At 32.9% G+C, this 72,089-nt stretch overlaps 2 protein-coding genes across 4 annotated transcripts; one reads left to right on the top strand and one right to left on the bottom strand.

Moving 5' to 3' along the window:
- Nucleotides 1-33,017: 33,017 nt before the first annotated feature.
- RFC3_1 (Subunit of heteropentameric Replication factor C (RF-C)) lies at nt 33,018-41,887 on the bottom strand (the record flags this gene model as incomplete). 2 transcript variants are annotated; one of them, XM_012936879.3, is made up of 6 exons in its annotated part: nt 33,018-33,301; nt 35,583-35,652; nt 37,889-38,187; nt 39,605-39,821; nt 41,406-41,611; nt 41,653-41,739. In XM_012936879.3, the coding sequence occupies 6 exons, from the start codon at nt 41,737-41,739 to the stop codon at nt 33,107-33,109; spliced, it is 1,074 nt and encodes a 357-aa protein (XP_012792333.1). In that variant the 3' UTR covers nt 33,018-33,106. The 2 variants fall into 2 exon arrangements, with proteins under 2 accessions (XP_012792333.1, XP_051066748.1); XM_051216183.1 differs by having other exon boundaries at nt 35,583-38,187; nt 41,653-41,887.
- Nucleotides 41,888-51,192: 9,305 nt separating this feature from the next.
- INPP5K_1 (Inositol polyphosphate 5-phosphatase K) lies at nt 51,193-63,004 on the top strand (the record flags this gene model as incomplete). Of its 2 annotated transcripts, XM_051216181.1 has the most annotated exons (11): nt 51,193-51,407; nt 51,447-51,554; nt 51,590-51,665; nt 51,714-51,830; nt 51,867-51,974; nt 52,007-52,074; nt 52,110-52,221; nt 52,254-52,363; nt 53,379-53,722; nt 56,159-56,670; nt 58,042-59,867. In XM_051216181.1, 11 exons carry the CDS (start codon nt 51,193-51,195, stop codon nt 58,066-58,068), a joined length of 1,797 nt encoding a protein of 598 aa, XP_051066747.1. In that variant the 3' UTR covers nt 58,069-59,867. The 2 variants fall into 2 exon arrangements, with proteins under 2 accessions (XP_051066747.1, XP_051066746.1); XM_051216182.1 differs by lacking the exon at nt 58,042-59,867 and adding an exon at nt 62,591-63,004 and having other exon boundaries at nt 51,714-51,974.
- Between the last annotated feature and the right edge of the window lie 9,085 nt (nt 63,005-72,089).

The raw sequence follows: 72,089 nt of genomic DNA, 5'->3' as shown, positions 1-72,089 counted from the left end.
TTAGTTGATCAAGGTCATTAATAGCCCCATCTACAAAATAGAGTAACTAATCGCTTTAATAATAAATCCATTATTCACTTATCAACATAATCCAAATAATCTTAATCCTGTCATAAATGAAATAAATAACTAGGCCTTAACTTGGAAAGCAAAAATTAAATGAATAACTGCCAAATATAATTATACATAGAGTAATTTCTTTCCAACAATTTCATTCTGTAGATTCATGAAACTGAATATAAAATGATTAAATAAAACAATAATGAAATTATATTTCATGTTTTAGTTTCATGCAGAGCAATTAACAGTATTGTGAATGGAAAAAAATTCATTCAATCTGTCAGAATTATGATGTAAGACTGGATAACTTAATAAATAAGAGGTTGGAAGATGTATTGGATGAAATTATACTTTAATCGAAAACCTTAAATATAAAGTTGAAACCTTGTAAAAATCTAGAAATCAATTTCTAGGATAAGAACGTGATATAAAAACACATAAGTGAAACCAGTAACAAAGACTAACTTTAGAACAAACTACAATAATCACTTTCAAATTTGTTCATTAAAAGATTCAAACTTTCGTTACTGAAGAACACAATCAACACTATTGCCTATAAGCAATTCAGGTTATAACTTATTTCTAGCAAGATTGAGATATTAATAATTATGACTTACAATTGTTTGATCTGTATTATTGATAGAGTTTGTCACTAATATTAGTGATATATTACATTAACTGATATAAAGTAATTGGAAACAACCGTCAAGATCAACAAAAATTATTCTGTCTTAAACTATTTATTTAAGCATAAAATACATCGTCCGTTTAATTGATTATGTCAATTTTAAATTTTGATGTAGTTAATTGAATTTTACACTGTTTGTAATTACATGACACCTCATTTATATTCATTACTAGTATTAAATCGTTGTTTTTAAATCATACTTGCCAACAGTTTTCATGACGATTGATTCATTTTTTTACTTTCTCAGATAAATGTTTTGATAAGTAAATTACAGTTATAATTAATAACATTTATATTTCATTCTCTTTCACCAGTTCCAAGTTTTATTCCTCAGTTCAGTCCCATTAACAGTTACTTATAGTGAGTGGTTGCACACGACAATTCTATTAACAAAATTAATTAATATCAGTAGGGATTTGTGTGGAGATTATAGTAATTTTAATAGTCGAGATCATGAGTCCTGGGTTGGAATCTTGAGAGATGGGATCATAAATGCGCACTGCTGAGAAGTCTCACAATAGGACGAAACAGCCATCCAGTGCTTCCAGGTTTTCCATGGTGATCTAGCTTCAATTAACTTATGATCTCAACTACTAAAATTAATTATGATGTCATAAAAAGATTTCATTATTATTATAATAAAACTTGATATTTTGTTCACACAATAAAAGTACATATGAATTCGCTTACAGTTCACTATCGAAACAAATACCACTTTGATTAGTGTACATATTTTTAAACACTTAGTGAAACTGATATGAGGTAAATTTACGAACATACCTAATAATGTATGGAATATGATCTAACTCTATAATATTAATAGACTACTAACACTATTAAACATCATTATAATGCTGAAAATCAAACTACTGGTCTGATGGAATTTGTTGAGAATACAGAAAGACATTTTCTAAAAAAATCCGATTTCATTACTAACATGAAAACGAATGAAGCACAATCAGACTATAGACAACTAAACAAGACAAACAGTAAAATTATAAAGGAAACAAAAATATATCTTCTGCTACAAGACTCATATCTTTTGTTTTCTTATGGTGAGTAGTAGTATTTAAAAGTAGTATAAAAACTAAAAATAAAACTTGATAAGTGAAGGTATTCTTTATAGAAACTTACAAATATTTCACTTCTATCTAATCTTCATTTGATTTAAATTTCTTTTTTAGTTTTATTTACAATAAATTTTGGTTACTATAAACAAAAGATAGAAATTTCTACAGTAAATCAAGATGGTGAAAATATTTTGATTGTTAGTATCTATGATTATGACAAAAGGTATATGATATGTAATTAATATGTGGTATCTTTGAAATAAAACTTTTCTCAACTAGATGCAATCAGTAAGATCAAATCTAATGATCTGTATTTATATAATATATATAAGAAATTCCCAACTTCATTCCATGTATGCGACAGTCATATTTTTGAATAAAGTCTGAAAAGTATTGAGGCGGAATAATATAAATTTTTCATATTTCGTGGTTTCTCATTAACTGCCTACAACCAAAAGTGTATCGATATGTGACATCGATGTATGATATAATATGAAACGATTGGCATTGAAGACGGAAAGAATTAGAATAACAGGGATTATTTATACATATATAGATATATATCTGTGTAATAATAGGTTACTTGAAAACAGAGTTCAAAAAAACATAGGAGGTAGGTAGGTAACTGAAGCAGTAATTAGTTAAAGTCTGAAAACAGATAAGATTGATTGTGTGATACTTATGGAGGTTGTGAAGGCTTTACAAAATGATTATTGAAATGGCGAATTGATAGGATGGGTTACATAATAATTGAACAGGATTGTAAGAGCTTAAATAGGTTTAGAGAATTTAGTAAATGAAAGCCGAAGGACGATGTGATAATTTTGATAAAATTAGTTTGACGATGACGGGAGGACAAAACAAAAACTGATAGAATGATAACAATTACAAAAATAAAAATAATAATAATTTAACAAGGTATGTCTCATTCTGAATACATAAATCAACTTTGAGTTTTTTATTGCTACGGCTTAAGCGAACCGGAGAGAATCTGCTTTTCTGTCTGTTACTAATCTTGGAAGATTGTGGAATGTCAATGGCGTGCCCTGTATCAAGTAAGTGGCGAGCTATCAAAGCAGCACTCATAGCATAACAAATGCTTATAAACATGCAAGATATACTCACTTGTTTATTATTAACTTACTGGCGGCCTGCTTGAATATATGGGCTACCAGTTCCTGCCATCTAGATATTTCAACAAACTATATGTCTTTTGTTTGTTCCAACAGATCAGTATGTCAATTAATAGTACAAACCTATTCAGATGCGTCTGTGAAAACCTCACAACCTTTCACTGTACAAGTTAGGAAAGAGCACTATCAGAGTCATTGTTCTTGCTCGCAATATACATCGAAAAGAATGTACATTACTCAAATGTCGACTCCTGAACTGATATTATCTAATTGGTAATCACTCAATATATATCGTCAGGATCGATCAAGAAATAACAAACGAAAACTTGTTGAAATACTTTTTATAGAGAATTCTATATTGTATCAAAGACAAAATATTGAACTAAACCAATAATAATAACAGTATTTTGTTTTTGAATAAAAGAGCGGATTATTTAATCCGATTCAAATAATAAAAGAATAAAACAATCCACACAATGCAATACATTTCATCATTATTTCTTTAATGATTTTAAATAAACCGAACTTATCAAAGATACTTTAATAAAAAAGAACAATAAATTCATTATGTTATATTTAAGTAGTGTCGTAATTTTTTTAAAAAAATTAACATTTAAATCAAATATTCATAGAAATTAATTCAAATAATTATTGTCTTGCCAGTGTTTTTTTTCTTTTTTCAATGTTCAACCGTCTTAAAAAAGAAAAACAACAACAAAAACATAGTGATTGAAAACTTAATAATAATTCTCTTTGTTTTCCTTTTTCTTCTTTTTTTTCTTTATTATTATTTTCGCCTAATGGTATTTTTAAATAACTTCTAGAACATTCATTCTTATCTTACTTTTTTTTTCTTTATTTTTTTTCTTTTACCTCTGTCAATCTTTGTATAGAATAGAAAATTAGAAATGAAAATTTTAATTTTATAGAAACATTTATGTAAACACGCAAAACTCTTGTAGTTTTTGCTTAGTGAAGTAATTAAATTTAAATTTTTTTATTGGAATCCTGATTTAGGGAATAAAAGTTTTCTTATTTTAAATAAAGAAATGATACAATGAACAAATTTTTTTTCTAAAAAGGACTATCATTTCATGGAAGGTCATCATTGAAGACTAATATGATCTGAAAGGAATTGAAGAAGGACTACAAATAAAAGACAATAAGTTGTAGTTCAGTTAATGAACTAAATATATTTTTGAATTTGAAGGAGTTTCAAAATAGTAAATTAGGAAAATCTGCTACTAAGTTCTTTGGTTAAAACCTATCTCTCATTGTGTTTTTTTGTAATACATCGTGTAAAATCTACGATAAAGTAGGATTTAGTTAATCCCATTGTACAAAACAGAAATGTTATATTTGGTTCATATTGAAGCATTAATATTAAAGCTGATAATTACGGTGAATATGCAAACGCTGATAAAATTTATTTGGAAAACAGTACAACTAGTTAAATAAAAACAAAAGTTATTAACAAGGCTGTTGACATATCTTTACGTTTATAAGTAGTTACAATTGATTGATTACTGAATAGTGACCAGCTTATTGAATCCTGATGATCATGTTGCAGTGTGGCCAATCATCCGAATGAATCTACATGTAAAGTGGTGGTCGAAGAGAGTAGACATGAACACTTGATTTGTGTTCTTCGAAACCCGTCGGAAAGATGTGCTCATAGTCTTGAAGGGCGTGATGCTCCCTGGCAGATTCGATCCTGTGATATGCGATCACACAACCTGAGATGTTACCACTGAACTTTTTGGGTAGCGACTGACCTCCTATAGGTCTGAGATATTTATGAGTGGTCAGTCACTGATCACAAAACGATGTCGTGTTTTTATAATCCTTTTATTTCCAAAGCTGGGTAGTACGTGACTGAGACTATTACAGATACGCCTTTCTGACGAGCGCCGAATGCCACGAAACCAAGGTCCAGTGCTTCCTGGCGACTACCCTCAACCACCTAATGCATCAGATACCCTTTAAAATATAATAGGATTTTGGATAAATTTATTAAAATGTTACAATGCCAAAATAATGGCAGAAAGTTAACGGCTACAAATTAAAGCATATTCTGTGATATGTAAATATGCATTCAGAAAATAATTTATGGATTGATTACTGTCAAATACTACTTGCTCAAATAATATAAATCTGACTGTTGATCTAACTTTACATAAATCATACAGAATGTGGTATACTCATATGTAAGTTCGCTTTATTTCTGAACTTGAATGAATCCATATCAACAGTTTTTGTGTCTTGACTACTCACATTTGTGGTCTCAGTATCAAGCACAAGCCAGTTGAGCACCCAACAGACAATAATTTAACTTAAAATTTCCAAATTATTCTCAATAGAATAACCGTAGATAAATACTGAATAAAAACTTTAGAAAATAAACAGTTGCCTGTTATCCCTCATGAAGGAACATAGGCCGCTTACCAGCATTCTTCATCCAACTCTGTCCTAGGCAATCCTTTCTAGTTCTTTTCAGTTGCTGTTCATCCTTTTTATGTTTGCTTCCAATTCCCGACACAGTATGTTCTTTAACATTATTCTCTTCCTATTCCACTCAGGATTCCAAGTTAGCGCTTGTCTCTTGACGTCAACCAGAATAAACAATCGCATATCATTAGTTATGAAGAGTACTATTATTAAAAAGATGAATTATATGAATCAAATGATTCCAAAATTTAATTTTGGAAAATAATGATTGAATTATAAACAATGCAAAAGTATATTCTCTTTTCTCTCACAAATATTATGATGCCAAAAAGAAAGAATCTGACAAGAAGTTTCTTCAGTCAACCATATACATAATGTGAAAAAAATTAAATTTTTGACAGTAAAATAAATTAGCCAACCATTATTTGTGTTTTGTTATGCTTTACATCAGTGTGTTTAATAAACAACATAATACGAGTTTGTTTGTTTGTTTTTATTCTGTCATCATATTTCTGTTTTGTTGTAAATGATTTGAGAATCATTCATATCAGAAACTGATGACTATTTACAAAGTATTAGAAATTCAGTAGCATATAGTTAATACTTCCAAAGTTTGAACAGTAATATTAGTTAGTACTTCTTGTGAAGGCTTTTTCTTGATTTAATTTTGTAAGACAGTAGATTATCTCAGGTGAAGTCGTTTCACTTCTCTTATTGTGAATTTGTCTACTTACTTTCATAGAATAATAGCTGTCCTATTTTTTTTAAAGAAACCTACTCCAAACTAGTGTATACCTATTAAGAAACTTTTTCCAATGACTTATAAGTTTATAAGCTAAATTATAATGAGAAGTCTACTGTCATGAATAATAATTTCTTATTACTACTGGTAGTGTGTTCACTTAGCAACTGTTTTGCATCATAATCTGGCTTTGGTTAGCTATTCATCAACAGTCGAAATGACTGTCTTCTCAACAGTGCTCACTCGAAATCAGATTAGTGGTCAATTCTCGAAGCTCAATTACAACTCAATAATAGCCATGTTATCACTTGCTGTTATCACTTGATAATAAAATGCTGTACCACGAATGTTTCAATTTCCTCTGTAGATGTATATTTGAAACTTAAAATTATCAATTTTCTTATCATCCAGGAATATGATTGCTATTGCTACAAAATAATGTTGTCATTTAGTAGTAGTGGACTGTATTTTTTCGAAAAGCACCGGAATGATTCGCTCATGAAACGTTCCTAATAATAACAATAATAATAGAAATAATGTCAACTTTGTCGGCATTAAAATTATCAACAGTTTAAATAAATGACAAGTAAAGCTGAACTTTAAAGGGTGAACTTATCATATTCGATCAAGAAAAAAATCATATACATTTTAATCAAATTCAAAATATCATTTTCCATCTAATTAGATCTTTACAACAACCATCAATCTTTTGTCAACTAATAATCATTTATTTTGTTTTCATTTATGTTATATAACTTATTTTCATTTTACTATTTAAATAAATCTAATCAAAAAGAGGATTAAGGAACAAAGCCAATATTTACATAGAAGATCAATGTCTTTCGAATTTCTGAATGTTACTTATACCATCACTTTTATATATTATGTTTTCTATATGCTAATATCTTATTTCGATGAAAGCATTCAATATATACATAAATATACATGCATGAGTATTTATTTTAAATAAAGAAAAAAACATAAAAAATAACAAGATTGTTTACAGATTTCTTCACTTGTCCACCGTTTTTCATTTCTTTACTCATTTATCCACATATTTCTTTGAAATGAATAGTACTTTGAGAATCTTTTCTGTTAAACTAAAGTATAATAAATTCGCTCCTCTATATACATATATAACATATTAGATTTATTATTTGTGCGGGGCTTATGCATCAATATAAACGAAGTGATTATCATATTTTTATATAAAGGATTATATGTCATAAGTCTCTACAACACACATATACATACGAAATCATAATTAATGGTAGCGGTTATTTGGGTGTCATCAAATATAACAGACTTCAAGTAGAGTAGTTATAATATAACTTTGTTAAAAATATCCTAAGAGATCAGTGTCCATTCAGTGTTTGCTTGTGTAATATAACATTTGCATGCCTGTGTTTCATGACTTCTTATTTAGATTGTGTTAATGCATATATGAGCAGATGAGAAGTGGGTTACTGTAAATATATATATGACAAGAGATGTGGAAATGATAAAATATTTATCTAAACAAATTTTGTTCTTTGAATGTAAAACGAAACAAATAAAAATTGGCATTTCAACTTAGACATTAAATATTTTCTTTCCATATTTAAATCGAGATCATTTTTTTAATCTCAGTTAACAATATCAAATCTGTACACAAGTTGTATTCGATAGATTATCTAATACGTATCAATTCCATTTAATTAAATAATACCATTTTTCATTATCTTAAGTCAATGATAACAATCAAATAACTAAACTTACTTATTCAAACGACATAGACGGAAAAATTATCTTTAGCCTTTTTCTGGCATAGGTTTCTGTGACGGTCTCACCACAGTAAGAATCAACAGGAAGAAATAAATAAATAAGTTGAGATATTATCAATAGTTATGAAAATTCGAAAATGAAAGCTTTGTTTCAAATATCCGATAAAATGGGCAAATGAAAAGAAGTATGTGACATTGAAAATCAAGACATTAAAAATTATCAAAAGGAGTTTTATGGAGATTTTAGAAATTTCACTGATTGAAATCATGAGTCAGTTGAAGCTAGACCACCATGGAAAACCTGGAAGCACTGATCTAGTATCAATTGACTCATAATCTTAATCAGCGAACTTTCTAAAATCTACACAAAACCCCTTCTGATAATTATCATCTATTCACTAGTGACTGACTTCAAGAGATACTCCTGGAGTTCCAGTAAGAAGCCGTGACCAGTGGAGTTCAACCAGGTCTGTTGTGAGATAGCAACTCATTGAAGGCAATGGTGTACGGTGGCGCAACTTCGTGGATTGGTTGGAGTTAGACATTAACACCGTTAGATGCCGGCTCAGTGATCTAGTTTGTTAAGCGCCTGGCGCGAGACCGATAGGTCCCGGGTTCGAATCTCGCAGGGTGCGGGATCGTGGATGCGCACAGCTGAGGGGTCTTATACTAGGACGAAACGGTCGTCCCGTGCTTCCAGGTTTCCTATGGTGGTCAAGCTTCAATTGACTCATGATTTCAATCAGTGACATAGAAAATCATTAGAAAATTTAATTTGTAGTTGTTCGTATTACCTTGTTGTTGATAACTTGAATGAAATTTGGTCAGTCGTATTTGGTATGTGTGCATTTTACACTGTCTCAATATATGCATTATAACACAAGTTTATAAAGTCAAAATATCAACAAGGGAATAGATCAAACCACAACAAATTAAATTAAAATTTATACCCATCACAGGAGTAACCCACTAGACACAGTTGCTAAGCAGATAATCCGATGGCGGTTGAAGTGAAAGTTACTAGATTCTAGTCTCAGAGTGAATATCAACTTTGGTATGCAGGTACATCCAAATAATGAATCCTAAATAAGACAAGATAGGAGTCCTGAATTCATCTGCTAGTCACAATCCATCTATTTTTCATAAATAAATAATCAACCATATGCATCACTGGAACGGATATCAAGACACAACATATTTATATAACTAAGCGCTACGCTATACAATGTATTGTCTAACCATTTCGTGCGATAGTGTTTACCCAGATTCACTGACCACTAGTTTTAGAGCTAAACAGGAAATTCGTTGGAGGAACGTGTGTAATTTTGATATAGAATGAAATATTTCATAACAAAAAATATTTGTCATATTTTCTGTCTACGTTTATGGTCATAATGTAAACAACTTCAAAATTGCCTATATTTGTAAAAGGTATTTGTACTTATTAATTACATACAATTCTGACAAGTTTTCACAAAATAATGTGGGGTTTCGATACAAGAAGGCACTTTCTTATCCCGAAGTATCCGAATACGATGTAGGGTAAATCAATCATTTTACTGACAATCAGTAAACCTTGTAAAATTTGAAATTGATAAACATTAACCCCCTCGACTTCTTTCATTCTATAATATTAAGAAAAGAAAATTACACTGATTGCATGATGAAACTATGATGAGCTCAGAAGAAAAATTCCACCTCAAGGTTTTAATTACGAGTTCTCATTAAGAAAAGTCTTTCATGATAAGCTTTCAATGAAAATTATTGTACAAGTTGGGAAAACTATATTTTCGTATGTTACAAAGTGAATGGACAGGGTTTAATTCCAGTGAATTGAGAGAGCACAGAACAATTTATCGAACCACTGAGCTAGAATATCCACCAAGTCTCTGATCAAATACTAATCAGCAATAACGGGACAAATTTTATATTATAGAAATGGCTTCTAAAAATATTACAATTAAATTCCAAACACCAGCGATTATACACTTAAATTTTTAAATACTACTATACAGTCTCCTTTACAGATCAAGGTTACATGAAGAGAATAATGAATATTAACAATGAACAACATTGATTTATTTAGTCGTGCTATAGAATCATCAAAATAAAACAGAAATCCATCGTCCGAGAAGAATTTTTACTTTTATTCAATGTAGGTAATAAGAAATGTTCATTCACCTTATATTGTGAACATAAGGTTCAGTCCAATGTAACTATTATTAACAATGCGTCCGAGAAACCATAAACTGGGTCACATACTGAACTGTGAATAATATCTCGTTTCTATTGAACAGACAAAATCAATTTACTTCTTAAAAAAAAGGGATACATGACTATAAAACTTAAATATACAACAACACTTATTCCGTAGAACTTCATTTAGCTTTTAATCGGAACCTTACAAATAAGTCTTTGTCAATAGGGAATTTATAAACCTGTGTTTCTATCCAACTAAAAAGTATTCAGTGTATTTAGAGACTTTTATTCTTATTCGACAAAATGTCATTTTTAATTAACTAATGCATGCTTTACGCATTCTTTTAATCAAATAAATACACGTATATATATATATATATATATATATATTCGTTTAAAGTACTGGATTTATACTAATAGGGAACTTGACAAAATCAAGTGCTATTTTTCATCTTAGTTTAATGGGACAAGTTAGTACTTTGGTTTACCCATTAATAATAATAATTGGTAAAAGTTATACGGGATAGATTTTTCTAATTCCTTTCAATTCAGTAACCATTATTACACTTAACTATTAGCTAACTAGGTAGTTTTCATTGTATAATCGGCACGTGGGATTACTTTTATTCATATAATCACCGTATGATATATTTAGTTAAAACAGTAAGTACAATGTCTGAATATATATGAATTTCATTATATAGAGCTCATAGCAGAAAATATTATAGAAAGTATATTTAAAAAGTACATAAATAAAAAAATTGAATCAGTGAAAAACTTTCGAAATATAGAAACACAAATGGTATGCATACCATTAATAAACAGATACTTCTATTGGACTTTAAATTTTATGGTCTAAGTTCTTTACCCTTATCATTGAATAAGGTGAATGGCAAGGAGTTGTATATATCACACATCTGTAGTACATCTCAATAACTAATTGCTACTTCGTTTAATCAAACCACAGCATTAATCCACCCCTTGAAATTTTATCTCTTGTCCTAAGTAAAAGCTAATTCGATAAAATTGTTAATTTCTCATGTGATTAAATGATATTGACCATCTGTAAACGAAAATTCAAATGTCTATCCATTAAAGTATCCTTAATCACGAGATAAAATTCACTACCAAACCCACTGTAACCACTCACGTAAAACACAAGAAAGAAATTATATGAAGGAACCAATAAATAACAAATATAAACGTGACTTTATATTAAAAGCAAGAATAATGTTAAACAAAAAAGCAGCTCTTCCATTAGCAAATCATCAAGAGACCAAGACTGTTAAAAATAATTTGTTAAACTAAGAAATTTCACATTTACTATGCTCTAGCATAAAAATCGTTTAAACTTCAGAAATAACATAATTCAAGTGAAATCCCCAAGTTATTTTATGTCACCAGTTAATCGAAGTATATTAATGCTTGCAATTAACAGTTTTTAGATGATTTAAGAAACATTATCCTAAAGGCTAGCTACTTAAGAAACAGTTTGAAAGAGGATTATATAATATGTATACACTAGAATCGTTTACGTAGTTATCAATCGTACTCTTGATAAAATATTACAACATTAAGATCAGGTAGAATAAACAATAAAGTACTTCGCATTAATCGTCTTTATTAAGTTACAAAACTGAAAAGTCTGCAGCTTTCTACTAAGTGAATAATAATTAATAGTACAATTATGTACGTAGAAGGTTCATTCAGTAACATGATTCTCCGAAGGTCATAAACTATAACTGCATTCTTGAGAGGCATCTATTGTGGATCGATTACAAGAACAATATAGACATTTTCGTATGATATAAATGATCCGTTTGTGTGGATGTAAAGTTTTGAACATATATTTCTGAATTATTTATTCTAAAAAATGCATTACGTAGATTAGGTGATTCTACAAAATACTGTTAGATAACTCTTAAAGAATGAATTTTATTGTATTTTAATGATTGAATTCATAGGTCAATCGGAGCTAGACCACTAAGGAAAACCTAGAAACACTGAACCGCTGTTTCGTCCTAGTATGGGACTCCTCAGCAGTACTCATCCACGACCCTGCCCTGCAAGAGTTGAACTCAGGACCTATCGGTCTCTCGCACACGAGCGCTCAACCTCTAGACTACTGAGCGGGCATCTAACGCTGTTAATATCTAGCCTCAGCTAATCCATGGTATCACGTCACTGTTCACCATTGTATTTGTATTTATCAAATACTATTTAGCTTCTTCATTAAAATTCAACTACGAAATACATTGGTTGAAAATTGGTGAAGTTTACGGTCAGTACAACTTAAACCATAATACTCATTGGATCCTGTAAAAATTCGAGTGAAATCTAACTCAACACAATGAAATTATTAAATTAAATTAATTAACTAAATTTAGCAAGCAGTAGCAAGAAAGAATCTTTTTATCTCTCATTATTGCTTGTCAGATTAAAATTCAGACAATAGAATTAATAATCCTTAATATTAAGGAAGTTTTATTTGTAAAATAATTAACCATAAAAAAATGAGTTTATTAATTTTAAAAATTTAGATATTACTAATAAGAATAAGACAAAACTATACACAGTACATTATTCTATGCCACTTATAGAAAAACTAAAAAGGGCCCTGGGTTCGAATCCCGCCAGCGGGATCGTGGATGCGCACTGCCGAGGAGTCCCACAATAGGACGAAACGGCCACCCAGTGCTTCCAGGTTTCCAAAGGTGGTCTAACATCAATCGGTTCATGATCTCAATCAAAAAAATTTTATTTACTTTTGAGATAATCAGAAAACGTTATGTTATCACGTTGCTATGTAGTTGTAAGCAGATTCACTTTTAGTTCGTAGATGGATTTCACCAAGAATAGATAATAGCTAAAGAATCATGAAAATGTAAAAAAAAACATTTTAAAGCCACTTTTTTCTTAGTTTTAGATTCTGTTACAGTGAATAATCTCAACCTTTTCTGTGGCTGAACTCAAAAACTTCAAATCTTATAACAAGCACAATATCCATGGAACACTAATCTATGTATTCAGTTTTATTCAAACTGAAATATTTAATAAATGACATCAGTGACTAACTGCTTCGCTCTTGATATGGTCTAGTTTTTCCTAAATTAAATTCGATTAAATTTTGTCCTAAAAATGGTCTATTGTTTTAAAGTATAAAGTTAATTCAAACCCCTTGGTTCCTTCACTTAAACGTTTTTTTAAACACTTTAAATAAACTACTGCTATACATATTATCAAATGCTAATCAAATAGAAAAATAGCAGAAAATGAATGAATTTTATGTCAATTTAGTGAGTGTAATGAATATTCACTATTAAAAGTTTCTACGTAGTGTTGACTCTAATATGATTAAATGACGATGGTGCCAGCGAAATGTGTTGCCTACTTAACTTTGAATATCTGTCATCAAGTCACGATAATCAGAAAGCATATATAACAAGTCTTATATCAATTGCACTTAGGACATATATATATCAGACATTCGTGTGAACAGGCAAACTGAACAGGTGAATATGGAAATAGGATGGAAGCAGATATAAGAGGTTGTATCAACCTACTCAGTGACTAGTGAGAGACTTATTCTTTACATAAGATGAACAATATTTGAATTGCAGATAAACAATTGTAGTATAGATATCAGATACACATAAAACGATAACAACTAAGATATGTTTAAGTTTAACAGTGAATAATCAACACAAGCACATATGTGAAAATAGACAAGGAATATTTTAGGTAAATAAAAACAGATCGTCACGCATACAGCGTAGTCAATAAAGTCACAATTGAACATACAATGACCAGAAAAAGATCAAACAATAGTTTGTACCAATCTGTCATTATGCAATTGCAAAGTTGACTAAGTATTGATGATTAAAGTGGTTAAGCATCACAACATGAGGACTTTCAAAGAAACCTAAGATACTACTCTGACTTTCCCATTTAAATAACCACGCAATTTCCTCTAACAGAATGAAAAATTCAATCAACTTACAACTCATATATTAGCACCAAGTGAATAAGATAAAAACTACAATACTTTAGGACTGAAGAATAAAAGTGAATTCCATTATTTTCATCTTTAATTCAAAAAAATTATTTCTAAAGGTAATTTTCATCATGAACTGATATCAGTCAGGGAACTACCAAAAGTAGGTAACTAAAAGAAAGTCTTCTACTTGATATACTTAAACCCATACTTTTTTCAGACAGTAACATCAAGAATTTAAAATGTATACCATAAAGGTTTTGATAGTAGGTTGTTTCATAATATTAATTCCTGAATTGTATCATTATTGTTAGCTTTATTCAATATTATATTTTTGGTACAATATAGAATTCTTAGCAAAAAGTACTTCAACAAGTGTCCTTTTCTTACTACTTGGTCGATCTTGGCAATAAATATTGAGTGGTCGCCAGTTACAAGTAAGCAGTTCAGGAGTTGACATCTGAACTATATATATTCTTTTCTATGCATATTGCCAGCAACCATGTTGTCTCTGATTAAGCTTTTTGTCAACCCGTACAATGAAAGGTTGTAAACGTTTCATAAATGCACCTGAATAGGTCATGCGACCAACAGGCATAATAATGTGTTAAAATAGACAGTAAAACAGATAACTTGTTGAAATATCCAGATGGCCGGAACAGGTAGCCCAGGTATTCAAGTAGGCTGCCTAATGTAGCAATTTCTTCATCTGAATAAAATCATTCTTTAAAAAGCATACATTGAAAACAAAACTTCTAACCATATTTAATCCCTTATTTGTGTCTTTGTACGTATTTCTATCGAAAAAAAGCCTACTAGTTTGCTCAAAACCCAATGATTGGCGCCATTTTACATGTTCTTGGTTTACATGTTACCTGTTCTTATTATTATTGATACACAAAACTGTATTTGTCTTCTTTTTGCATCATTATCAAAGTGTACACAGTAATATTGCCCATTGATTTACTATGTTCCATGCTTCGAATGAATTTAAACACCATTCATGAATATGAATCTATTATCACTGAGTAGTTTACCATCTTGTAAAAAAAATATTTCTCCATGCCGAGGTTATACATAATGACAAAAATGAATAATTATTAATCAATAATTCTTTGAATGATAATCCATAAAAACTAGTATTTTAAGGGAGAAAAGTTCCCCTTTCTTTTATCATTTTCCCCTATTCTTAGCTTATTGGATTTTCTTGTCAATGTGTTATTAACCTCCTATATTAAAAAAAAATATATACCCAATGGGATAGTTTATAAATGTTTTTTCTTCTATCTAAAAAATTCACAGATACTACTTGTTTACGCTTTATTAATCATGAGTAAAACTGTTAAGCAATAGCTTTACACATTTAAAAAAATAAAAGAAATTAAATGTAGAGTTCTAACGAAATTATTGATTAGAAAAGCATGACTGATATTAACCATGACTATACTACTTACTCTTACTACAATCATCAAAATAGTTATCTTCATAGTTCTTTTTTTTTCTTATTCATTAACTTTCTTATCCGATGGACACAGCAACTTTTGAGTGAAATAATTAGCTTGACTAAGTTTTATAAAATACATACTTATAATTACAGATCACTACCTAATAATAGGGACTCAATCGTTCATGAAGACAAATTATGGACAATATATATATGAAGGTTGAATGGTTATTATGTTTTATTGAAGAGCCTCAGATAATAAAAAATGACTATCTATTCCCCTTTGATTTTATAGTAATTCTACATGTTGTCAGTTCTTAATTAATACCAAATTACGTGATAATAAACTAGCTTTGTAAACCATATTGTGTGATATTAAAAGGGAACTGATGAATGAGGCAAAAAATAATGCAGTTGTAGCTTAGTTGAAATCACTACTCGTAAGACAGCTGAACTCGCACTTCCCGTGATAAGGCAATCATGTTTTATGTCTCCTTTTATCCCTAGTCATCAACTCAGCTATTATCTGTCTATGAAGCAGGCAAGTGTAAGTATTCCATTGCTCTGTATGTCTTTTTATTAACGTCAAAATAGGAATTTTCGCCTTACTGAAATATACTTTTGTTATCATGACAAGACATTGATGTAGTGTTTTGTCAATCCATAACTATCGAAAATAATTGATAGACTGATCAAATAACTTGTTGATTAATTGGTAGTGACTGGCCCTATGTCAAGCTCACATAGCGTATTCTAGCTTTCAGACAGGCCAATTCATTCATTCTTATTGAATCACATCTTGACCCCGTTAATTATTCGACTTTGCCTAGCCTTTCTTTGCCTTACTTCGCTTCGCCTCGCTTCCCCTCGATTGTATTTGACTACAAATATTGAGTAACGCTTAATTAAAGTGAGTTGGCTAACATGCCTTCTCCAGTCTGTTTCGCTTTGCTCTATCTCCTTCGCTCCATCCCTCTGACCATTTGCTCTGATCAACGATTGTACAAAATGCACTTATTCGAAAGTTCACTCTCGCATTTGACTTATTTAATTCCGTTATTCACTAACGCGAGTTAAGTAAATGATTATACGTGAGGATTGACAATATATATGTTTTAATAACAATCATAATACGATTTAAATGGAGTCAGATATTGGGCCACTAAAAATTTATCTCGAAAAATATTAACAAACTGATTCAGAATTTAATTTCTCACAGCCTTTTATAAATACATGACATCTCAGTTCACTTTGCTTTCAAAAAATAAGTTAAATGTAGATGAAAATATCTTTTTAAATATATTATTATTCATTTTTAAAATAAATCGCGTTAAGCGATATTGAAAGGAATAAAATTAATGTTGAAAACAACACCATAAATATACTATACTGAGAAAAATAATAGTGCGGTGTGTGCTATTGGTGTCGACAGATATCAGTAGTATACATCATCAATCGAAAGTGAAATACCTGAAGGCAGAAGATCGAAGAAAAGAGAGCGAGAACAAAGAATGATTGGTGTGGAAACGATGAAGTCTGAGACGATTGACTGACATTTCGCAAATGTATTTATTGTGTGGTTCTCAAATTCCACTAAGAGATTCTGTAATTTTGTGTTCAAATGCATTCGATTATCCCCACTTGTGTTTCGTTCACTACAAACATTTATAATTGGCAAAATTCTAAGCAAATAAAAACAGCATAAGTTTGCACATACAACAGTGTGAATTGAATAGTATTACAGATAAGAATAAGCAAAAGTTATGAAAAACTTCAATCTATCCGTTTTAATCAAGTAAAGCCTAAAATTATTTACACTTATCGAAAATATCAAAATCTAATTTATAGTATTACTATTAGATACGATCTGACAGTGAATGTTAAACTTGAAGATGGTTTTTACCAATCAACTGAAGAGAGGAGACACTTTTAGCTTGAATTCACACCTTATAAACAATATGCTAACTGAAAATGAATTTGTGAACTTAACACACTATACTTAACAGAGGTCAAATATTATATGCGAAAAAAAACTGAATCTTCAGACTCGATGCATTAACCGATAATCATTAAATCACTTCAAATTATTCTATTCAGATTTTAAAAGTTATTGAATATCTAATTTGGAAGATATGTCTTCGGTTTTCACAATGTCTTCTTAATAATAATCTAGGGATTCTGAAAGTAACGGAATATCAAATATCCCAAGTTAAATTGAAGAATTACAAAACACATACTGGTTTATCTATAAAACAATTCACAGTAACTTAAGTGAAAAATACTACAACAAACTAAGGTCAAGCCTCATATTTAAGGGTCGACGAATAGTCAGTGATTTACAAGTTCATTTGTTATGATTTATATTCAAGTTATATGTTATTTATTTGTATAATTATGTTAGTTACTTTGTATATATGCCAGTACATTATTTCGTAGAAATATAAATGTTTCAATGACCAGTTAAGTAGTTTTCTGATATTCAAAATCGAGCACCGTCGTTTTTTCGTCCAAACATCAACATCGCTATGTGATAAAGCATTTCGTTATATATTCATTTATAAATCACGTTGTGTATTAAAAGAGAATTTAGTCATCACATTGAAACATTATACAAAATAAAGTTAATGACCAGTAACAAACACAGCATACCACGCACATAATTCAATATTCAATAAATCACTTGATAATTTCATTTTTGTATGCCATTAATACGAAAGCATTTGAAAATATTCATAAGGTAAGCAGTACAGTACTTTATTGCATCAAAGATTTATTCTAAAATTAGTTAACAATCTCATTTAATCCCACTTCTTATTTAACCATTATTCAGTCACCTCAATTATTAAGCCTTCATTACACCTGTAACTCAGAAAACATTAACTTCTTTTATATGCAGTATAAGACAGGCGTAAAAACTATATTGATCACGAATGTGAAGAAATGAACACCACTTTACATTTTGTTTTACAGTACGTACATAAACAAGGGTAACAAAAACGGTCTTCAAATTTATATATATATATATATATATATATATATATATATATCCTCGTGCTCTTTTTCAGTTTATCAGACAAAAAGTATATAGAATGCATGGTTATATATATATATTATCAGATTTGGTGTCAATAATATTATTTCCATTTCCTACTATCCCTCGTCGTATACCACATACATCTGATAAAACCTTTTTTTAAAAATTCAACAAGTCACGAAATACAGTCAATGATACATAAACACACATACATAGAATCAAACCGAATAATAAATAAATTGAATTTATATTTATAAAGTTATTCAATTTTCAATGTTTATTACTGTATAGTTTCTCTTTTTTTTAAAAAAAAAATAAAAATAAAATTACTTATCTATACAAATAATTCATTAGATCTTAGAGTTTTTTGTTTAACACAACTTTTACTTACAGAAAATATTGATTCAACTAAACGGAACTAAGTGTCATTCACAATTGTTAAACTTTTATTTTCAGCTATTGTCATCGTTTTTAATCAGTATCTAATATGTGTGTTTTTTTTTCATTTTACACAACAACAACAAAAAATGTTTTTCTTTTTTTTCTGGAACTATCCCAACTACATAAAGGAGAATCCAACTTTAGATAAATCTAGTCATAGATAAAATCTTACATGGAGGAAAGAAACAATCAAATACAAATAAAAGTCATCTGTCAAATAATCAACAAGAAAAACCTACTTATGTATACTCATTTTATGTATTAAAAAAAATATGAGAATACAATAAGAATAATAAGTTTTACATATGCCTACATATATGATAATAGAAAAACACATCAATGAGAACAGACATTTCATACATGCTATTTATTTATGCAAATAAGTAGATAGAAGAAAAAAGAAAAGAAAATTGGCAATTATTATTTCAAAATACATTCTCTTGTTCACTTAGCTTATTATTTCATTCTTTATTTTGTTTCTTTGTCCCGTTTTCTTTCGATTCATTGTGTGATTTTTCTTCAATCAACTGTATTCTGTAAATATATATATATATATATATATATATATATATATATATGAATTGGACAGTTGGAATTCGTCCATTAAACGAGTAAAGACAAAACGATAATAACAACTTCAACATAAACCTTCTGATATAAATACAAACACAGAAACAAGAAAATAAAGCAAATTGACAATCATACATTGGTTGAAAATAGTAACAATATACCATTTTTATATTTTGTTTAGGTTTGTTACCGTTTCTGACTTCCTCATCAATTCGATTATTATTATTTTTTTTTTAACATAATTATTATTCTGTTTATGGTTATTGCCTTACACATAATCATAATTTAGAACTGTGATTAAATTTGTTTCGAATGACATTTTTAATGTAATTGTGCACGAATGTATGCGTGTATACTTTAATATATATACAGATCTCATAAATAAGTAAGGAATAAAATGCCCACCCAACCATGCTATTTAAATTCTACATTGAAAGTTATTGCCTGTGTATGTCTGTATGTGTATTCATTGAAATAAGTTATTTGGGAAAGTTGAAGTGTCACTAATATGATCACACTTTCGTTTGCTTCTTTCATACAAGTAGAAAAAATTCTAGTTGATGGAGTGAAAATAAAATTTAAGAAAGCAACCGCTCAAGTTCTCATACTGTCATTACAGCTCACTATTACACATTCACCAGAGGATCTCATGAGAACTGGGAAGCACTGAACAATTATGCCATTCTAATTTGTCAAAACTAATCACCATACGCTCACATGACCACAAAAGATCATACCCCGGACATTTACTTGTTACAACCAACTCAGTAATATTTGATCATTTAGTTAGAATTAAGCAGTTAATGTTTACTGACCAGTATCGACTGATAATAAAGCGCAATCACTGATAATTTTACCGGTGAACATGTGCAAAGAAACAGATTTGTCCCATGTCACAAATTCCCTTTGACAAACTGAGAAATACATCTCTCAATTCACCACTCATTATTTAGTTGAAATTTTGATTGACATTAACTTAAACAGGATACATATACTAGGTGCTGACATTAGGTAATACACCTAAGATAAAAATAACAGTACTACAGAATATTGTCTAGACATGTCTGTTTAATTAATGTATATGTTACTTTTCATATAATAGTTAAAACACAAAAAGTAATCAGTATGAATGTCTATGACAATTGAGAACAGATGAAAATAAGTAAAAAATCATGCAGTGTGACAGAAGGTCATTAAGTTCTCGTCAACTTCTTACTAAAGTTGGACAGTGACTATCATTGGAATCTAAAATGCGAGTTCCACCCTACATGGAACCAGCCAACTGAATCTACCCTCTTCCATGTTGATATTCATATAGTGATTCAAACCGCAATACCTTTAACTACAAATCGCCAACGTATTATGAGCTAAGTTATTGGGTCGAGATAACCATGGTTTGTTAACTTCACTAATAGCAGTTTGATTCCTGATAACAGTTTTTATGTATGTATTATTGTTTGTTTAATCAAACCAATTTATTTGAGAAAACATATATAAAGTAATTTACAATTACTCATCCACTACAGCGTGAGGAAATGAAATTTTTATTATCCGATAGAATTTTTGAGATAAAAAAGCACAGTAAACTAAGAGAAGCATTCTCAAACATCTACCGTAGTAAGTCCGTCGACATGAATGAATTGAAAATAAATATTCAAGAATAGATAGAGTAAAATACAGATCACGAGAATAACTATCACTACGAACTAACTTGTACCGATAAGTATAAAAAATATATATAAATCTGATCCTTCAGCTGCTATATTTACTGTATTTGAAGCTAGAAGATATGTTTGGATGGCACTCAGATATTCCTTCTATTCATACTCTATCGAAGTGTCTAAGAATCTTTCTCCAATATCTAAATTCTGAAAATTAACTTTGTTGTTATAAATAAATCCTACTTTAAAATAGAATATGAACACTCATCACTAGATCAGTTACAAATAAAAACCATTAAATGTATAGAGTATAAAGTATTTGCATTTCCAATTATAAAAACCAATGAATTGACTAAGAATTCCATGCCAAAAAATCTGTTTGAAATTGAAAGCTGAATAACTTTCAAAGCAACTTTATCAGATTATTTCTGTATATCTAGATAAGGTTTTCTTTTACTCAATAACCAGTGTGCCAAACTTAATCAGATAAATTATGAGGAAGAATTTACGTTATAGTTGTTCCGTGTAGAAGGTAATAGATTTCTTAACAATATTCTGAACTGTTTTATGACTGAAGTGACTGTAAAAATTATTCTGCTGGTATGAAATTTGGTCGTCCATATTGAACCAGCAACAAAATCAGGAAATAAAATTAACGTGACCTAAAGTGAAGAGAAATTTGAAGCAAAAAAGTGAGATTAAAGTTTTCGGACCGAAAATAGATAAAAGGAAACGTACAACCAAAACAGTAATAAGTTGTGTCGATTGTGTTGAGTAGCATTGTAACCACATTAAATATTTCCAAATCTTAACATCTCTGTTTGACGTAATCACAAGTTGAGGCTGTCCATATTACTTTGTCCATCGTCGATTACTTTTACCATCGTAATATCAAAGATCGATTTATCTGAAATAATATTTTGCTAATAAGTTGGAATTAAGTGGGGTCGACATTATTATTAAAAATCTAATATCCGTTTTATTCTTACAGAACCTTTGAGGTTTAGCTGGTGGCCATCTTGTTTTTAAACAGGTTCGTTAGGAAGATCACAATGTACACGCCCAACTGATGTAAAATAATCAGTAGAGTTAAAAACAAAATAAAGATAAGGATACTAGTTTCTGCAGTCCTCAGTTTAAAAATTCAATGCGATTCAAAGTTATTTCTGCTTGTTTTAGAAGGAATCCATAATCACCGAAAAAAGACATTCAACTGCTTATTAGCACTTAAAATAGTAATTAAACTCATTCCTCTTAGTGCCGTCTATGACTAGTTGAAACATAGTTCGATTATATTTAACACCAAAGAGGAAACAGATATTTAGAGACAATCAGTAGGAAACCATTTATTCAACCTTTACATTAGCTGACACTCGTCAGCAAGGCATATTACTAGTTTCGAGAGGGACTAAACTCTTATTACTTTCAACCACCTAGAAGCAAAATCTACTACGAGTAATGTGTGCATATTGCAACTTGATTGATAGAGTTCAATCAACATTATAGACTAAATAAGGATAACATTGGCTATAACTCAAAGGCTAATTATATTATACCAAAGTATGAGCAATTGAACTGATATATACAGTTAAAAAGCGGCTTTACTAGATTTGCCCTACTTATTCAGCGTTAACCGATTAAATCAGGCGAAAGTTTTCTTTATAACACATGAAATCAAGATTATCTTGTGAAACACAAAGTAAGTTTCAGGCTTTAACTGAACCATAGGACAACTTTTTACAGAACCAGTATCCATATGGATGGTAGCCCGATGAAGATGATCTCATCTCTCAATAAGAAATAAGTGTGATAATAGGTTTATTAATAACCCATAAGAAAATGGGACGAATTGGGTTACAGTGAGCAATGTACATTCTCATTGATTATCAACCTGTGAAAACGACAAATCTGATGTAGCTTTACAGGGTTTTCAGCATGAATGATAAGAACACAACTTATGTATTGATTCTTATCAAAATGATATAAATGCGAGTAATTTCTTGCTTCTCACTTCTAAATTATCTTCGGTAATTCGCAACATATTTTATTACACGATATTACATAATAACCTCATTTTGAGAATTTGAACAGTGTTTAATTTCTTAAACATTAAGGTATTAAACTTCAGAATAATCATGTGTTCATCAATAAACTATTGCAAAGTATCTATAAGGTTTTACACTTAATTTGTTTTTCATTATGACAGTAGAAATACAAATACAAAGAATGCTGTTGATCACGAACAACAATTAGAAACTATAATTATGTCACAATGACTGCTACTCTTTGCAGTTTTAAAGAAATTATAAATACCCCTTAAGTTTGTTCAGTTTTATTACAAATTAAATAGGATAGATACCGTAGAAAAGAGATATCTAATATTATATTAAGCTTCATTTCTTTCTCTTTTAAAAATACGTACTGTCTACTTATTATTATGTCAAAATTTCATCTGAATAATTTCTTCCTATAATTTAAAACAACTTTCATTTATGATAAATGATGTAAGATGGAAATAAAATGTAATATATGATTAAGTTAACAAGTTCATTGAATTGAGAAATAACTGATACTATGATTAATTAAACTGAAAACTTTTGACCAGTGGAGCTAATCCGTGTTGGGTAGAAATAGGTGTCTACCTCAGTACAATGGAAGATGGTCGTGCAACTTCGTGAATTGGTCGAGGTTAGACATTAACACCGTTAGATGCCGGCCCAGTGGTCTAATGGTTAAGCGTTCGCGCGTGAGACTGACAGGTCCTGAGTTGGAATCCCGAGCGCGGGATCGTGGATGATCACTACTGAAGAGTCCTGCACTAAGACGAAACGGCCCTCCAGTGCTTCCTGGTTTTCAATGGTGACCTAACATCAATCAGTTCATGATCTCAATCAAGACCTAACAATCTCCACAACCCCTATACTGATAATTAGTTTAATTGTATAAGAAACATCATCTGACAAAAATGAATCAGTAAGCAAACAATAGTTAACATTTTAATATTACAATTAATATTACGATAACTTATCTATGTTTATAGATTAGTATACAACAGGGAAATTTAATATAACTTTTGATTAAGTATGTAATTATAATAAATGTTTACATCGCTTGGTATGACATTTTTACTACCTAACTTCCTATTATCAGACTAATTAGTCCATAGAATAGTTCTTTTTTATTTAAAAAGTATCTCGATAATGGTAATAAGAATACAAAGATTATCAGAACTATGTAGTATATTGGCGTAATACATTTCGAACAATCTGATCACATATATACTTATTAAGAACATTTATATATAAAAAAATTAAATGTCAGCTAGATTGAAATTTTAATTTTCACTTCAAAATATAATCTTATGGGTCTAAAAATTAACACCTACATACCTATTAGACAATATGCTTTGATATTTGTACTCATAAATCATATTTACTAAGTAAGTAACTATTGTTAATTCACCATGTTAAGTTTGAATTATCAAACTCAAAAATGTTCAGACTAAGTCATCAAAGAAAAAAATACTACTCAGTATTGTTTTAATGATTCTCTCTACTTAAATCTCAATTCATCATGAAACTATTCAATATATTGAATTGTAAACAATTAATTATTTAATTCAACTCCGCCTGTAGCTCTTCTAGAGTTACTGCCGGTCCCAAGCCCGGGTAAAGGAGGAGGGTTGGGCATGGGGTTAGCGTCCCCATCCCGTAGAAAACCAACTCGCTAAAAAAATGCTTACCAGAAAAAATAATTCAAACCATTTTAACTCTGCCCTGAGAGTTAGAAGGTCTTCACTTAGAAGAATTATGACGCTTCATGGTGAAAACCGAGTTCCTTCGGAAGCCACGAGGCCGATGCCCCTTCTAACAACCAGAGCAAAAATTTTTATAGGTACATGGAACGTTAGAACAATGTGGGAAACCGGGAAGACCAGTCAACTTAAAAACGGAAATGAGGAGATACAACTTAGCAGTACTGGGAATCAGCGAAACCCACTGGACCCAAGCTGGACAGAAAAGGCTAGCTACGGGAGAGATGCTGCTATACTCCGGTCACGAAGAGGAAAATGCTCCATACACACAGGGAGTTGCTCTAATGCTGTCCAAAGTAGCACGAAATGCACTTGTAGGATGGGAATCCCACGGATCCAGAATCATCAAAGCATCATTCAAAACAAAGAAGGAGGGGATCTTAATGAATATTATCCAATGTTATGCACCCACCAATGGTAGCAACGACGACATTAAAGATCAATTCTACGAGCGGCTGCAGTCAATCATAGAGAAATGCTCAAGAAAGGACCTCACCATTCTGATGGGAGATCTAAATGCCAAGGTCGGAATAGACAACACTGGATATGAAGATATTATGGGACGACATGGACTGGGAGAGAGGAACGAAAATGGAGAAAGATTTGCAAATTTGTGTGCATTCAACAAATTAGTCATAGGAGGCACAATATTTCCACACAAACGTATACACAAGGCTACATGGATCTCACCGGACCACACTACAGAGAACCAGATAGACCATATTTGCATCAACAAAAAATTCCGAAGGACAATGGAAGATGTGAGAACCAGGAGAGGAGCTGACGTAGCTTCAGATCACCACCTAGTTGTAGCCAATTTAAAACTGAAGCTAAAAAAGAACTGGACAAGTGGACAAACAGCACTACAAAGGTTCAATACAGCCTTCCTTCGAGATACTGACAAACTCAATGAATTCAAGATAGCTCTCAACAACAGATTCCAAGCCTTTCAAGATCTACTGAAGGAAGAAGAAACTACCATGGAGGACAACTGGAAAGGCATCAAAGAAACATTGACTTCAACGTGTCAAGAGGTTCTGGGCCTAAAGAAACACCATCATAAGGAATGGATCTCTATAGAAACACTGGACAAGATCAAAGAAAGGAAGAACAAGAAGACAGCAATTAACAACAGCCAAACACGAGCAGAGAAAGTCCAAGCACAAGCTGAATACATAGAAGCAAACAAGCAAGTGGAGAGGAGCATTAGAGCCGACAGGAAGAAATACGTGGAAGAATTAGCAACGACGGCAGAAAAAGCTGCTAGAGAAGGAAATATGAAACAGCTCTACGATACAACGAAGAAACTATCAGGGAAATACAGTAAACCAGAGAGGCCGGTCAAAGACAAAAAAGGCAAGCCAATCACTGAAATTCAACAACAGCGAAACAGATGGGTAGAATACTTCGAGGAACTCCTGAATAGGCCGGCTCCAATGAATCCACCGAACATCGAAGTAGCACACACAGATCTTCCTATAGATGTCAACCCACCAACGACGGAAGAAATTAGAATGGCCGTCAGACAAATCAAGAACGGGAAAGCAGCAGGACCCGACAACATACCAGCTGAAGCACTGAAATCAGACGTCGAAGTAACCACAAGCATGCTTTACCCTCTATTCAAAAAGATTTGGGAGGAGGAACAAGTGCCAATGGACTGGAAAGAAGGACACCTCATCAAGATTCCAAAGAAAGGAGATCTGAGCAAATGTGAAAACTACAGAGGCATTACACTACTGTCAATACCAGAGAAAGTCTTCAACAGGGTGTTGCTGAACCGGATGAAGGATGCAGTAGATGCCCAACTTCGAGATCAACAAGCTGGATTCCGAAAGGATCGGTCGTGCACAGACCAAATTGCAACACTACGGATCATCGTCGAACAATCAGTTGAGTGGAACACGTCACTATACATCAACTTGATTGATTATGAAAAGGCATTTGACAGTGTAGATAGGAGGACATTATGGAAACTTCTTCGACACTACGGAGTTCCTGAGAGAATGTCAATATTATCCGGAACTCATACGACGGACTACAGTGCAAAGTAGTGCATGGAGGACAGCTGACAGATGCATTCCAAGTAAGGACTGGAGTCAGACAAGGCTGTTTACTCTCTCCCTTCCTCTTTCTTCTGGTGGTCGACTGAATTATGAAGACCTCGACATCTGAGGGAAAACATGGAATACAATGGACAGCTCAGAATCAATTAGACGATTTGGACTTCGCAGATGACCTAGCCCTCCCTATCGCATGCACACGAACAAATGCATATAAAGACAGCCAATGTAGCAGGAGTCTCTGCATCAGCAGGCCTTAACATACACAAGGGGAAAATCAAGGTCCTCAAATACAACACGGAGAACAGCAATCCAATCACACTTGATGGCGAAACTCTGGAAGATGTAGGATCTTTCACACACCTGGGAAGCATCGTCGATGAACAAGGAGGATCAAAAGCGGACGTAAAGGTGAGGATTGGCAAAGCAAGGGCAGCATTCCTACAATTGAAGAACATATGGAACTCAAAACAACTTTCAACCAATATCAAAGTGAGAATCTTCAATACGAACGTCAAGGCAATTCTACTGTATGGAGCTGAAACTTGGAGAACTACAACAACCACAATCAAGAAAGTACAAGTATTTATAAATAGCTGTCTACACAAGATACTCAACATCCATTGGCCGGATACCATCAGCAATAGCCTTCTGTGGGAGAGAACAAACCAACTTCCAGCTGAAGAGGAAATTAGGAAAAGACGATGGAAATGGATAGGACATACATTACGCAAATCGTCAAACTGCATCACGAGGCAAGCTCTAACTTGGAATCCTGAAGGGAAGCGGAAAAGAGGAAGGCCAAAGAACACATTACGTCGGATAATAGAAGCAGATATGAAAAGGATGAATTACAACTGGAAGGAGCTGGAAAGGATTGCCCAGGACAGGGTTGGATGGAGAATGCTGGTGAGCGGCCTATGCTCCTTCGTGAGGAGTAACAGGTGTAAGTAAGTAAGTAAGTAATTATTTAATTCAATTATTAATAAAGGAACAATACAAAAGCTGTAATAACAAAGTAATAATATATAATAAATAATAATCCCTAATTAAACAATATTTAATGTAGGATATACCTTGTAAAATATCTTCATTAAATCAAGATTTAATCATAATCATATCTGGTTTACATTATGAATATTTCATTCATTGTCTATTTCATTCTTTAAATGAAAATGTTTATTTATTTATTTATTTATTTATTGATGTCTGAATATTTTACAAAAAAAGAAGCCTTTGTATCAATCAACTCAATTCATGATAATAAATATGTCCACAAATTCTTTTCAGTTCTATCTTTTTCTTATTATTATTATCACTTCAATGTTGTTGTTTTTTCCTCTGTTATTGTTGTTAAGTTCAGTTTTAATTTACTGCAAATGAATGAACAATTGAATAAATTAAATAAATAAAGAGAATTTCACTTGATTAAATTATCAAAAGGACCTCTATATCTTTATTTTTCTTTTTGCTTTTCTCTTATTCTGGATGTAAAGTATTGTTGGTAAGTCTCTAGTGATATACATATATATATATATATACATAGTTGAATAAAAATCTTAATATGTTCAATCAAATTTAATCATGATAGTAAAATAAGAGAGAAAATCTTTTGGAGAGTAAAAATAATCTGAATGAAATAATAATGTAGAAAAAAAAGTATATAAGTCAGTTAACCTCAATCACCATCATCATCATCATCACTATAATCATCATGATGGAAGCGAAAAAGAAGGAAGATGAAGATGATAAATCAGAAAGAAATAAATATTTCTTTAACCAGAAAACTCTTACTTGTGCAATCAAATGTATATAAGTAGTATAAGTATTAAAGAAAAAACTGACATTCTGTTATTATTTGATTACTGGATATGTAATCTTCTTGAAAGAAAAAAAAAGAATTCATTGGGTTTGTCTTGTCATACTACAACAAATATATGTATGTATGTATGTATGCGTTGAACAAGCAAACAATCAAATTGTTAAGAATAACTACAAATTGACAAATATAAAATCAAAATAAACCCTAATGAATTTCTTAGACTTAGAAACACGCATATTTTCAAGACATATGCATTTGTATAAACGTAATAATGAAATACAAATAAATAGGATGAAATTAGTTCATCCCTATGATTGAAACATACATAGTAATGAAATTGTAATCAACTTTTGTGATATACTTATATGTATGTATATGTATCTATGTTAGTGTTTTACGGTGAAAATCCTATACAAGTGTTTAATCACGTAAACAAAAATTTAGTTTGATGAGTAGGGGAAAAAATAGAAAACAATAATAGAGGAAAAACTTCCCATTTGGTATATTTCAGTTGTTTTTACTCATTTTCTTGTTTATCCACTATTTCGCTTCTAAGTTATCTAGTGTACAGCATCGAAATGATGTAGCATTTAAAGAGTTAAGATGTGAAAAACGCAAGATCACTTCTTAATTCAGTGTGAAATAGGTTTTGTTTAACGTCCATTTTACTTTAGTGTGATATTGCTATAACTGTGATGCTGCAGATTAGAGGACAGCGAATTATCGATCGGACCAAAGACGCGAAAACACGCAAGAACGACCTAGGGCTCTGATTGGTCCCGCTTCCCTGTCTAGCCCAGCCAGTTGAGTCCAGAACACAAGTCTCAGCCTCTGAGATATGAATCATTATATTTCAAACATACTCTGTTTATATACCAGTCAAGCAGACCACATCGTACCATAAAGTAGAAAATAACATTGTACAATATTGACCAGTAGGAAAATGACACGAAATAAACATTGACCAATAACAACACAACACCATCTCAAGTCTAAGGATAGCGTTAGACTTAACAGAATATTTTTTGGGAAATTTTTCTGAATATCCCAACAGATATTTATTCATTATAACATATAGTCTTGCTTTGTATTAACTCCGTGTATTGTATTTCCACTATTTCAGTTATGCATGATATTCTTTGATCAATCATTAAGTATTTGTTTTAGATTTTTTGATAATCGTATGAAGTCTTTATCTGCTATCAGTATTTGTCTTCGTCTCTGCATCGTGCATATATAAGATTTTCTTGTTTAAAGTTAATTTTAGTAGTCATAACAATAACATTAAGCGAAACTGTGAAAAAAATGAATTACTGAACAAGTTACTATACCGTTAGAATTCGATTGTGAATGACAAAAGTAAATATAATACAACGTTAACAGGGGTATATGACATCACTTTTAGTCCCAATAATGAAAGCTTGTAGTTCTTTCAAGTCATGTGCCCTCCGCGAGAATAATTAGAAAGTAAACTATTTTATCACTGCAACAAATACATGTACATAAGTCTCAGGGATGTTTCGGAAGATTTATCAAAGTCATACTTCTTGAAATTAAGTTATCATCCACCTTGCCTAGAATGACCATTAGCTTATTATCCTTAGTAAAAATTACTTGACAATTATATTCCGGACAGTTACGCAAAAGTATGATCGACAATTAGGAGCAACAGTTCAGGACTTATCTACACTGGACAAGTTTTATAATTATAATTAATTACACAAACGCGAATGACAGATTCTAAGTCCCATGAAATGATGGTATACGAATGGAAATTTTTTATAAAAAGGTTCCGCTAAAAACTAGCTAACATATTAAAGATGCACTCTCAAGGAATATCATTTTAAACAAACTGATCTCAATAAACAATATGATCTGTCCACTAAAACAATCCAAGTTAAATAAGTCACAAGGCTTAATCCTACCTGCAGTTGAGTTTTTTAATTTAAATAAAAAGGTGGACTCAAGTATAAAAAAGATCAAAAAGAGAGGCTTCTGTGTATTTGAGTCATTTACGTCAAATAGAAAATATTATTAGAAGAAAACACATGACATTATGCAAAAACTCGACGTACATATAGCTCTTACAATAATGATACTATCGAATTTGTCTCTATTGCGATGGTTCCTTGTCATCAATACCTTGTGACACAAAAAACGTGTAAACCGAAGATAGGTAAATAGGGTAACTTCTCCATGGCGTGATAATTATTTGTTGATGACTAATTATTGTTTTGTGAACTTATTTTGTCTTCTTTTAAAGACTTCACTCATTTATGTAACCTATTGTTATCATTATAAGTAATCCCCACTTATTTTATTGAAATGTTGGAACTATACTCTTATATATAAAAGTACTTTGTAAACTCGTTGCCAAATCCTACTTTCCTAAATTTATTCTTTAAATTCAACGACTAAAGTTATTGGTTTGATAAATAATTATAAACTTAAAGCTATTTACAGCTAATCACGAGCCGGGAGGCAAAATGTATACGAGTGTTAGGCTTGAACACCTATGACCAATATCAATCACTGACATTTGAAACTTGTTGATTGAATGATAAATTACAAGCACACTGTTGAAGAAAACCATAAAAATTCTTGACGAGTAGCTTACAACTTTCTTATCTAAGATAATAATTACCAAACTTTTTATAGATAGGAACCAAAAATATATGAAAAATTCCACCGGTCAAGGTGATATATTAAATGAGTTGCTGATGGTATCTGGCCAACGGACATTCAGTATCTTGCACAGACAATCGTTTGTAAATACTTGTACATTTTTGATGATGGTTGTAGTAGTTCTTCAAGTTTCAACCACGTACAGTAGAACTAACTGTCTTAACGTTCGTATTGAAGATTCTGACTTTGATGTTGTTTGACAGTTGTTTTGAGCTCCATATATTCTTCAATTGTAGAAATGCTGTCCTTGCTTTGCCAATCCTTGCCATTACATCTGCATCAGATATTCCACGTTCATCGATGTTGTCCAGATATATGAGATTTCCCACCTCCTCCAGAGCTCCTCAATCAAGTGTAATTAGTTTGGTGCTCTCTGTGTTGTATTTGAAGATCTTGGTTACTCCCTTGTGTATGTTGAGGCCTACTGGTGCTACATTGGTTGTCTTAATATGCATTTGTTGGTGTTTATGGGATAGAAGAGTTAGGTCATCTGCGAAGTCAAAATCGTCTAGACTCATTCAAGCTGTTCATTCCATTCCAAGCTTCCTCTTAGTTGTGGAAGTCTTCGTAATCCAGTCAACCACCAGAATAAAGAGGAACGGTGAGAGTAAGAAGACTTGTCCATCACTTGAAATGCACCTGTACTGCTGTCTTACATTCACGACTTTGCAGTGTAGTTCATCACAAGAATTCCATATTATGTTCGCAATCTTCTCAGGTACACTAGTGTCGAAGAAAGTTCCATAAGGTTCTACTATCCACGCTGTCAAACACTTTCTCATAGTCAAAGAAATTGTACCAACAGCAATAGTATAAGCCTGAAAAATGTACTTTGTAATATGAAAATAAATACACATACAACACAACCACAATCAATGAATAAATACATCATAAATACTTCAGGTCAGAGATTATATCTTTCGATATAAGGACTAACTTCAGTCTATTAAATAAGACTGTATCATAAAATAATTTCTTTAGAAATATAACTCGACAAACACTTCTTAATATTATCTTTAATGCTTTGTACAGAAGCACGCTATCTACATTGATAGCAATACAACCTCCGCACTGGATTATTATAAACGAGAAACACGATTATGTTCATCTGATATCAAAAAACGTCTTAACTGTATCACCGATGAAATTTCGCAGGCAACGTTGTCTTAATGCGTTGATAACATTTAGAATAGTCATAATGCAATTAATCAACCAGCACAAGCACAATATTAGTTAACAACTATGACAAGAACTTGTTCTCACCTCTACCGCTAAGCTTTAATGCGACTAAATACATGTTATTCTCTCTATTCCCAAATAAAAGAATAAACAATACAAACCGGAATACCCATGTAAAATAACGACCTGTCATTTAAATAAACAATATTTACAAAAGAAACTTTTATTTATCAACATAACTCGTAATAAATATACATAATACATCTTGAGAATTTAATATTTGTTTTATGTTAATGCTACCATTCCATCCCAGAGCCTAGAGCATCTTCTATATATCGTTTGTAGATAGCCATAAATGCAATTACAAAGGCTTCCAAATGAAAAATCGGTTTCTGGCCTAAATTCAATCGATGTTCATATTCCGCACCCAATTGAACCAATTCCAGTTTTAAATTACGATCACATGAATTTAATAGATTGTCAACCAGACCCTAATAAATAAAAGAATAAAAATGTATGAAGTACCTTTTTCTCATAGAAGCGAACGTACGAAGTTAACTTTAAAAAATAAGATTACCATTGTGTATTCTTCTAAGCTGTTTTGAGTGAGAGTATTATTCAGTTGCTGAAACCAACATGGGCAAAACGCATTTCGAACTAACGACCGGATAGTTGGAAGTTAAGTGTTCAAACCGCTCTAATATAACATTTTTATTCCTAATATGTTTCTTTCCCAAATTACTTCTTACCCATACACGTAGTACAGAAAAATCTCATTTTCATCTTCCTTGACATCAATGAATAATAATAGTAATTTAAGAAAAGGAATGTAAACCTTAAAAATATTCGTAAGAAATAAACTAGATATCATTATCAGTAGTATCACCAAGATCTCCATTATTTTATTTAGCATACTTCTCACATTCATTTTTATGATTACTCCAAAATACTTTTGATCTAATCAGATTAGAAAGTCATTAACATATAAACATGTATAAATGAAATGATCATAATACTTAACCAAAAACCTATGTTCTTGAAAAAAAAAAACAATATTGCCTAAAGATTAATTTACTTCAAGGATTTTAATTATACTGACTTAACGAGACACAGAAAAATAAAATTATCAGCTCACTAACCGATATGCCTACCACATTACTCACCGATGCACACATGAATCGAGATATGAATATAATACAACAAAATAACCCACTTATTTGACAAAATAGCTTAAATGAGCGATTCGTAGGAAAATATCTCTAAGAACATCAATTAATGGATAACAACTTTAACCATTCGATTCAATCGATAAACTCCGGGTCCACAATCACTGTGTCCGTCTCCAAACGTAATCTTTTGGGATAGTTAGTTTCATATAAAATGTGTTATCAACACCTCATTACATGGTTAAACATATGACTACAGAAACGAAATAAAATACGAGTTTGTCAAAATAATAAGCTGATACCAGTAGCCTCATTTACGTATAACCTTTGGTATATTGAGTATGTACATGAGTAACATGAATATTAATCTCAAATGAAATTTATCGAAGTTTAACTAAATAGATAAGGGAAGTTAAGTCTGAGTCCCAGATAAAATATCAGAAAACTTCAACTGTTTGATAGAAAGTGTCTAGAAATACTGACTTGAGTTTGACGGAATATTTCAGTAATCAAAACTGAGATAAAGAGAACAGTTATACCAGAAAAATTGCTCATCTTTGTCATGTCAAATGACTGAACAAGGTGTATGTGATCATAAGGAAATGCTGTATCAAAATACAAAAATTAATTGTGAGATGTGGTTTTGTGGTTAGAACACTCGGATTTCAACAAATAAGTGATCGCAGGTTCGAGACCCACTTCACTCACTCCCGTTCATGCAACTAAATAGTATTAATGCAGCTCATATGAACAATGTGCTTCGGAAAAGTACACTGTAAACTAGTAATTCATAAATAAGAGACATTCTTAGAAAAAAAATCAGACCTTCATATAAAACAAATTCATAAAGGTTTTAACTATTGAAGTTATTTGTGGACAGAACAATAACTATTTTTGTAGAAGCTTGTGCAACAGTGAAAACTATTAATTGAAGATCGATAATTCGGGTGATGTAAAAGTTCTGGTTCAGTTTACTCTTTACATAGATAGTGAACATATTATTATTTTACTGTTAATGATACCCAGTTACCAGATTTACTAACTTATAACACCACTACCCAAGTTCATAAACTTCGTATTTATATTTCCTGATACATATAACCGTTGGTCGATTCCATCATATCTGATCATAACGGCGTTTTAAAACAACACCCTTCAAACTACACTTCCCACAGGACATATTAAAATCCCAAACAATACGAGTTCATTTTGACAAACACAACACATAAAGTTTACTTTTGAAACTTTACTACTTAAATAAATTTCAGTAGCCATTAATGCTACTTGTAATTTTAGCGTTGTAGTATTTTCCGACTCAAACAGATCCACAAAAATATCTATCCTCATAAACACATTAGTAGTTAAAATTTTCCATACAGATATTCTTCAAAAAACTGGTGTTATGTCCAGTTTGACGTCTGTTTCAATGTTTTTTTCAATAGTGGGATCAAGTTGTTATGTTTGCATTTTAAGATTTGTCCCAGAACCCTTTCAAAAATACGAGTCATCTTTGGTTTTGGTTAACTTTCAAATACTTGGGTCATAAGAAAGTTTAATTCCATAAGCGAATTCAGGAATAAATCATTTAATCTTAACAAAAACTTACTCTCATGATAATGTTGGGCGGAATACAATGACATAATAATTCATAAAGACGATTGCGGACTTCTAGTATTCTGTAGAGAAAAAGATTTGAGAAAGTTCAGCCATTAATATATGATACAGAGAATAGTAATCCAGAGGTATGTATGACTCATCGTCTACGCACTAAGTAGTAGGATTTTAGTATAATCAAAACTACCGTCTAAACACTAAAAAACAATCGACGGAACAAAGAAATATCTTTCTCAATTAGCTTTTCCTCACAGCTCAACATTAATCCATTAGTACTAATCAAGTGATGGTGAGTTGGTTAAAAGTATTAGAAATTCAGAAGTATCTATGAAAATAATTAAGAACGAATTAAGGAATTCATTGGAGATGAAAGATAAATAGGTTTGATGTACTATTCAAATGTATTACTTAATAAATGAGTTGTTATAAAAATAAACCAGTGAAACAGTTATGAATTATCCTTAAGTTGGATAATCATAGTTCTGTACGAAAAACTAGACGAATATCATTCAAAGTTATGTAAAGAAAAACGAGGTAACAAGTGTAATTCAACAAGAGGGATAACAGATAATTTCCAAAATACTAGAAATCATTGAACAAAAGGTTAAACAAAATCATAAGCCACAATGACCAAACTAGTCAGTGTGGTTGCATAAGTTTTATTTGAATAGAAAGGTCTAGTTTGATCAGATGTGTCACGATAATAACTAGTTTTGAGGAAGCAGTTGAGGTGATTGGTGTACATAGAGACGGATTTAGGCAGACTGCTTTCATTATCTTCCTTTAGGATCATCGGTTGTAAAATATATTGTACAGTTTGGCTGCAATAACGCTTTCCTTGAAGTTTTTGTATCCGCTGAGTAACTATACCACTGGCAGCCACAGCCAAGAACTCTAGTTTATAAGGTAATATACACTATTAAATAATGGGATTTCACCCACGCGAATAACATTAAGTCCACTAACATAGTTGTTGCATATGTTAACGGTCGACAGTCCCGTACAAAGCTCACTCGTTCCCAATCCACCAATCAGATTATTGAGAAGATCATCTAAATGCCTGGAACACATTTTAATATTCAAATTCAAAAACTTACATGATTATATGTATAAAATGTAAAACCATAAGACATGTGTAGCAAATCGTAGTGTGTACGTAACTAAGCTATTCTTTGAAAAAAGTTGAATAACACAGCCATTACATAATTAGGCATAATTTCTGAATAATAAAAGATACGGAGAAAACTGAGGAGTCAAAGAATAACTTACAACCAGAGCTAAATAAAAACACCATGGATCAGCTGTCCGATAAATAAGCAACAAAAATATACAAACTAATTCCCTCGAAAACAATTTCCCAAGTTTCTCTGACTGTTCCTAACAGTACAAAGCTACTACAGAATGCTAATCTAAAAAATATCACTCAACATTATTTTTCTAAACAACTCCAAATGATTGCGGACAATGAGTAAACTAGGGATGGATCTATTCTAAATTCTGAAATGTAACCTACTCTAACTTTTTAAGACTTTATATTTTAAACACAGACACTGAGCTCTGAGTTCGCTGCAATAAATCAAAAAGGATAAAAGAGGTTTAAAAAGTGAAGAAAAATGTCCATGAACCAGGCACTTCTGACGATTCCAATTGTTTGACCTCTGCTTAAAAAGTTCCCAGCGGATCTTGGATTACGAGTGAATACATCAAATAAAAAAGTACTTTTTCAAACATCAAAATGATTTGTTTCATAGGAAACGTCTGTAGGTTACAAAATTGTAGTTTGTTTTCAGTTGCATCTTGATCTAATTATTTAAGAGGGAATTGTTCTCTTGTGACTCCCTTTTAACCATAACTAAATACTTTTGATTAACAGTGATGCTGATTGGATTTAGTGGAAACACAATATACACATTTATAAGTTTTACTGACATGCTGACATGTAATAAGAGATATTGTTCAGTAAGTAAATCCATCGTATAACCCAGTCTTCTGTGGTGTTGATAATTTCTACATAGGAAGGTCTCAAAGTAAAGCAGTTTGTTAGTGCTCGTAATCGTTGAACGAAATGGAAATTCAATCAATTTATGAAATGGCACTATGGAAACAAGGTGTTTCCTAACGCGATGTGACTTTATTGATTGGATAATATGAAATACACAGATCAGTAGATTGAAATACGGTTAAGCATAAATCAAGGTATAAAGAAACGGATTTATAATGTAGCCGTGTATTGCCAGCAACCGACAGCGACACAAACTTGATTTGAATAAGGCCTATGTATATATATACAGCACTTACTTCTTCGGACTTTGTTCCGCCAAAATAGCTAATGCTGTCTCAGTAAGAAAGACTTGCCAGTCAGGTAACTGCACACTTTGGTCTGGAAGCATGGGGCAATGCTGCCACCTAGCTACCTCAGCATACAAAAGAGCTCTACGTAGGTTCCGTTCGGATGCTAACGCGATACGCTTAGCTAGTTCAACCGGCATTGAATGGCCTTCTCGGCGAGCGGTATTTTTCAAGATTTCAACAATTTCATCGATAGATGGGGCAGAAACTCTTATTGGTAGACATCTTGAACGAGTAGCAGAAATGATCTGAAAAATAAATAACCACGTGATGTTGCTTAGTAAAGAATATACTGTACAAACACAGTTGCCACATAATAGACACTATGAAGCAAGCAGCAACGAAAAGCATTACTTATTCGGCTTTAATAATTGCATACATGATTAATTTTCCAAGTACGAAACTATAAACTAATAAATTCCAAATTAGAAGTTAAACTATACCATGAGCCCCAGCAAAATGGATTAGCGATGTTGATGACAAGCACTACTCCTAACCTCTTTATTACAGTGAATAAACAAAGAATCAACACTATCATACAATCAATGTATCACTAGTTCAAGCAAAAGGTTCATCTACAAAACACAGCACTTCACGTAAAGATACTATGTCAGATTTCACCCTTACTGACTAAACTGACTAAACATAAACAAACACATTTAACTATGAGACAATTTTAAGTAAACAGTCAAACCACGGCGAAATTGGTTACTATCCTTAACTAACTATAAATAGTATTGATCTAGTTATCATTTTTCAATGTCAAGAAGAAAACCACTTGCTGCTACAACAAGCCGTTTAAACTGTAGATCCAGCATATTTATTTTAGATTAGTGACCGGAGAATTTCGGTATTTTCTCTTAACTACTCAACCTAACTAAGAAATTATTAAATTATTAACTTAAAGCATGCCTCCAAATGCCCTGGTACAGCCGAGAGTGGGGTAGGTCCGCTCTCCCTCTCGAAATGCTCTCACATGAGCACACGTATATAGTCTCTGCCAGGGAAGTCCTACTCATCGCCTTCTCGCAGAGGGGGTGTTGTTTACGAAATTGAGAGGACGAAAAGCGAATGTCCGGCGTTTTAACCGGGTTGATGGACACAGAGCATCCACTTACAGAAGTTGGAAAACCCTGATTTCAAACCAATGGTGCACATGGGCTCCAGTATCCTGAAGGAACAAATGGCGTATGAACCAACCGTTGGCCACTGGCTACCATGGGACTGCATCTCCTTACGATGGTCCACTGCCTTGTGGATCAGTCCTTCAGGCCGAATGCTCGGGAAGTGACCCTATAAGAAAACCACCTGGTTCGGTTTGGGCACCCGGGCAGTATCACAGCCCTCACACATATCAAATGAGATTTGTGTGGCGCATATGTTTTGGTGCCTCTTTGTACCAATATCTATGCGTTAAAATAAATAAATAATAAACTTAAAGCGTATCACTGAATAAGGAAGCACCATGTTATGAAACCGATTTCAATAATACAACACCATTAACCTTGTATTATACCACAAAAAATCGAATGTAATGTACTAGTTTTATTTGCTTAACTCTTGTTGATCACTCTACTTCTCAAATCGAATCCTATTTACAACGATTTGAAAATCGAAGGATAGAATGGGGAGAGCATACAATCACAACTACAGGACAGAACTAACCTTACTGGTAGATTCCGCTGACAATATTAGACGGCAAGTGGATATGTACTTTTCCATAGTTCTACGCAAAGCATGTTGTGCGTCACGTGTTAAATGGTCCGCTTCGTGCAGAACTACTACTTTGAAATCTTTCTGTTGCCCACTGTCAAGCTGAGCTGTTGATGCCATACTTTTGATTAACTCTTGAATGACGATTCGGTCGTAAATTCCAACATCGCTGGAATGAAAGTAAACGACATATACTAATATTATCGATAGTAATTACAGATTAAAACAAACGAAATGTGACTAAAATCGCTGGACTAACAGGTTAGGGATATAAGGACATGTGATGTTTACGTCAACTTATTAATTTCAATTCTTTGGAACTAACTACCAAGGACTAGTAAATTTACGGTGATCTCATAAAACCACTTGAATAAGTTATCATTTTCTACCTATAGAACTAGGTTACTGTTGAAAGAAGCGTCAACAGATCCATCAAACTGAATATAGACGGTCGTGAAGGTATAGAATAAATATCGGATAATGATAATATTGACAAAGAAAAGAGTGGAATAACTTGACCGAAAAATATCCCCATTGTTTCGTTTTACAGTTCGCTGTGATGATTCCTAAGCGTTTATAAGATGTCAGTTCAGCAGTTCAACTTACTATCATACAAAACACTGAAAATAGTCACAAAACAGTTTAAACTACTAACAGTAATAACCTGAATTTCGAAGTCAAATTTTCGAGTCTCTAGAACTCCAAACCGCAATTTTCCAACTATATCTCATTTTCATCAGCATTTGAATGAAAGTATATATAGTGATGTTCGACGTTTTGTCTGAGAGTGGTACTTGGATCCAGTGATTGAGTCCCTTTTCACTAAGAGGTGCTAAGTATGTACATTTCTCTACTGAATAAAATTCCGTTCGATACTCTTAGTTGAGTCACGGCTTACAAAGGATTATTGTATGAAGTGCATATAACAGGTGATATTCATCTGGGTTGCTCGATTTCCTCTTATTTCATCACAAAAATACGTCTAAAGAAACTTTCTGACTTAGCTGACAATTTCATATCTAGACGCATCGACTTGAAATGAAAAAAACTCAAAGTCGATTGCATTAGTGGAGACGAACTTATTCTTCAGCCTCAAATTTATTCTACCATATATTTTTTTTCGAATTTATTTGGTTTGTTTATTTTCTACATTTACACTTCCAGTAGCGCATTGTGATGGCATTTTCAGGGCGAACCCTGGAGTAGTAGAGGCAGTGATACTGTTAGTAATAATAGAACAGATTAAGGATCAAAAACACGTTATAAAAAAATAAAAGTTGGAGTATCAGAAATTATGAGACCCAGAAACATAACATCTAAGGGAAAACAAATAGTAGATACAACTGAACCATTGAAAAATTATAAGCCGTCATTCAAAGTCCGTAACTATTAGAGTCCGCGTGATTGTCGTAGCCAATGATTAGAGACTTCGCGTGACATGACTCTTCGATGTCTAACCTGTAAAACTAGACATTGGTGACAAATACGAGTCACGGAATCGTGTGTAGACAAAATTCATCAATAATAATTACTTATTCCAACAGATGTTTTAGTCTAAAATCTGAAATCTAACCGTCGTTCGAAATGAAATATAAGACCAGTAGTTCTAGGGTACGACTTAAGATAGTGTTTGCGTAGTTAACACCAAGTCGTGACTAAGGACTAGAAAGCGCTCGTAAGTAGTAAAGATTCAGCTCCCTAAAATTTCAGTTTATCAAAAATTAAAAACAGTAAGGTCTTTACATAAAAGTACCTAGGATTTACTTCCAAATGAAAGTTACTCGAAACTGTGGATAAGCTGACTTTCTTGTTTGAAGGATTTGTGAAGGTATGGTGTTCCATTCTTAGTCGATCAACGCCTGATCCATACAGCTCACGAAGAATACACATGATTCTAGTTCGCTTCCCTGCACCAGAAGGTCCATACACTAGCAAGTGAGGAAAGTTGTTGCTATCAACCTAAAATTGAGATTTACGTCACTGAAGTAATCGTCACTTACTAATTTTTTCAAATTTTTGGCTTGTCTTTTGTGGTAATCCAACTTCCCCAATGAAGTGGGAGTATATTTGTCAACCCAAAGACTCATTCCCCGAAATTTCAAATAACCGTCAAGGTTGGATGTCAGAATAGGTCAACCCAACCAAATGAAAATAATTTCAGACACCAAGACTAAGTGTCGAACATACTTTGAAAGGAATTTTTGCAAAGCATTCTGCACTTGTCTTCTAGGTTGTTCTTCCGCCTTTCTGACTTCGAGTGATGTCTTCTTAAGTATCGTTTTGTGACCGAGTGTTTTCATTTGTTAGAAAGAAAATAGTTAAGAACGGCACTATAATATTAACCCTATCCTTCTCGCATTCAGAAGCTTCAATTTTTATGCTTTTTAGAGAAGCGAACAGGCTTGTTTTGTCCTCCAAATGACAGCCAGCAGGAAATGCCTAGAAAACCTTATCGTGAGACTAGGTCATGTCTTGGTAAGTTTCTATAGACGGTTCATAACAGAATGCGCGTCCCTTATGAGACCGCTAACCGCCCAAATTCGTGGAAATGCAAAATCCATCAATTTGGACAATACCGCGCGACAAGCATTCTCCACAGTTAAGGAACACCTAGCAAAGGCAACGATGCTCACACACCAGGACACTCGAGCGCCCATTAGCATCGCTGTAGATGCATATGACTCAGCAGTCGGAGGAGTCTTAAAATGATGAGTTAAACACTCCTGGAGACCTTTAGCATTTTTCTCGAGACGGTTGCTATACACTGAATCGAGGTACGGCACTTTCGGTAGGGAACTCCTAGCTATGTATCGTGCTGTACGGCATTTCCAACATTATATCGAAGGCCGACACGCACGATGATTCTTCGGCAGTATCTGAAAATAAACTTAAAACAATGCGTTCTGGAAGAAGATTAAGATTTCCAGATTAGATCAGACGATCCTTGATATATTGATAGCCTATCAAATATATCTTCGAACCTCCTCTCTTCTGTCTTTTTATTTTACTTGGTGGGTACGATTCATATTAGGTGTCAGTGGTTAAGGCGTTGTCGAACTCCAAATACTATGGTATCTTCAGCCTGTTTATGGCAGGAAAATTAATAGACTGACCACCCTATTCATCAACAATCATCTGGGATTTCATAGAGTGTGTGGCACGGCTGTGATTGCTACTTCATTGGAAGTCGATGACTTGGTACAGATTGAGTATAATAAACAAAATAATGTTACTAATGAAAGGCCTTTCCCCAGAAAGTAATTGAGAAATCGAAGGCTGATCACAGAGACAGGTCAGCTATCCTTCGTGGAGTGAAAGAAATTTAAAACCAAGAACCTAAAACTCATTTTGAGCACGCCATTGATTTGGTAAAACAATTACTTGACCAGCTAATGCCTCAGGATATCTCCAGAGTCATCTTCCTAAGGGTCTATGGAAAAGGTAGCCAAATGAACTTGCAACAGAACCAAACCAGTCTGCTAAAACTAGTGTTAAAATCTCTCAATGAAAGGGGCCTTATACTACTAAATGGACATAAACTAAAGTGGTCAAGAGTTTTTGTGCTTAAAGACTTTCCGCATGCTTGCGAAAAAAAACCTAAAAATTGTGGATTTACTGATGGTGAGGCTTCGACAGAGAACGATGCTGAAACCATTCCGTGTGTAGCACGAAGCCATTTTAATGGGTTTCCAATCTGTTACACAAATGCCCGAGACTTGCAAAATAAGCGGTCGTAGCTAGATGTACATATTGAATCTACCATGCCAGGTGCAATCGCTGTCACAGAAACTTGATTGACGCAGTCTATAGACAGTATGGGACTTGATTTTATAGGTTTTTCATCAGTAGAAGCCAACAGAGTACAGGAGCGTAAAGGTTAAGAAGTAGCTTTATTCATTGAAAATACTACCCCATTTACCGTTGATAATGACACGTCTCATGAAAGTGGAAAATGTGAATTAGTTAGTTGCCTCTTGAAATGCAAAAGGAAAAACCTGCTGATTGGTTTGGTCTACTGCAGTCCAAGCTGCGAGGTGAATTATGTCTTGCTGGGCGGTCTCAAAACTTGGTCACAAAGTGGTTGGTGCTTAGTTCTAGGAGAAATTAATGCATCTATGGTAGACTCGAAATATCTGAGTACTGAAACGTCGGAAACTCCCTTCGAACAGGAACTAGTTGATGCGACTATCACATATACTATGGTGCAAAATAAGAAGGAAACAATTAGGTACGACCCGGACTCCGAATCATCCTTACTAGATCTCATATTGACAGATTATTAGGATGATGTTGCGAACCTCGATTACATGCTAGCCCTAGGTAAGAGTGATCACGCAGCTTCAATCATCCGTATAGTCGCCATAAACAAGCATGTGTCGGTTCAACCCGGACCTAACGTACCAATTCTATTACGTCGCCATCGTAGTCATTAGACAATTTTCGAGCCGCCTTTGCCAATGCGAAATTTGCACAGAAGGGTGAGGATACTGCTCCGAAAAGGTGTGATGCCATCTGATAGTCTACAGGTTAGTTCGCGAGATCACACTTTGGCCGCTAAAGAGGGTCTCAATATTTCAGTAGGACACGTGTATCCATAACATTGAAATTATTAATACTCAGTGCAATAGTTGTTAATATGTCAAATAATTTCAGTTCTTCATAATGATTACGAGAATAATAAAGAAGAACGAAGATGAACAGAATTTAGTGTGTGAGAGTAGGACAACGATGAAATATTGGAGAAGCAGGTAAGTTAAAAAACAATAAGAATGGATACTTTCAGTTAAAGAAGTTCCCCTCACTTTAATGAAGAAAGTGAAAGTTTCGGCAGGATACCCATTGGCTTTGATTCCTAACCATCTCTGATTATGTCTCAAGCCACTGCGTTGTACCTTTTCTAGATGTTATATCCAATAGCAATGAGAAAACTTTTTTTGTAATTCCGCCGGCTTTCCTGCCGGCAACGGTAAACATATTTCACATGATGACAAAGTGGTTGAATCTATTTCCCCTCGCAACACGACTCTTACCTTAGCTAATCCTATGAGTATTCATGGAACTGCCAATTGCGATTTATACTCTAACCTGCTTCACTACGATGACTCTGAGTTTCTTATTCTTTCGTTCAATGCCCGCTCTCTGTCTAATAAAATTATTCATCTTAAAACTCTTTTATTCCTTGTAAATCCAACCATTGTACTTATTACGGAAACGTGGTGTAATTCATCTATATCCGATCATTCCTTGAATGTAGATAACTACGTTTTCTTTAGAACCGATAGATGTCATGGAATAGGAGGCGGTACAATTATCTATGTCCGTTCAGACATTCAAGCGTACAAATTTGAGGATAAATCCCTTGATGCTATAGACGACTCCACTTGGGTTACTGTAAACTGTGGATCCCAAAATTATTTACTGGTGGGATGCATATATAGACCACCTCATGCGGATACTAAGTTTGACAGATTACTAACAAACATATTTTCCATTGCTTCGCACCAACCGCATACTTTTAAAATCATCGGAGGTGATTTTAATCTGCCAAAAATTACATGGGGCTTGACTTCGGTACCAGGTCGATATAACAAGCTAGTTGAAACATTAGAAATTTGCGGATGGGTTCAACAGGTCTGAAAACCAACTAGGGGGAATAATACACTTGATTTATTGTTCACAATCAACATAGACTCTATCTCAGTGCATACCAGTCAGGAGTTTTTTATGAGTGACCATAGAATTGTATTGAGTATTATTCACTCTTTAAACGCCATACAATTGAACTCTAAAGCTTCAATGACGTACCAGAGCAGACATTTTGATCAACAAACATGGAAACGGACTGAAACTCTCATTCAATGTTTACCATGGGAAACGTATTTTACCACAAATAATGTTGACATTGCGCTTTCCAATCTATACCACAACCTGATATATTGTCTCGACTGCACTGCTCCAGTTATTGGCCGTGTGGCTTATAATGCTAATAGGGGCCAAAATAATTTTAAAAGAAAGCTGAGGAAATTAAACTACCGCTACTATGAGCAGAATGATGTGTATGCACTTCAGAGTATACTTAAATTAATCGACAGAAATGCTTCATCTAAACGTAAGTATTTCATGAATATAGAAAATAAAGCTCTACGTAGTAAAAGCCCAGAATTATCAATACTTCGACTTTTTAAATCCCGTGTAAAGTCAAATTCCCTTGGCACGACTAAATTCTTCATAGTTAACGGAAGCATTGTTAACGACCCGAATACTATATGCGAACAATTCAGCAAGCACTTCTCGCAGTGCTACAAAACTGGGACTGAAAACTCCATCATTACATTTCCAATGCTGACATCCAGACATCTGTCGAAAATTGATTTTACACACTCCAACATCAAGCAGGCCATAGCTGCCCTGAAAAAGTCTTATGATGGTGGACCTGACGGGATACCTTCATCATTTGTGAAATATGGAAGTAGAGAATTTCCACTATTTTGTTTGAAACTTTTCAATCTATCTATGGAATATGGGACCTATCCATCTGTATGGAAAACATCCCTCATCACCCCTAGATTCAAAACAGGATCACGTAGTGATATTGTTAACTATAGGCCAATTAATTTGACATCCGTGCTCTCAAGAACCATGGAAAAAATCATCCAGAAACAGCTACTATCATTTTTACTTTCGGCTAGTCTGATCAGCCCATCCCAACACGGGTTTATGACTAAACGCTCATGTTTCACATCGTACCTGGAGTTTTTTGATCAAATTATTAAGAGAAGAGATGTTGGTCAGTCAGTGATAGTTCTTTACTTCGATTTTAGTAGGACTTTCGATAGTGTCTCACACAAACTTCTTCTTTTAAAACTCTCTTCATTTGGCATACAGAATCCTCTTTTATCTTGGCTCAAATCTTTCTTAGAAGAACGTAGCCAAATCGTTCGCTTTGGATCTGGCTACTCTAAACCTGTGAATGTAACCAGTGGGGTTATACAAGGAAGTGTGGTTGGTCCATTACTCTTTCTCCTTTTTATCAATGATGTGTGTTCCCTCTTTCAGTATGGTAAGCCTTTCCTTTTTGCTGATGACCTGAAAGTAGTTTATTCATTCTCTTCTCCCACGAAAGAAAGCTATATTTCAGCGGTAATCCAAGAGGAAATAAACAAGTTGTACGAATGGACTATTTCGTGGAATATGCCACTTAATGTTGACAAAAGTGGATTTATTCACATTGGTCGCTGTCTTAACTTAAATCTGACTGTACACACACATACACTCAAACCTCTCAACACTGTTCGTGACCTGGGTTTAAGATATAGCAATAGTCTGAACTTTTCTGAACACATTATATCTCAAGTATCCAAAGCTAGAAAGCTGATCGGATTGATAATGATAAACTTCAATAATATCGAATCGAGATTGTTACCATACAGAAAATGTATCTTACCCATTCTTGAATATGGTATTTTAGTTTACAGTAATTGTAGACATAATGACCTGATTAGAATTGAAGGTGTTCAAAGAAAGTTCACCAAAGCTGTTCTGGGGTATTCCGATAACAAAGACTATTACCAAAGATGTCAACAACTCAACTTAGAACCTCTTTGGATCAGACGTATCAAATTAAATCTTGCCTTTATTTACCGGCTTATTAACGGTATCTCCTACTCCTCGGTATCCACCCCTTCATACCTTATGATATCATCCCACAATCTACGCAATAAGGAGAATATTCTAGCGATTCCAAGGACCCACACAAACTTACGTCAGAATTTTTTCCTTATTCGCTACTCAACCATGTGGAACAGACTGCCAGTGAACCTCCGTTGCAGTGAAACTACAACCCGGTTCAGAAGTCTGCTTGAAGATTTTCTTTCCAACAAAGGACTACGTCACCTATTGAATATCAATTTATTTAATAATGATTTATACAAACAAGGTCCGTCATCCATTTAATTGCCTGGAAAGCAAAATAAAACCTTTAAATCTCTTCACGTCTATTTTATTTTATTTCTATTTATCTTAATATATGAAATCTGCTTATGTTTGTGTTTATCATTATTACCGTTATTAATATCATTATTAGTTCCCCGACACATTAGATATTCTTTTTGTATCTTCTTATCCTTCTAAACATATTTAACTCCAGATTGTCCTTTAAAATCAATTTTGACTTTCATAGAATCATTCTTAATTATTGCACCAATTTTTTTACTAATATCCGGTTTCACTCTGTATACTATTACATAAATCTAAATGTATTCATCCGAGTGCTTTAGAAGATTTTTATTTTATTTCTCTAAATTGTTGGTTTCCTTCTGAGGTTGATATTCATTACACAATTATTATTCTTATCATGGATCAAAACTTTTCACTAAGTGTTCACTTCTTTTCTCTCTTCTTTCCCTCTAAATAAATATTATTCTTAAGATTACGAAGTTTGTAATTAAGACAATAACTTGTGTTATACTTACATTAACTTCTCAGACCTGTTTTATATTCACTATGCATATATGTCTCATACATATTGATATTTTATTATCCTTTTCACTCAATTGAGACTTTCATCGCAGCACTCCAAACTATAACTGCACAAACATTTATTCTAGCGCCATATCTTACTGCAATTATAAGTTATTTTTTCTTAATTACTTTTGTTACTAATTTAACGATACACACATAGTCGTTTATTCTTGCTCTGTGTTCATAAACACGCCTATTAGACTGTTCGCGTATTTCACGTCTCCTTTATTTCTATCCCCTTATTTTATCCATTTCCTTCTTTAAACTCAATCCAATATTCTTCTCAATTGCACAGACCCGATTTATTATTATTAATATTCTACTATTATTGCTCTAAATGTTTTTTTAAATGGCAAGTATAATGCTGATATTATTGAAAATTGTGTATTATTGCATTTTTTGAAGAAACGCGAAATGGTTTCTTCACAACACTTATGTACCCATAAGATGTTTGTGAATAATAATAATAATAATAATAACAGAGTTGTGAAGAACCGACAGAAGCCAATCCTCTACAACTTTCTTTCATACCACGACACCATGTCATACACTTCACACTTCTCTGTATTTTCTAACCGGTCCCAAAATAGGCAAATAATGCACGACGTGGAACTCGTTTTGACAACATGTTTTACGAAAACAGTCATTGTCACTATAACTGTATGTATGTATGTATGTATGTATGTATGTATGTATGTATGTATTTGGAATAATGAATTCAAATATCACATTAGGTGTCTATTCAAACGTTTGGACCATTGGCTATAACAAGATCACTGCATTTAGATATGATTATAAATTACTGATGTAATAACCAAACTACACCGTAGTTGCAAGTCATAAAAGTCCTTAAAATTGAAGCAGTGCAGTCCAATAATCAACTTTATATCCAGTGAACTAATATTTCTGCCTCGTGAATAACTCAGATTCATTAACTTTTTACAATCATGTAATATTCCTGACATTTCTGAATCTTTAAACATAGATTCGGTACTAAGAACAAACGGAATAAATATTCAGTATACATAACAGGTACTGACACCCCAATGTAACAAAGTCACCATATTGGAAATCGGAAATATTTGGGCCAACTCATTACCCAAGTATAGAAGGTTGTGTGAATAATAGCTTGTTAAGGAATCTGTAGGATACCAGATACCGAAGGACAAGACGGGATGAGAGATCTCAGCACTACATTGAGATGGTGATAGTCCATTGCCATTAGATGGCTGTGATAAGGTCCAGGTATTCTGACACCGCTTCAGCAGCGTATATACTGTAGAGGTGCCCTTTCCTCGGGTACAAATGACTCGTTCTATCCACACTCCTTACAATAAGACTATGAGATGTTCTTGGCCTCTAAAACAAATTAGGTAATGTAGATTCTATGAAAATCGATGAAATGTAGCGTTGATAACAAAAGTAACTTACAAACTACAAACCTTTAATCACATGCTTTAGTCTATCTATAACCCAAAGTAGAACACCAAGCTACTAGAAGAATGCCATAGTTACCTCCGTCTTCAAAAAAGATGCGACTCATAAACCTGCGAATAACCAGTTCATGAGATTAAACAGATTGGTTGCCAAGATTCTACAAGAGATTATCCCCAATGTGTTGTGCATTTATGTGATCTAAAGCTACCAATAGATGTAGCGTTCACCGATTTCAGTATGATTTTTGACGACGTTCTATGAGACAAGTTTTTACTTAGGTGATAGGGGATTTTCATATAAGTAATTTGTTTATGTAAATGACTCCGTAATTCAGCACCAACAACGAGTACGGGTTAATCACAAGTTGCTCCACTGGAAAAAAGTGCTCAGTGGGGAGCCTCAGCAAATTCATGGGAAATGTATGATTTGGCTTACATTTAAATATCCTTTCTTGTATCCTATGATAATCGGTTTCGTTGTGTGCCGAGGATATCAAGTGAGGGCAACGAAAAATGAGGGAGATAGTTTAGAGCTTCAGAATGATTTGCAGAAATAATCAAAATTGCCCAGAATTTGATATTCCTCGATAAATATTTCTAGATGTATGATGATTAAAATTGGTCACCGAGACACAAACACATACACTGCGAATATTATTGAGCTACCTACTGATTAGGCACAATGACGTGGTGGTCATTGTCAGTCAAGATTTAGGATCAGTACACAGTGTTATACATTCGTTCATAAAGGTCTTAGAACTCCCTAGAAAATACGTAGAGCCTTTAGCCACGTAACTGTCAAGATAGTTTTCATTTTGTAGGCACAAGTGTTACATAGAAGCATTTGGCTTCCGCTATAAGTAAACAGTGAACGTTTGTAGAAAGTTCAAATAACACAAACTAAGTTGAGTCTCTGGAAGCTGCTGTATGACGAGAAAATGGCTAAACTAAGCCGTCAGAGAAAGACAACTTTTAAGATACCACAGGTATTTGCAGCTTAGCAACACTTAACCAGTAACATTCATAGTTGAATCGTGCTCACCCAATGAAAAAGTCAGAAGGGAGTAGGTTCGAAGATATATTTGATAGGTTATCGATATATCGAGAAGTGAGTGATCTAAACTGGCTAACAGTCGCAGGAGGAGTTTAACACGGCGTTCCCACTCGTGATCTGGTGCGAATGCATGACCGAGAGTCTTCAGTTAGGTGGGTCCATTAAAACTAATGTGGTCAGCATCAAATGTCAATGACTTATAGTGCTATTGAGTTTGGGGATTTATTAACCTCTACAACTTAATTGCAATTCCAAGCAGTTAAGCATGTGACATGCTCCAAATCTTCGTATCCTCCAAAATGGAGAATCTGTGAGGGAGTTTAAAAGGGGTTCACAAAGCAAGAACAAACTGCGTATCAGCTACCTACCAACTTTTTTCTTAGAATAGTTGTTGAGTGGAAGTCTTTACTTCACTGAGAGATTTAAGTTTGATCTGTCAATATCTTCAAGGAAAAGTTGGATCGAATAGCAAATCTTCGTTGTCAGAACCAATATAAACCATTCAGCCTCCTGTCCATTTCAAACTGGAAATGAAACATCAAATACTTCACACCCAAACTAGTAAGCATCAATCCAGATTGAAGACACAACTCCACCATTTTTTTAATTTGAATAGCTTAGCCTTTAGGATTCCAACGATAAACTCCGTTTCTGAAAACCACTTTGTTTGTTCATTTAGTACTGTAGGCCTTTCAAATGACCTTTACGAGCGCTTAGTATGGCTATGTGAAATGCCATCACTAATGTTTGTTGTTCATCGTTAACTATTTTTATGTTTACATAGTGTCCATTGTTGCACGTGGAACGTCGGTGATGAAAAACCAGGAAGCGAAGACCTCTCTACCCTCCTTGGAGTTAACGCAAAACCATCACCCGATGTAATAAGCGTTGCGTAAGTTCTCTGTAAAGTTATAATTCACTTCATAGACTTCAAGAAGTCTGTGGAGATGACGCATGGAGACAAAAGCTACTGGAACACTTGTATCCTCATGGTTATGTGCTGGTAATCATTGTGTTAGTGGCCGTCAACCTTGTAAATTCATTTGAATAGATCAAGTCACGTAATTGTTGGGCCATTTGGATTTTTTCGTTTCTGAAGAGAAACCTTTTGCCTGCAGTCACAAATATTGAGTCCGAGGTAACAGCCTCAGGATATGCTGGTGTCATGGTTTGTTTGATGCTTAGACATATTTGAGGTTTTAAGGGAAATAAGGGCGGGGTTAGTGCGAGATTTGAACTTTGTGGTATAAACATGATCTTTCTTTCGTGTCATTTTACTGCCCACAGAGAAAACAAGCAAGATCGGTTAAATGTAAGCAGTTTCCTTTTTTGTTTATATCACAGGATTATATCGATATTATAGATCATCAGAGTTTTAGGGATGAAGATGTGAATGTCATCATTGATCATGAGTGAGTTATGTCTCGTTTTTGATAAATCCCAAAAGTTATGTTTTCTGGATGGGTGATTTAAATTTTCGTATCGATCACCTCAAAAAATCTGAAGTGGAGTTAATGGTCAAACAAAAACGTTTTAACGAACTTCTACAGCATGATCAAGTAAACTAACATACCATATATCTGTATTTTAGCTTCTTAATATGAAAAACGAAAAATTGTTATTTCATGATTTTAATGAAGGCACTATATCCTTCCCCCCAACCTTCAAATTTGACAAAGGAACGGATACATACGACAGTAGGTAATCACACATTTATTCATTGCGTTAACACAACTTGCTTCGTAGTTACTTTAAGTGGTAATAACTACTCCACTCCATATAATTAATTTAATGTTCTTGTCTAACCTGTATAACTCGTCCTGTACATAGATATATTTTGATTTGAGGCAAATTCTTCCTGGAGTATTAGTTTTGCTGGCTAAGAGTTTGAAATGTTTTCCCCATAAGTTTACAAAGAGTTTAAGATACCGCCAGAAAGAGTAAATCAATTTACGAAGTTACAATGGTAGCATTCCTCGTTTCTTATAACCGTTGGCCACGTGGAAAAGCATTTTAAGGGATTCCTTCAATGTTGGTTTGCTATATTTGGATTGCTTTAATCATATTGATGTATTTTCGTAGTTGTGTTACGCTGTGGTATAATTACCACTTGCAAACAAATAGCTAGTTTGATATGAATTTTATCCCTCTACATATTAATTGTACTACAGAAATAAATTGAAGCGAGATCAACCTTATCTTTCTATAATGAATAGTTATTGAGTTTCAGTATGGTGACTAGTTTACATTCCTCACTACAAACGAAAGAAATTAGCTGAGTTTCTTGCTAGTTATATTTACGAAAGTCACTTTGTTTTATACAATTAAAGCTCGTAAAAATCAGAGTTGGTTACTTGTTACTCTGGGGAGGTCATCTACTGTTTCCAAGTTTAAAGTAGAAATTGCGAAAGGGAACTGATCCGATTGTTTAGAAGGTTTTGACATGTTTCGTTTTCTGGCCCCAAGAAGAAGTCGTTCACTTAAATCATTTAATAAGTAAAGGCTCATATTCACGGCTTTGAGCTAGATGTTTTGCACGAGGGCTGTTGACAGATGTTATGCAATTATCCAAAAATAAGTAGTTGGGGTGGGCCTCGAATTTTCTGCCCTTGGGTCAAAAGTCAAGTGCTCTAATTTCTACCAACTCTATTATCATTTTACCAACTAAAACTATTATCTAGAACGTATTTAAACCTATACTATTATCCTATCGTAGTAAAAAGCAGCGCGTTCCTGCGTGGACAGACCGTATATTGTATATGGTTCACCGAGATTTTGCTCTTGATCACCACCTTAACCTCCCTGAAAGTGACCGACAGAGACCAGCTAGCCCATCCCGTCGATTACCTGTACGTGGGTCACCATCCGAAGTGGAAGAAAAGTTCCCAGCAAACAAATCTATCAAAGGGAGACAACACCCTGAGGCCGTTTTACTCAAGTATACTAGTTTGAATGAATACAAAACTTCGGATCATCGGCCAGTTATCGCAGTATTCAAATTATCTGTGCCTCCAAGATGGTTTAGCTTACCTGTCAAATTTATTGAGCCTGATGGCAAAGGTAGGAATTTTTACTGTGTTTCATTGATTTCACTCATATAATGTGTCCCATTTTTGAGTCTTGACTAATGATAGTTAATGTTACTCTAGTAATTCAGTACTTTCACCTTTCATAAGCTCCTCAATAACTTAACTAGCTGATGTAAGTGGTCGGTTTTCTGATCATAACTCATCACACTATTATTCTAACAAACAAAACTGTTTGTAGATCTATAATTTAATACTGATCAATATCTGTATATATTTTAAGTTGTGCTTGTTGAAAATAATACCATTAACGCAATGTCGTTTTGTGATGTGTAATATCGTTCTATTCATTACCATATGATTCGTACAAGATGGTTATATATATATATATATATATATATATATATATATATATATATATATATATATATATATATATATATATATATATATATATACAGCGTAGAATGAAACACTATGATATTCTTGTTTATTAACATGTGAAATTTTCAGACACTGGTCAGTGCTACCCTCGTGTGATACATACACTTTATTTGTCATTTTTTCGGGTCTGCAGCTGTTAAATAAATTATTGTATTATGTTAGCTAAAAGTGACGGGGATCATAATCGCGTACAGTGGTTCAAATACACTCACCCTTTTGTCTTCCTTTAGACCCTAAGTTTATTATATCTTTTCTAAAACCCATATTTCCTCGAAATATATTGTTTTTCTCTAATCTTTTCTATTAACGGTGATAGTGCTAATACTTCTATTGTTGTGACATCTCTGTGCTAATGTGATCTGACAACTTGATCCAGTACACACGTACCAGGCTATACGCTGTGTCTTACTGACTGAAAACAATTAGTGGACTTCCTAGATTTGCTGATTGATTAGCTAACTAATGTATGTTTCCACTTATTTTAGAAATATATCCCACGTATGCTTACTATAACTGGGTTATGAAAGCTATTTAATAAAATGATCTTAATGTAGTAGAATTTTGAGGTATTGCTTAAATAATCATTCGAAATCAAGTAATTTAAAGTGTGGTAAAACATTTCACTACAGAAGGAACTGTCAGTGTTCCGAGTTTGACGTTTGGATGCTGATCTAATTGAGTTGAAAGTCTAGTCCCAATCTCAGCATTTTGTGGTGACTGAAGAGCTTTAATGAATATTAAGCATCTAAATTGGTCCTCTATTAATGAACGTAACATGAACTGTCCATGCTCCCTGTTGACAATATTTGCCAAACCACCATAATCATCGGCAATACGTTTTACCAAATTTTGACGCTGATTTTGAACACTAAATGACAAAGATGATTCATTGAATATCTCTGACAGTTGGTCTACCGTCTCCTCTGAAATGATCTCTCGAGGCTAATTCGGCAATATGTAGTCAGCGTAGCGTACGTGTTCGTTACTTTCTGACGTACGCATCAACTATTGAGTCTTCCACGCGTCATCTTGTTTACCGAATTCTATTCTAAACGCTTCTTCCCAACGCTTGCACCACGTGAGGACAGTATTTCCACTTTCTGGGTCAATATTGACTTCCGGGTATTTGCTGGCAACTGGATCGCAAGAAGTAGTTAATAGCATGTAAACCCAAGCAGTGGATGTTAAGCTGCTGAGTCAGAGTTTCTAACAACCGCATTTATTCGTCAAGTCGTTCTTGCTGTTGTTGCCGAATTCGGTTGAGCTGGTTGCTTGATCCGCATCTTGAATGTTTACCTTTCCTGTCGCCACTCTTATAATCTCCCTTGTTACGACCCAACTACTCACTGCTTAGTATTCTTGGGACACTACTTCACTCGACAAGTCCCCAAACTAGAACACGGTAGGACAGAAGTGCAACTACATTCCAAATAATCCGGGTTGAACGGAAGTAGGAATCACAATAAAAAGACTTTAATATATTTATAATTTTACACAAGAAGATCCTAGAGTGTTCCCCAAATATTCGCTGGCGCTGATTGAGTGAGAAATGACCAATCAGCGTGCCAAAATACAACCCTGGACGGAACAAGTTTTAATCCAATCTATGTCCCGCTTATAGGAACATACGTACTTGTGAGTATACTTTGGGAACGGAAAGTAGTCATTATGAAAGCAAGCTCGTGCAAGATATATTGAAGTACTCCTATATTTCACTTGTAATAAAAATCTGGCAGTATGTCGATGCAGGTTTAAATCGAAGATGTGTCATACGACCACCACATATTCTTTGGAATTCAAATGGTTCATTTTTTCCTACTCATCTACCTGGTTACATTAGTTCACATCGACGTCATTCATCTACATATTTGATAGGGTTAATAGGGTAGAAAAAATGGTAGCGTTTCCTGGTATATAAAAGCTTGCTAGCAATTTGTTTATGACTTCAATTTTCGTTGATTATATCATGTTTGTACTGTTGTGTTTGAAAGAACTTCACTTGATTCTTATCTTCTAAATATTCTAGCATATTCATTCAATGCCAATTTGGAAATATCGTACCAAGTTCTTGATCCACCCGGCCTATTAAGGCTTTCAGAAACAAATTCATTACTTTCATCCAAACAATATGTTCCAGTATCTGATTTTGCCAAACTACTCTTATTAAATACACTAGGACACTCTTCAAAATCGGGAAAATCAGAAAGCACAAATGATGATGATTTAGGCCCACTGGCTCCACCAACTTTACAAACTACATCATTTGACTGGATAGCCCTTTACCCAGCAGAATTTGCAGATCTGGAAAAAGATTATATAACCTACGTTTATGCATCAAGTAATGTATCTCAAGCGAAGCATCGAAAAAATTCTGTTTCTTCCGCCCTATTGCAGCCTTCAAATACAGCGAAATTTCAAGAGTTATATAAGGCTAGAATTGAATCAAGTCGATTAAAGGATTTACCTGGTCAATCATTTTGTCTTGTTTATATGAGTCGCAATAAGCACTGTCCTCAGGGTTATAGTTTACCTTTCAAAGTGAGTTTCTGGCGAATAAGTCAGTGACTATATACTGCATTTTATGTTTATCTAAAAAATGGTCATATTCGATTTGACCAATATAACTCTTAGCTAGTTCAACATAAAGTAAATTACATTTTGCTTTATAATCTTGGAGAAAGGCTCGTTTACGTCTATTTTATAAGTGTTTGACAAATTAGAATACTCGATGTCGAAGTAGAATGTTTTATATCTTCGGGATTATGTCTATACCATGTGGGTTCGGAATTTTTGACCCGAATGTGTAGAAGTATTTTGTTCAGTATTTCTTCATTAAACCGACTAGAAGCTCTAATTATCCAAACTAGAAGAATCAACAAATTAATGAAAATTCTGTAGGACCTCGACTACTTGTAGTCTCGACCAGTGAAACAACAATACTGTGTGTGATTGATCAACTTTTGCGGGTGAGATTTCATTTTTGAATGTAATCATTCCTTCTTGAATGTAACAATTGATTTACAGTTCTTGTTGTGTATGTTTGACTTTATTGTTGGATTCCTTGGGATAATTTTATTGCGTAGCTGAGGGCTATGCTGCGTTGCTCAAAATCGGTTGCATTAGGAAAGATGCATTCATTCTTTATCTACTCCTGTCTTGACTTTAACACTTTTTCGTAATCTTGATTACCTATTGTCGTTCATTTGATTTAAATCGTATTCGTTAAATTCAGTTTCTACGCCATTGCCACCATATTTTTAGTCTCATTGTCAGTCTTGCTAGTTATTTTTTTTTCTATGCTGATGTAAAACGTGATAACGCATACCGATGTATATTTGTGGAAAACCCTAAGTTCTTTGTGTCCGTTTCTGTGATTGTAATTATATTCGCTTACTACAAACAGTTTTACAACCTTTAAAGCCTTCAAAGAATCAAACCATGCTTCCTAAAATTGTAGTCCCAATTTATCATCCTATTTTTCTACCACTAAGTAACTGTTTTGTTAGTTATATTGTGGCTTCAACTTTCAGTGAATTCAGTCTATTACGATACGTAAGCCGTTTACGTATGTTTGTGAGTGTACACACTACGTACTTATATAGTTATGGTCAGATCAGAGGCAATTTTATACGTATAAACACTATCCTGTATTTATGAAAGAACTTTTTGCATATAATATAAAGGTAACTAAAATATAGCCTAATAATCTTGCTGATCTGTTAATCCCTATTATCAATCATATATATATATATCCAAAGTGATCCTAGATTATTATACGTCAGCGATTTCTTCTATATGGTTATTAGTTTGTCTTTTGTATATGTCCTTTTTGATTTTATATCTATCCTATCTTACCTACAAGATAATTCTACTCAGTTTTTCACCTCTTTAACACACTCTTCATATCAGATTCGTACTGTAAGTTTGAAAACTTAGAATTCATTATATATGCATAACAATCTGATGAGTCGGCTAACACGCTAATGATTACATACATACTCGTTGTAGATACTTATTACACATCTAAAATAACCGATTTGTTACATTTTCTGACCTTTCACAACATAATATCGAGAACAGTATATATTCATTGTTTACTCTTACTTAGTTTCTGTCTTTTCTATATACCCCTTCTTTACTGTTATAAGATTCCGTAGCTTTGGTAGTTACGCACATTTACCAAGTCGTATACCATTTTGTGTATATTAGCGTTCTCTTCTGTACTTTATAATACACTACTTTAATTAACAATTGTATGACACTTTATACAGTTATTGTTTTCTGTGCATAATGTTTGACAATTACCACGTAATTATTTGCAAGTAAATACTGATCATTCTTTTATTTGTGAAAACTGTTTAACACCAATCCTACTTAAAGTATATCACTGGTTCCATTAATCCTTAACCATTAGCCTAACTGCATAATTTACAGTATATTGTGGGTTTCTGCTTCTCGTTCTTCCTGTTTTCCGAAACCCTTTGAGTATTAAAAAACGACACATCATGTGATTGTCAAAACTAATATATTAAATAATTTTTAAAAAAAATTATATTTAATTCTTTATAGGTTAAAAAGTTAACGAAATTAAAGAAATTATTACCGAAATTTCTTTTGTCTAAAAGAAAACCATCGTAATAAGTAATTATAGTTGGTAATATTATCTTGTTTATTGTGTAGAATTTGTGTTATAAAAACTATATATAAAGATATCACTTTTGTTTTTAGCTATACCAAGTTTTTGTTTTTAATTTAAAAATGATTTTGTGTTGGTGATGGGGTTTCAGGGTTGATGATCTTATTTAATAAAATGATGATAACATGTCGAATCTATCAACTATATAGTTGATTCTCTTGAAGCAACCTCAATTTTTTGTTATGGGTGATTGATGCACTTAAAATAATTGTGATAAAGCATTTTTAACTGTGTAGCCTATTTTTATCTACACAATTATTTCAAATTATATTAAACGTCATTAATCCATGTTAACTCATACTGAAAGTAACCACTTTAATAAGACTATGTATGTAATGAATAAAAGTAAAGAGATCTTTAAAACTGAAGCTCAATCACCATAGATTTCACTGATGGATTGCTATGTTTAACGATTTATGTGAGTTTCATTGCCATTCTTTAGGTAACTGAAAGTTCTTTTTAATTGTTGGCTTTCGTTTTAGAATGATGTATCTTCCTTAAATCAGTGTACGTTCGAATTAAAACTTAATTGGGATTTAAATGCATGCTGTAAACCTTATAATAGCATTCATTTAACATCATCGAATGGCCAATAGTAACGATTTGCGTAGTATAAATTACATTCGAAGATAATGTTCTTCGTGGGATGACATAAACTAGCGAATCATTGAAAGCAAAATAACACTGTTTTGTTACAGCTAAGGATCTCAAAATAGTACGCACCTATCACACCATACATGGGACTAAATGTTGACATTCAAGTTTCATGGAAAATGTGATATTATTCAGCCATCTAGTATGTGTTTAACTCGGCTCTAAATCATACTGTGTTAAAACTATGACATCTATTCATCTAAACCATAGATTATCATTAAATGTATCTTCCTATTATTGGCAAACATTTTTTTGGAACAATGCACAAATCACATCATCATTCAAGCTAGAAACTATTAACTGATAATCATATTAGCTGGAACCTTGTATATTTTGATTAGGTTCAAGTCGTTACACTTTATAACAGTACATAAAAAGGAAGATAATTAATAACTGTAATGCATTAAATTAATCAAGAAGAATATTGATTAAGGATAGAATATAAATGACAAATAACAGTTCTTACTACATAGAAGTAACCAGTATATTACTACGTTTTAACCTAATCTATTTTAAACTATATTATATAGAGTCTCCATTAACATTTTCTATTATACGAAAGAGTGCGATCAGAGAATCTCCTTGCTTATGCGTAATTCAAGAAAATGGTCGACAGTTTAATTAATAATCAGGTGTTTTGCAATATTAATTTAAGTTGTAAACTATGACAGTGTTATAGAAATTCTATACAAACAAAGATTATCACTTTAAAATAAAAAATAACAGTTGTAAAATATCTTAACGAAATTTAATACAACTTAGTAATTGAATACAAGTTCATATATATTTTTAAGTGAGAACTATCGATACTATCCAATTGACGTAAATGGAGTAAATGCTTTAACTATTAAAGAATTGCCTCTATATGTAATATGTGTCTACCACGTACTTAGATTTTTCTTATACTTAAATACTGTAATAGAGTACAAAAACAAATATTAAATATGTCTTACAATTTGTATCAATTTTGACCATTTTAATTAAAACGACAACAGTTAGATGAAGTTATTTTATGACTAGAAAAATTTCCCGTCTAGCATTCTAACAACCATTGGCCGTATGATTTGTTTCCATATGTTATTTATACATAATAACAGACAGATTTAGTTCAAGTGTTTTATAAATCAAGTGTAATTTAAGCATCTTAAGAAATAATCACCGGAAACTTCGAAATTACTTACTTATACCCGTTACTTGTCATGAAGGAGAATGGGTCGCCCACCAGCATTCTCTATCGAACTCTGTCCTGGGTAATACTTCCCGGTTGTTCTTGATTGCTGATCATTATTTCCGTGTCTCCCTTCGATTCCCAAAGCAATGTGTTCCTTAGTCTGCCACTTTTTCTATTCCCTTCAGCATTCCAAGTTACGGCTTGCCTCGTGATGCAGTTTGGTGATTTCCGCAATGTATGTTATATCCACCTCCATAGTCTTTTACTGATTTCCTCTTCAGCTGGAAGTTGGATTGTTCTCTCCCACAGTAGGCTTTTGCTGATGGTATCCGGTCAATGGACACTCAGTATCTTGCACAGACAATTGTTTGTATATACTGGTACATTTTTTTATGATGTTCGTAGTAATTCTCCAAGTTTCAGCTACGTACAATGAAACTAATTATATTGACGTTCATATTAAGCACTCTGACTTTGATATTGTTTGACAGTTGTTTTGAGTTCCATATGTTCTTCAATTATAGAAATGCGGCCCTTGCTTTACCATTCCTCGCCTTTACACCTACATCAGATACCCATTGTTCACTGATAATGTCCATGTATGTGGAAGTTTTCACATCTTCCAGAGTTTCTCCATCAAGTGTGATTGTGTTGGTTCTGTCTGTGTTGTATTTGATGATCTTGGTTTTTCCATTGTGTATGTTGATACTTACTACCACAGAGGCTGCTGGTATACTGCTTCTCTTGATCTGCATTAGTCGGTGTGTATTGGATAGAAGATTTAAATTATCTGCGAAGTCCGAATCGTCTAGACCCATTCAAGCTCTCCATTGCATTCCGAGCTTCCCCTTAGATGTGAGAGTCTTCGTAATCCAGTCATCCACTCTAATGAAGTGAAAGAGCGAGAGTAAGGAGGCCTATCCGACACTTGAAATGCATCTGTACTTCTGCCTTATATTCACGACTCTGCAGTATGGTCTATCATAAGAATTCCGTATGATGCTGATATTGTTTTCAGGTACACCAGACTGTCGAGGAAGGTTGTTCAGGTTCTTTTATCTACTCTGTGAAATGCTTTCTCAAGTTCGAGGAAGTTGATGTGTGGTGAGAAATTTCATCCAACTGGTTGCTCTAGCCTGTTGATTCAGAAGTTGGACATTTACTGAATCTCTCATCTGGTTCAATATTACCCTGTTGGAAACTTTCCGAGTACTGATAGTATTGTGATGTCTCTGTAGTTCTCACACGTGTTAAGATCTTTTTTCTTTGGTTTCTTGGTTAGATATACTTTTGCATCTGTCAGCATTTGTTCTTCCTCCCAAATCTTCCTAAATAGAACATGGATCATGTTTGCATTTGTTTCTATCTCTGAGTTCAGTGTTTCAGCTGGTATATTGTCAGGTCCAGCTCCTTTCTCACTCTTGATTTTTGTGATGTTTGGTCATTGTGATTTCTTCTATCGTTGGTGCAGCGACATCTATAGGAATTTCTATGTGTGCTGTTTCAGTGGAGTTGGTTTATTCGAGAGTTCTTTAAATTGCTCTACCCACCTGTCCTACTGTTCTTGAATCTCAGTGATCGGCTTAAGAAATAATCACCGAAAACCTTGAAGTGGTAATCATTTATTTCATTCCTACATAACTTTTTTACTAGGATTAGTGATTTGAATGACTTTTCCTGTCAAAACATTTAAAATGAAAAATTGAAATATAACTACAGATTGCTTTTTATATCTTAAGAATGTATAAAACCATCAGTGTATAACATTCCGCTGATTTATTTGTCAGATAATCATTTCTTTTAAATTTCACAACAACAAAAGTAAGAAGATAGAATGTTATAAATAGTAATTTGCTATTCAAATTTTTAATGACACTGTTTTGAACATTTTTTGTGTATTATAAATCGTCAGTAATATTATTATTATTATCTTTCAGTTACAGAATTAATTATATACTCAACTTATAGAAAAGGATGTTTGATCAATCGACAATAAAACTTTGAAAGATTCATAATGTCTCCTGTTTATTAGTTACCTCAGATATACAAACATGTCAACCTCATTTATCTTACTCTATGTTGTGCTGTTTTAACTGTGTTTTCCTTGTATGTATTACGCTGATTATTAACATTATTTCTCGTTTAGTATCGTGATTATGTTGTTTCTTCTGTTTTATTCACTTTTTCGTGATCGTGTACTTTCATTCTTTTTCTATTGCTTTTGGTTTTTTTATTTCATGCGAAACTCGACTTTAAAGCAATATATAAGTGTATTATTTGTTTTGTGATTAAGCACTTGAACTTTTTGTTTTTGGCTTTTTGATTATAGAATATATCTCACAGTCTAATAAGGTGGCTTACTGTTTAAATTGTTCAATTACCTACCACTAGATTTGAGGTTCCATTGTTGCTTCTAGTTCAGTTTGGACGGCTAGTTAGTACTGTGGTGTTGGTTGCTTATATCCACACAAGTAGTATATAACGGTGGTCAGGCATAGAATGTATTTCAGTAGAAGGTCGATGAGGAAAGAACGGGAACGGAACGCAATTGGTGTGAAAACGCATGAACAATGGATTGATGTTTGCGACAGGAACGGTCAAGTTTGAGATGACGGATTATATATTTTGTAAATTAACGATCTACTATATGGTTCTCAGATTTCGTTCACTACAGTATCACTAGCTCTCTCATATAAAGTTGATCAGTAACTCAGTTAAGTTATATATTGAGGCGTTGTTGATCAACACACATACTTTATTTTGGACTTGAGGGGAAGTTATAAAAGAATGGTCATAAAATTACTATTCAAACCTATTTTTATCATTTTAAATAGGATGATCTTGTTCGTGATGAAAATTGATAAAGCACTTTTAACTAATGAGGGTACAACTCCAGCACCTCTCGTTTACGTTATTTGTAAATCATTATCAACATGTTTAATTCTCTCAAAGGAATTTTAAAGCTCGTTCAAATTGACTAATCAACTGCCAAAGTCATAGTTATTGTATTTTTTTGACACTAAACAATAAGTTGTATCATTTTTGGGTTTATATACTGAACAGTATTGAGGTAATGCATCAAATGTCTGAGATTTGAGTAACATTTTCAAGTATGGCCGTTTTATTAAACAACAGGTCAAGCGTAACAAGGTTATTAACGAGTCAGAGTCAGAATGCTAAGGACTATATGTTCTAACAGTAGGATAATCGCTTATTAAGACGCTAATGAATAACTTAATTGTTAATTGATTGGCTTTCTGTTCAGGACTGTGTAACAACAATGCCGAAACTTGTTGCTATTTCGCGCTGTCATTGCGTTATAACTACAATAAGCTATTTTTATTAGATAAATAACACTATTGGAAAGTTTCCCCCCGCAAAAACCAGAACAAATTATTTCATAAACGTTCTACAAGGAAGCAATGTAAATTATCAGCGAAATTCCTCGAAAAGTAGTTCTAGTAGCGTGTGCAGATTCAAAATCGATCCCCTAGGTTTAGTGGTACAACAACATATAACAATTGACCATTCATTGACTCCTTTTGATTAACATATCTTGAGGTACCGATCTTACAATCAGACAGTTTTTCTGTCATTCTTACGAATCTTGTTTACTTCATCGTATCTATTTGCTTTGTTTAGTCACTAAACTGTCATAACCTATACATGTTAACCGAACTTGTTTAAAACTAATAACGTATACAAATGGTTTCAATCTAATAAAGCAGTCAAATTAATTGAAACATCAGCCACTTATTTCCTAAATAAAAACCATTAGTTTTGTTAGAACTTATTATATCAGGTTTGTAGTTGTATGTTAAATTAGTCAGTAATCTCACAAACTCAAATATTATAAAGCTGTATATGAAAAATCACTGATATCGTGATAAATGTGATAAATATTTTAGAAGTTAAGTCATGTTGGAAAGTATAACTCAATAAGATTTAAATTTGACAGGTGTTTGACATACAAATAAATCTATCAGGGATGCAGTTGTGAGGCTAGGTAAGCTTGTAGGAAGTTATTATCATATGAAAGTAGTTTTCGTCTGGAATTGAGGTCAGTTAACTTTCAGTTCTGGGTGGTTTAGCTAACACCAATTCATGATAAGAATGACCTTAATATGCTATAATTCTCGCAAAACGATCTTGGCGACCTTCACACAGTGATCTTTAGACGGAAGTGATGCTGATAATTCTGGATTATTTTAACAAATATGGAAAAATCACGTAATTGCCAGTCTTAGTCTTGTATAAATTTTAATTCTATCTAATTGAGCATGATGAATTAACTGATTATGTATAAGTTTTCCGTAAATATATATAGGGATGTAATTTAAATGATATCTAAAAGTAATGTCCAGTAATTAAGCTTTTGTAACTCTGTGGTGGTCGGTATTCGATATATCCCTTAAATTTCGTATACAATTCGTCTTGATAACCGTCCTATTTAACCCCAACGGTATATTATTCAGAAGGCGAATACGAAGCGTTGATTACGTTTATTTCGAGACCACACACACAGATGTCCAAAATTACAGATGCATTAAACGAGCATTAAGAGTTGTGTCGAACGGCAAACAGGCAAGCGAGCGAATGTAAGTAATCGAATACAATCAAGCGAGCGAGAAAGCAGAGTCAGCCATATGAATAACATGGACATATATATAGCATGTGAGATTAATGAGTAATCGAATCAAATAAGCGGTTAGTAGTGAGACTAGCAGAGTGAACAAATGCGTAGGCCGTAAGCAATATTCAAGCATGCGTATTTCATACAAGCACAAAGTAATAATAAGGGTACAATAAATTGTTATAGTGCGGATGGCTTTGTCCGCTAAATAAGTTAGCAAAAGGGCTTAACTGAGTTAAATGAGAATAAACCCATTTGCACGTGAGTCGCTATAACTCTAGCGTCATTTTTTATTTCCTACCATTTCTGTGGACATCATATATGATCTCCTAATTTATCTAATTTACTAATAGTAACCCAACTTATTGTCAATTTAGCTATTTATTGTAGATCATCTGTAAATGAATATCTGATAGGAAGGATTTCGTATGTGATCCATATCAAATTTAGCAGATCAATGTAGACTTAGTATTCTTATTTGTTGTGTTTAAAAATCACACTCGAAAATTATCTCTTTAATTTTTTATAACTATGGATATTATTTTTTAAAATCATTTAAACACCTACCATTTGAGTGGAATATATTAGTGTTGTTGTTTATTATTTGTTTTATTTTTCTGTGATATAATTGTCATGACAAATAAACGTTAGTACAGAATCATTTGTTCATGATTCCGGAAAAAAAACCAGTTTATTCCATAAAGTTGGTCACCATCATAAAATAAAAATTAAGATGGGTTTTATGTACTCTGGAAATGATCCCTTCTAGGCAGTCATAACTTTCAATGAACTACTCATTAATTTGGTTACATAAGTATTCTTCAGTAACCAAATTTATACTATTATATAACCTTAAATATTTCTTTATTTCTTCTTTGGTCAATAAAGTTCGGAATTAATGTATGCATGTAATCTAATTGAATATGCATACGGCATATATATATATATATATATATATATATATATATATATATATTTATGCCAGAGTGCCAATACACTAGTCTCCTTTGTACTTTTTTGTTTATACATTTCTAAATGTTTCTACAAACTAATATAAAATTATCAGAAGGGGTTTTGTGGAGATTTTTTAGAAATTTCAATAGTTGAAATCATGAGTCAATTGAAGCTAGACCACTATGGAAAACCTGGAAGCACTGAATGGCCGTCTCGTCCTATAGTGAGTGTCCTCAGCAGTGTGCACCCACTATCCCGCCTCGCGGGATTCAAACTTAGGATCTGTCGGTCTCGCGTGCGATCACTTAACCTCTAGACCACTGAGCCGGTATCCAACAGTGTTAATGTCTAGCTTCAATTAATCTACAAAATTGAGCGACACATCCACCATTGCCTTCAGTGAGTTACTATCTCACAAAAGACCCGGCTGAACCCCACTGGCCACTGCTTCCCACTAGAACTCCAGGATATACCTCTTGAAGCCAATCACTAGTGAGCATATGTTGATTAGTATGAGAAGGGATTTTGTGGAGTTTGTGGTAATTTAAATAGTTGAGATCATGAGTCGGTTGCTGAGGTGTCCCACAATAAAACGAAACGGCCGTCCAGTGCTTCCAGGTTTTCCATGGTGGTCTAGCTTCAACTAACTCATGATCTCAACTATTGAAATTATTACAATCTCCACAGGACCCCTTCTATTACAAATATATTAATTTATTTATAATCAAACCATCTGTTTAATGTTTTAACCAGAATTACCATTCAATACTTACTATATGATCATAAATAAACTTTGTTTATCATTTTGTATCAGGGTCATCAACAAAATTTGAACGATAATAAAAAATATTCAGTTAAAATCATAGTCATTTTAGCGTCTAAAATGAGTTACTTACATATTTATTTCGTACAGATCACTTTGTTGGAGATAGAATAATAGATGGTTGTAGTTGATACGAAATATATCAAGCTTAATACTAGATGATTTCATCCATCGTTTTCTTCGGACCAACAGCTTGGACTTTTTTTATTCGACTAAATGATAGATTTTTTTTAGCAAGGATCGTCATTCTAGCTGACCAGTGGTACGTTGTGTTATAATTATCAGTTTCTTATTTGGCTACATATAGGTTCCTCATGCTGACAATTTAAATCTAGCTTAGTAACCCAAAATTCCGAAGTAAATCATTACTGTCGAAGGTGATATACTAAAAATTAATGATCTAAACTGTGTAACTCCCTTACGAATATCACACTAAGTTACCGAAAGCAAACTGGCTTGCCTTGGAAGTATTTTAAAGGAATAGCCGTTCAGTTTGAAGTATGGGTGTACAGTAAAAATTTTTATGACAGTTTCCTTAGCTGATTTGTTTCTTATTTGCTGGATAGTATCATGGATCATGTTGAAAATTACTAAGCGGATGCATAATGTAACGTCTTCAAACAAGAACATTCTTATATAAATAGTTACCGTATGTCAGACTTCAATTTCAAAGCACAGTTTGCTTTTTTCCCTCTAAATTATAACTGAATGATATCAAATCCTAAATAAAACTCTTTAAACCCAAAGCAGAAGTGCTTAATAAAATTTAAGATATGTAATTTAACCAGTGCTTGTACAAGTAAATGTTGTACAGTGTATTTAATTTAACAATACAAATATACAATCTAATAGGTTTTAAATCATATTTTTCTAACATCTACGTTTATATAAAATTGATAAATTAAACCAGCTATTTCATTACGATTGACAGATTACTATAGATCAGCTTTAGTTTCGCGTACTTGCTGTAATATAAGTTCACTTGTTTATTTCAACGGTCTGAAAATACTGAATCATTTTTCGTTTGAAAGCATAAAGCTGTCAAAAATGCATTTTTTGGTGCCAAGTGTTATAACACTAGTCTAACCGAATTCAATGAGGTTACTTCGAGATATAGTGGTCACTTCGTATATATACAAGAAAATACTGAACATATACTTTTATTCTACCCATAACTTCAATGATACTTTTTAATAAAAATCCCACAAGTTTTGTATCCTTTATTACTAAATACTTTTTAAGCATAACAATTCCACTCAAGTTCTTGATACTAGGTAATATTGGTTAAATTTCGGTTTAGACTATTCGTTGAATCCTGTAAAATTCCCATAGATCTCATTACCATGAATGAGTTTATTTTAAGAAGTATTTATTAAATATTCATTTGTTTTCTTACATTTTGGAATGACATCAGCTTTTTCTTGTGAAAAGTTTGTTTGCTATTAAAAGATAACATTTATAATATCATATAATAATCATATATATATATATATATATATATATATATATATATATATATATATATATACTTATAGTATTGTTGTTAAGGTACCATATTTATGGAAAATTTCAAATAATTTAATGAATATCAATGTGAATGAGATTTTTGGCATTCATTTAAAAATTTTCAGAGTAGCATATATCAAACGATATAAGAAGCTAAAAAATAGTTATTCTTTAGGATCAAACCTCACAAAATGTTCTTTAATGGTACAACGGGAAGAAAAGTCAAAACTCGCTTGATTTACTCATTATGAGTTTTGTTCAAGATTACTTCCGTTTTGATTCAATGTGATAATTATTCAGTGTCGTATTCGGTTTTGTTTTCTCGCATGATATTTTATTCTGTATAATATACGATATTCTTGTATTTAATTGACATGAACCATGCTCTGTATGTGATTTGTTATAAATCTAAGTATTTTTCATATATGTGATTTCATCCTAATTATTAATCAAAATGGGTATACGAATCAATATATAAATGAGTGTATTTTTGACTAGAGTCGTCGTCGTGTTTTGGGGTTAATAAATCCTCACTTATACCAGTCTTTGTGTTCTTACTTTCGCGTCGTGGGAATTACAGAGGTCCCTCGTTCCGAGTATCAGTGATAAGCGTTTCCGACACAACAATTAGCGACGACCAGATATAACAAGTAATATTCAATCGACAAGACTTATCACCTAATCCATCCTAAACAGACAAATCAGCATTACCTGGCGTTCTGTATTATTCTAATTCAGATATTTTCAACATCTAGGAGAAAATTAATAAAAGAAAATATAGTTCCTATCGTAAGATCACTTGTTTACGTCTTGAATGAATATTAGTATTTCTAAACTATTTTGAAAAAAACCCGTACTTCAATAAGAACCTTTGAAGTTCACAAACCTCAAAAAAAGGAATATTCTTTTAGATAAACCTATTTGACAAGCAACATATCCTACATGGTGTTTTTCTTTAACAAAAATCGAATTAACACTAATCACTGAATTAGAAAATTTGTCAATAACCTATATACAAAAGAAAAAGTCAAAAAAGAGAAAGAAAAAAAAGAGAAAACTCGAAGAAACAAATACAATATACATACAAATTTTCACGTGGATAAACTTGTTACAATCTAGATGAAATATCCTATTTATTTTGTAGTAATTTTTATTTCAATATTGGATCACATGTTTGTGAATTTATTCATGTGACAATAATATCTGTAGATATAATGTAACAATAGGACTCTTCATCCTTTTTCATTTTGGGATACTAACTATCAAGTATTTTGTTAATAAATAATGTTTCATGTTTCAAAAAAACATGTTTATCAAGTATATTTAAAAATTATATTTTTAGCCAATGGTAAATCATGTTAGTTTCCAAGTTTCGATTCTGTCCATTGTACAAAAAAAAATAGTCACATGGATTACATATATATACATGCAAACCAATTGAATATATTTTAAAACGAATCATTAGATAAATTATAGCTGACAAAACAACCTACAAAGTTTACATTCAAAATTAAATAACGCTAATAAAAGTACATTTATTGAATAAGATTTTATCATTTGCGTGTCAAGTCAAACAAGGTTTCCATACTGTGTAAACAAATTTTTATTTTCATAGATGAATTCACGAGTCGATCTAAGCTCAATCAATATAGAAAATCTAGAAGCACTGGACGGCCGTTTCGTTTTAGTATGGAACTTTTTAACAGTGAGTATCCACGATTTCTCACGTGAGATTCGAACCTGAAACTTTCGGTCACTCACACGAACGTTGTTAAATTAACTGTGTTACTGATAAAGTGTACACTCACAGTTAAATACAGCTAGTAAAAGTACATTTATTGAATAAGATTTTAGCATTTGCGTGTCATGTAGAACAACGTTTTCATTCTGTGTAAACAAATTTTTATTTTCAATCTGATAAGTGATTCGAAAACAATTATATAAGTAGGAATATACCAACTATCCAAAAATGTCTGAAATTAGGTTAAAAAAATGATTAAAAAGTCAAGTAAAACGTAAAAATGTTACAGGAATATATAGGAAGTGTTTCTACAAGGAAAGTAAACTTAAGAGCTGGTGATGGGTATACATTGAAAAGTAGAAGTGTTTGTGTCCACGTGTCGATTAAACAGGTTAAATATTATAAGTGGTGTTGAACTAAAATTCTTATTCTATGTAGACATGGTCGACATTATGATGCTGAATACAAACTGCAATTCTGTATTTTCCTTTGTCAAGCAATAATGAGTGATTCTTTTATAAGTATAAAGAGATAAAAGAAATAAGTGCACATAATCAATCAACTAAACAAAGAAGCCTCTCAGTGCGAAAATCCAAGTACATGTTTTTACAAAAACATCTTAGTTTTCTCGATGGTTAATGTGATATGAATTGGGATAAAAAATAAAAAAAATCAAGCAAAGCACCGGTTTGAAGGTTAAAAAAGTAAATTACTTACTTACGCCTGTTACCTCTCATAAAGGAGCATAGGTCTCCCACCAGAATTTTCCATCGAAATCTATCTTTGGCAAACATTCACAGTTGATCCCGATAGCTATTCATTCTTTTTGTATCTGCCTCCGAATCCCGGAGCAGTGTGTTCCCTTGTCTGCCACTTTTTCTATTCCCTTCAGCATTCCAAGTTACAACTTGCCTTGTGATGCAGTTTGGTGATTTCCGCAATGTATGTTCTATCCACTTCCATAGTCTTTTCTTAATTTCCTCTTCAGCTGGAAGTTGGATTGTTCTCTCCCACAGTAGGTTGTTGCTGATGGTATCCGGCCAAAGGACACTCAATATTTTGCATAGACAATTGTTTATAAATACTGGTACATTTTTGATGATGGTCGTAGTAGTCCTACAATTTTCAGCTACGTACCCTCTCTGTGTTGTATTTGAAGATCTTGATTTTTCCATTGTGTTTGTTGATACTCACTACCACAGAGGCTGCTGGTATACTGCTTGTCTTGATCTGCATTAGTCGGTGTGTATTGGATAGAAGAGTTAGGTCATCTGCGAAGTTCAAATCGTCTAGATTCATTCAAGCTATCTATTTCATTCCAAGCTTCCCCTTAGATGTGAGAGTCTTCGTAATCCAGTCATCCACTCTAATGAAGTGAAAGAGCGAGAGTAAGGAGGCCTATCCGACACTTGAAATGCATCTGTACTGCTGCCTTATATTCACGACTTTACGGTATGGTCTATCATAAGAATTCCGTAAGATGTTGACATTAATTTCAGGTACACCAGAATGTCGAGGAAAGTTCTTCAGATTGTTTTATCTACTCTGTGAAATGCTTTCTCAAGTTCGAGGAAGTTGATGTGTGGTGAGGAATTCCATCCAACTGATTGCTCAACATTGTCTCGTGGTGTTGCGATTTGGTGTGTGCACGATCGATTCTTACGGAATCTAGCTTGTTGATTTCGAAGTTGGACATTTACTGAATCTCTCATCTGCTTCAACAACACACTGTTGAAAATCAGGCAGTCCATTCTGATTTCTCCTATCGTTGGTGGAATG

The sequence above is a fragment of the Schistosoma haematobium genome, chromosome 4 (genome assembly GCF_000699445.3).
Source record: "Schistosoma haematobium chromosome 4, whole genome shotgun sequence".
Taxonomy (NCBI): domain Eukaryota; kingdom Metazoa; phylum Platyhelminthes; class Trematoda; order Strigeidida; family Schistosomatidae; genus Schistosoma; species Schistosoma haematobium.
Note: the sequence above shows the minus strand (reverse complement) of the source record. Positions and strands in the feature narration are given on the sequence as shown.